The following is a 67,183-nucleotide window of genomic DNA, read 5'->3' as shown; positions in this document are numbered from 1 at the left end:
AGGCAGGCACCCATCCAGGGAGCGTGCTTCCTGCGTCCTCATCAGAGGGGAAGTGGCGGCTTGTTCCCCTGCCCTGGGGCCCTGTCTCCGCGGCTGCTGCTGCCAACTGTAATATTGGGAAACAGGAAAGATGCTTCTGGTTGTGAGTTGTTGGAAACTCAACTAGCTGGCTGGAAGGATAAATGGATGGAAAAACAAAATGCCTTAGGGTCCAGCCTGACCCTGACCCTCACCGGGGCCTGGTGGACCCTCTGGAGGGGGTGGCCTGTAGAGCCTACAGTGACCAGACCTCCAGGGATGATGGGGTCTAGGGCTGAGCCTGGCCACTGGGACCTGTTGTGGGAGGTGAGTCCCCCCGCCCCCACCAGGGTGCAGAGTGTCCCCAGATAGCTAACCACTGCTGCCAGGTGTGGCCCCTGTAGTGGCCCTGTGTGGCAGTGTGGGCAAGGGTGGCTAGTCCTCAGTTCCCCTCACTGGGGGCTCTGTGTTGGTTGCTGGAAGAGAGGGAACCCCACCAGGGTCCTGGGTTGCTGGTCACCCTCCTAGGGTCTGGAAAATAAAGCTGGGCCCAGTTGGCTTATGTGAGGAAGGAGCTGGTTGCCCACAGGGCAGAGAGAGGGGTTGGAGGGTGAAGGAAGGATGCAAAGACCTGGGATACCACACCGGAAACTTGACCAGGCCCCTCTCAGCACCCCCTCACTGCACCACGTGTCCAGTGCCCCCAGGGCCTACAGTAATGGCTTTCCTCTGAAGCCCTCTCTCCTCCCAGCCCTCCCTTGTTCCACTGGAACCCCACCATCACATCCCAAAATTATTCACCAAAGGCAACCAGAGCCTTGTTTCCACACTCTGCCCCCAAGCCAGCTGGGATCGAGACCCTGCTGCAGAACGCCCACTGTCCCCAGCAACATTCAGAACAGACAGATACTCCCCGCGGGACAGACTGGCCACAGGGTCTGGTCTTACCCCCTTGCCTCTTTCCCAGCCAGCTCTCAGACCACACGAAATGGCTCTGCACTCTCCACCCAGTCACCCACTGGCCCTTCCAGGCTTGATCATGGTACCCTGTGAGCCCTCGTGGGTTGCCTCCCCCATCCTGCCTGCCCCCTACTCCATAAGTAAGGCTCTGATGTCTGAATCCTCTCTCCCATCAGCTCAGTTGCCCACACTGGGCACTGGCGATGCTTGTGGACTATCCGGCCATGGACCTGGGTCATATCTCCTCTCCTTAAGGCTGGCTGAGTTCCAGGAAGCCTGAGGGTCTGGAGGAGACCCTGTCCCGAAACCTGAGTTCTCCTCCCACCTGGGCCAGGCAGCCGCCCTCTCTCTGAAGGCACTGGGTTTTACCCTGGCTTTGATGGGATCTAGACCCTCGCCTTTTGGAGTTTTGTATTAGTACTTTCTAGACCACTGCTGTTCCTGGAAAACATTCCAGCCAACTTTTCCTTTGGTCACCTCCTTTCATCTTGGAAGGCAGCCTGGCAAAGGGGAGCCCCGTTAGCCCCTGCTAGGCAGCAGTCCCCCCCATCTTTGGGCCTCCCTACACCTCCGGCTCCTCTCCTGGCCATAGTGTCACCAGGCTGCCACCCAGCGGCCACTTAGGGAGTGGCCAGCTTTCCATTTGGCAACCGGCCTGCTGGGTGGACCCACCCAGGCCCAGCCGCTTCTCCCATCTATTTTCTCCCTCACCCACTCACTCATCTGCTCACTCGTTCATTCACTTAGCAAACCACAGGGAGCCCAGCTGAGCCAGGTCCCGACGGACCTCGTGGCTGGAAGGACACAGCCAGAGAAAGCGCTCAGCCCTCCTCCCGAGGGGCTGACTTTCTAGGTGGGACACAGATGGGGTCCAACAACTGGGGATGGTGGGATGAATTGGGAGATTGGGATTGACATACACACACTGAAAGCGAAAAAGTGTTAGTTGCTTAGTCATTTCCAACTCTTTGCAACTCCACGGATTGTAGCCCGCCAGGCTCCTCTGTCCATGAAATTCTCCAGGCAAGAATCTGGAGTGGGTGCCTTTCCCTTCTCCAGGGGATCTTCACGACCCAGTGTTCGAAGCTGGGTCTCCTGCTTTTCAGGTAATTCTTTACCATCTGAGCTACCAGGGAAGCCCCATATATATACCACCATGTGTAAAATCGTAGCGGGAACCTTCTGTATAGCCCAGGAAACTCAGCTCAGTGCTCTGTGATGACCTAGAGAGGTGGGATGGGGGGGTGGGTGTGGTGGAAGGGAGGTCCAAGAGGAAGGGGATATATGTATACATATAGCTGACTCAGTCCATTGTAGAGCAGAAACTAATACAACATGGTAAAGCAATTATACTCCAACTTTAAAAAAAAAAAGAGGCAACTCTTTTCTGGTTTTCACGGCTCAAGGAACCCTGAGCAGCAGTCTCCTGAGACACCCTCTATAAGGCAGTGCAGGAAGTCCTGTCTGGGAACAGCACAAGCCCTGGAAGTGTTTGGAGATGGTTGAGTTTCAGGGCAGCCTGAAGAACTATGACCCTCAGAAGGACAAATGCTTCCCAGGCACTGTCAGGCTTACTGGCCTGCTTGTGGTGTCCACTCCCCGCCCCAAGTATGTGTCCTGGGGGACCAGCAGCACTGCGATAAGGCCAAGGCTTGGATAGCCCCTACATGGCCAGCAAGGTGCTGAAGAAACTCAACAAGAGCAAGAAACTGGTCAAGAAGCTGGCCAAGAGGTACGATGTCTTTCTGGCTTCAGGGTCTCTCTCTGATTAAGCAGATCCCATGCATCCTGGGCCCAGACCTGAACAAGGCTGGCAAGTTCCCATGCTTGCTGACCCACCGTGGGAACATGGTGGCCGAAGCTGATGAAGTGAAATCCACACTCAAGTTTCAGATGAAGAGGCTGCTGTGTCTGGCAGTGGCTGTTGGCCAAATGAAGATGACAGATGAGGAGCTGTGTACAACATCCACTTAGCTGTCAACTTCCTGGTGTCGTTGCTCAAGAAAAGTTGGCAGCCCATCAGGGCCTTGTCCATTAAAAGCACCATGGGCAAGCCCCAGCAACCTGTACTAAGACATAGCTTAATAAACCACACTCCACACACACACACAAAGAGGCAAGATTGAAACTTCCATCGAATTTATGTCAGAAAATACTTGAGATTGGTTGAACTACCTCACAATAAAAATTAAACCCATCAGACTGAAAAAAAACAAAAGCAACTGGGCAGATGGCAGGTGAGATGCGGAAGTGGGGGGGCTCCTTCTGTCCCAGCCTCACAGATTCTACCTGTCATTCTGCCTGGGGCTACGTTGTGGGAGAGAAGATGCTACTTCTGTGAGAGGAGTGGCCTCCTCCCCCCGGGATGGGGCCCCAGTCAGCAGTGGACTGCATCTGTTTCCAGGGGGTCCCCCACTCCACCCAGCTTCTGTTTTTTAACTTACCCGCGAGGACTGTCTTTCTTTTTTTAGTAAACCATTCTTTATTTTTGGCCACACTGGCTCTTCCTTGCTGCTCGCGGGCTCTCTCTAGTTGTGGCAGGTGGGAGCTACTCTTCACCGTGGCTTGTTTTAGGGCTCATGGATTTAGTTGCTTCGTGGCCTGTGGGATCTTCCTGGACCAAGGATGGAACCCGTGTGCTCTGCATTGGAAGGCAGAGTCTTAACCACTGGACCATCAGGGAAGTCCCTGTTTTGTTTTTGAGTCCCTGTTTGTTTGTTGAGACGTAATTCACATACCATATAATTCACTCATCCGAAGCACACAGTTCAGTGGTTTTTAGTGTGCTCACAGCCATGCAGCTGTCACCACAGTTAATTTTTAGAACATTTAATCACTTCAAAAGGAAACCTCCTGCCTTCTAGCCCCAATCCCTCAGCCCTCCAGCCCTTCCAGCCCTAGGCAAGTGCTAACACACACTCTGTCTCTATGAGTTTGTCTGGCTCTTTTCACTGAGCTTAATGTGTGCCAAAGCCTTTGACTGTGTGGATCACAATAAACTGTGGAAAATTCTGAAAGAGATGGGAATACCAGACTACCTGACCTGTCTCTTGAGAAATCTGTATGCAGGTCAAGAAGCAACAGTTAGAACTGGACATGGTTCCAAATAGGAAAAGAAGTACGTCAGGGCTGTATATTGTCACCTTGCTTATTTAACTTATATGCAGAGTACACCATGAGAAACGCTGGGGGAAGAAGCACAAGCTGGAGTCAAGATTGCCAGAAGAAATATCAATAACCTCAGATATGCAGATGACACCACTCTAATGGCAGAAAGTGAAGAGGAACTAAAAAGCCTCTTGATGAAAGTGAAAGAGGAGAATGAAAAAGTTGGCTTAAAGCTCAACATTCAGAAAACGAAGATCATGGCATCTGGTCCCATCACTTCATGGGAAATAGATGGGGAAACAGTGGAAACAGTGTCAGACTTAATTTGGGGGGCTCCAGAATCACTGCAGATGGTGACTGCAGCCATGAAAATAAAAGACACTCCTTGGAAGGAAAGTTATGACCAACCTAGATAGCATATTCAAAAGCAGAGATAGTACTTTGCCAACAAAGGTCCGTCTAGTCAAGGCTATGGTTTTTCCAGTGGTCATGTATGGATGTGAGAGTTGGACTATGAAGAAAGCTGAGTGCCGAAGAATTGATGCTTTTGAACTGTGGTGTTGGAGAAGACTCTTGAGAGTCCCTTGGACTGCAAGGAGATCCAACCAGTCCATCCTAAAAGAGACTGGTCCTGGGTGTTCATTGGAAGGAGTGATACTGAGGCTGAAACTCCAATACTTTGGCCACCTCACGCGAAGAGTTGACTCATTGGAAAATACCCTGATGGTGGGAAGGATTGGGGGCAGGAGGAGAAGGGGATGACAGAGGATGAGATGGCTGGATGGCATCACCGACTTGATGCACATGAATTTGAGTGAACTCCGGGAGTTAATGATGGACAGGGAGGCCTGGCGTGCTGCGATTCATGGGGTCGCAAAGAGTCAGACACGACTGAGTGACTGAACTGAATTGAACTGAATGTCTTCAGGGTGCAGCTGTGTTTTAGCAGGTGTGAGGGTTTCATTCCCTTTAAAAGCTGAGTAGCTCCACCTATTGAATGGATGGACCATGATTTGTTTATCCCTTCATATACAGATGGACTTTTGGCGACTGTGATAGGGCGGCTGTGATCACCCATTTAACAGCCTTTCATGTGGACAGGTCTTCATTTCTCTTGGGAATAAACCCAGAAGAGGAATCGCTAGGTGACGTGAAAACTCTCAGGGCTTCCCTGGTGGCTCAGCTGGTAAAGAATCTGCCTGCAACGTGCAAGAATTGGGTTCAATCCCTGGGACAGGAAGACAGGAATGGCTACCCACTCCAGTATTTTTGCCTGGAGAATTCCATGGACAGAAGAGCCTGGCGAGCTATAGTCCATGGGGTCCAAGAGAACTGAACATGACTGAGTGACTTAATACTTTCACTTTCACAGCAACTCTTAGTGACTAAACAATGACAACAATGGTAACTCTATATTTAATTGATGAACTGCCAGCCCTGAGAATCCTTTAATATCCATTCCTGATCCAGTCACAGCCCTGATCAAGGCCCTCTAACAGTGTCTGACCTCATAGCCCAGGCCCTGCTGGCCCCCCTTCTGTCCTCCACCCTCCACCCACTGGCTTCCATCCTGGGACTCAGCCCCCAGGCTCCCGCCCACTGCAGGGGTTTGGCAAGCACCAGGTTCTCCACATGGAGCTCTCCTGCCTCCCTCCTGCTTTTCTTCGGTCCTCCCAGAATTCCTCCCAGAAACACAGGCAGGCTCCCAGAAGTCCTTTCCTACTTTGCTTCCATGGCGTTTATGCAATTAGTTAATTAGAATCCATGTCTGGAGGCACCAGAAGCACAAGTACTCTGTGTTTTAAAGTACATAATAGATTGTGGTACTGATTACAAAACCTAATACAATTTTTTTTTCATGGGAAAAAAAGCACACAATAGATGTTTCAAATCATTCGGTAGAAGAAGAAATTCGTTGAGCAAAAGGCCACCCAGACCTGTTTTAATTTCTAAATAGGATTGGGATGGGCTGAGCTCCCTTTTGCCTGCATAACATTCTGCAGTCCTTGGCTCTTTTCTGGTAAGAGTATTTTGGTTTCCCTTTGGGGTCTCTCTCCCCACTCTCAGTCTAGGGGAGGTTAGAAACCCAGACTCAGCCAGCCAGCCTGTCCTTGGCAGCTGAAGTTGATTCACGGAGGCAAATGGCTCAGGTGGGGGCAATGAGAAGTCACCCAGGCCTGCTCTCATTTTCTCCATGGAGACGCTGAGTTGGCACAATGTGGCCAGGATTTGAGGAGAGACTGCCCAGGAATGAAGCCATGTGGGGGAAAGTCAGACTGAAACAGGAAGAGAGATGGATGAAACACCTGGATTAAGTCATGCCTTATGTCCAGGTGAGTCAATACAATCCCCCAGGCATAAACCAGTCTGAACTGGGTTTCTGTACTACGTAATCAAAAGATTCCTGATTAATGCAGGCTCTGCATGTGTGTGTGCTCAGCCACTTCAGTTGTGCCCAACTCTTTGTGACCTTATGGAGCCCACCAAGCTCCTCTGTCCATGGGGATTCTCCTGGCAAGAATACTGGAGTGGACTGCTGTGCCCCCTCCAGGGGCTCTTCCCAACGCAGGGATCGAACCCGCGTCTCTTGCATTGTAAGTAGATTCTTTACGGCTGAGCCACCAGGGAAGCCCAGGGCAGGGTCTACAGCCCAGAAAAGTTTTGTAATCTTAGCCCATTTTCCTATCAGGTGGATTTTTTTCTTAGTGATTTGTAAGAGCAATTAGTATATTAGGAACTTTTTACCATATACTTTGCAAATGTTTTCTCTGATCTGTTTGTGCATGTTTGTATGTATTTCTTTATAGAAGGTTTTGCCATGCATAATACCAAAAATTGTTGTATGATCAACTGTCTGTCTTTCCTCCCATAATCTGTGGTCTTTCATTTTACTGTATCTTTTTAAGGCAATGCCATTTATCAGATCAACAAGTTGTTGTTCTACTACTGGGTTGCTAGACAGTTTTTTAAAAATCACAAATGAGTGTTCAATTGTTTCAAGTCCTCCTTCTGCAGCTGTTAAGATGATCGTGGATTTTGTTTTCCTTTAACCTGTAATGGGAAATACATTCATCAGTTTCCTGACATTGAAATCCCACTGTAAGCCCAACATGGTCAGAGGTCTATCATTTTTTGTTATATAGCTGACTTCAATTTATTAACCGTTTCTTTGGGTTTTATGCATTCACCATCAGGAATTAGATTGGTCTTTTAACTTTCATTTTTGGAGTTGAGATCATGCTAGCCTTCCATGATTTTTTTTAAAACTTTTTTTGGCTGTGCCAGGTAGCATAAGGGATTCTCCCCCATCTGAGGTCGAACCCATTCTCCCTCTTCATTCCCCCTCAAAGTTGAGAGTCTTAACCACTGGACCACCAGGAAGTCTCCGAAATTTTTAAGACAAGGAGTTTTCTGTTCCACGATCACAGTAAAAACTCACCTGTGAAACCAGCCATATCTGGTGCGCTTGTGTGTGAGTTTTGGTCAAACATTGTGGCAGTAACCGAAGACCATGTAAATGAGAACAAGAGAGGCTATGTGCTCACCTTGCTCTGATAGGGAAGTAGCCCCCTCACTTGCATGCTGGAGAGAGTCAAGGCAGACAGAGGAGGGGGCAGCTCCATCGTGAAAGGGGAGCTTAGGGGGGCTCAGGTGCACTCCAAAAGGGGCTATGGGCTTGGGGAAGCTGTGGGTGGCCGATTGGAGATGCTGCAACCCATCTGGTTGGTTACAGCAGCGTACTTGACTTTCTCTGGTTGGTCCTGAGCCGGAAGTGGAGGCAGAAATTAGGGAAGCTGGCAGGTATTGGCCAAGTCCTGGCCGTTTGGGGCTGGCTGAGTTCTGTTGGCATATCTAGTAGCTGTGTGTGTGTGTGTGTGTGTGTGTGTGTATGTGTGTGTTGGCTGAGTTCTGTTGGCATATCTAGTAGCTCTGTGTGTGTGTGTGTGTGTGCACACGCGCGCGCATTCTCAGTCGTGTCTGACTCCTTGCGACCCCCTAGACTGTGGCCTTCCAGGCTCCTCTGTCCATGGAATTTCCCAGGCAAGAATACCAGAGTGGGTTGCCATTTTTTCCTCCAGAGGATCTTCCCCACCCAGGGACTGAACCTGCGTCTCTTGCATCTTCTTCATTGGCAGGTGGATTCTTTATCACTGCACCACCTGGGAAGCCTGCTAGTAGTCATGGTCCCAGTATATTCAGTCTCTCTGTGTTTTCGTAGAATGTTACCCATTCCTTTTTCCCTTTCAAATGTATTGGTATCAAGTTGTTTGTAGGATTCACTAATAATTTCAATATCTAATATTTCTTTTATATGTTTTTCTCTTTCATTGCAGATTCATGTCTTTTCTCATTGTCCTTGTTGGACATGTTAGTGGTATGATGACATGACACGTCTTTTTAAAGTACCAGTTTTTAAAATTAATTAATTTATTCATTTAATTTTGGCCATGATGCATGACCGGTGGGATCTTTATTTCCCAACCAAGGATCGAACGTGCATCCCCCAAACTGGGAGCGCTGGGCCGCCAAGGAAGTCCCCTAAAGTACCAGTTCTGAGTTTTTGTTAGTCAATTTCCGTTTCTTTCCTTTCTGGTCTTACCTTTGGTACTTCCTTCTGCTCTCTGGGATTTACTCTGCTCTTTTTGTAATTGCTTAAATTGAATACTTAGACACTTGTTTTAACCCTTTCAGTTTTGTGATAAATGCTTTTAAGGCTACAAGCGTCCCTTCAGTGTTGCGACTTTCTACGCGTCGTATTTTCATTGTTGGGCAATTCAAAAGGGTTCAGTTTCCATTGTGATCATCTCTTTAGCAGCGGTTATTTAGGAGAGTGCACGTCTTAGTTTCTAGGAATATGGCATTCTTTAAAAAAAATCCAAACTCTATTTACACAAAAAGAAATTTTAACTCTAGGAGGGTTTTGTTTTTGTTTTTGTTTTTGTTTTTGTAGTGTTCTTGGGATTTTCTACATTGAGAGTCGTAACATCTGAAATAGGGGCAGTTTTATTTCTTCCTTCTCATGTATGAATGCCTTATATTTTCTTGCCTTCGTTCACTGGCTAGAAACTCCACCCAATCCTACACTGTGTAAGGATGGTGAGAGTGGACAGCCTTGCCTCATTCTAATTTACAGGGAAAATATTGTCTTTCACTATTAAGTATATAATGTTAGCTGTAGGTTTTTGCATCTATATCATAAGAGAAGTTTGTCTCCCATTTTCTTGTTTTGTATTGTCTTTATTTGGTTATGGTATCTGGACAATACTAACTTCACGAAATAAATTGAGAGGTATTTCCTCCTCTTGTTTTATGGATGAGATTGTGTAAATTTTTTCTTTAAATGTTTGATAGAATTCTCCATGAAACCACCTGGGCTGTTTGGGTCTTCCTTTGGGAGAGCCAAACCTTTGGGAGATTATGGATTCACTGTCCATAATAGTTATGGGGCTATTCCCACGATCCATTCTAAACTGGATAAGTTGTGGTGGTTTGTACTTTTTCTAGGACTTGTTCCAGTTCATCTGAATCATCACCTTATGCTTTACAGTTGTTTGTAATAGTCCCTTACCTCCCGTTTGGTGTCTGCAAGGTCTGTAGTGAGGTCCCCATTTATCAGTCTTGCTATGAGTTTGTCATTTTGATTAATCTTTTCAAAGAAATGCATTCTGTTTCATTGATTTTTTTTCTATTTTTTGTCTATTTACAACTTAATTGGTTTCTGCCTTTAGAATTTCTTTCTGTTTACTTTCGATTTATTTTTGCTCTTCTTTTTCTAGTTCATAAGGTGGAAGCTTACATTTTTTTTTTCATTTGAAAGATGCATTCTTATATAGTCTTTTCTCATATAAGCATTTAATGGTATGAGTTCCCCTCTAAACCCCGTGTTTGTTGCTGCCCAGACATTTTTCACATTTTTATATGTTGTATTTTCATTTTTATTCAGTTCAACTTATTTCGTAGCTTCCCTTGAGATGTCCTCTTTTGACCTGCTGATGATTTTGACATGTGTTTTTCCCAAGTGTTTGGATTTTCTTGGTATCTTTCTGTTGAAGACGTCTAGTTTGATTCCACTGTGGTCAGAGACACAACTTCTATGATTTCAGTCCTTTAAATCTGTTGATGCTTGTTTTCTGGCTACCATGGGATATATTCCCTGGGCATTTTAGCAAAAGGTGCGTTCAGGTGACTCCTAGTGGCTTGCTGTGACCACGGTCACATGGCAATTAGAACTCTGTGTTGTGTCTTGCGCTTGTGGGTGAATGTCCGATAAACGCCAGTTAGATTCTGTTGGTTGATAATATTGAAGTCTTTAACATCCCAACTGATTTTCTAGATTTCTAGTAACTACTGAGAGAGGGGTGGTGATGTCGCCAGCTATAATTATGGATTTGTCTTAGTTTTAAAAATAAGAGTCTTCAGATGATTAACTTTTGAGTAAAAGAGTAGATGACAAATTTTATATAATAAATATGAGAGAACACTATTGGTGTAAAGGTTGTGCAATAGAGCCCAATTCAGTCTCAGAGGAAAAACTTTATAGCCTTTAAATGCATAACTTAGAAAACATGAATGATTAGTAATCAATCTAGTGATTAAAAGAATATTAAGGAAATATAATGAACAACTCTATGCCAATACCTTTGACAAATGCCTTGAGAAACAAATTGCCAAACTCACCAAATAAGAAGATAACCTGAATAGCCCTATATCTCTTTTAAAAATGGAACTGTTGGTTTAAAATCTTCCCTTGGGAATTCCTTAGCAGTCCAGTGGTTAGGACTCTGTGCTTTCACTTCTGAGGTAAAAGGGTACGATCCCCGATCAGGGAACTAATATTCTCCACGCCAAGAGGCTAAAAAAAAGGGAAGGGGTAGTGGAGACTTAAATAAAATAAAATAAAAATCTTCCCACGAAGAAAACTGAAATTGCTTGGTGAGGTTATGTTTTTAAAAACTCAATAATAAGAAAGCAATTTAATTGTTAAAAAAAAAAAGTTGGTCAAAGTGGTTGAAAAGATACCTTACCAAAGAAAATACATAGATGACAAATAAATAAGCCCATGAAAGATGGTCCACATATTTAGTCATTAGGAAAATGCAAGTTAGAACTACAATGAGATCCCACTCCACAATATGAAAATGAATTCACAAAATGAATACGAAAAATAAAAAAATAATCTGACTCTACCAAGCACTGGAGGGAGCTGAAATTCCTTTACTACTGGTGGGTGAAAATGGTACAACCACTATGGAAAACAGTTTGTCACTTTCTTAGTGACTTTTACCGAGAGGAATGAAAGTACATACATGCCCATACAAACACTGCAAAAATCTTCATAGCTGCTTTGTTTGTAATATCCCCAAACTGAGGACAGCCCTGCTGTCCGTCAATGGGTGAGTAGACAGGCACACTAAGGTCTCTTCATCCATGCAGTGGTGTGGTCCCTGGTGTGAAACGTCCTGAGCAACTTAAATGAATCTCAGAGTTGTTATGCTGAGCAAGGAAATCTGACAAAAGAGAGCATGTTATGCGTTTTCATTATATGAGAGTACAGAGTATAGACGTCCATAAGAAATCCATGAAATGAATCTCTAGACATCTACAACCTGTCAGTGATTATTCGAGGATGGGGAGGGCAAAGGGGCCAGAGGAAAATTTGAGGGCAAAGTTTGCAATCTGGCCTGGGGTGACAGTTTCAGGGTGTGTTGTCTGCACAAACTTCTAAAATTGTGTGCTGCGATTGTGCACGGTTCATCACGTTAGGACGAATCACACGACAGTGAAACTGTTGACCTCTCAGGTGGCCTTCTGGAACATCGGCTCTTGGGAAGGTCCTTCTGGAACCCAGTAGCTGTGCTGTGAGAGGCCCAAACCACAGGGAGGCCACGTGGTCAGCGACTGGCCCCCGTTGGCTCCTTCGTGGGAGCCAGGTCTCAGCTGTGTCACTGCAGGCCCAGGGCTAGCAGCTGGAACACCTTGGCCGGCAGGAACCGACTCACGGAAGGCGGGGAGGCCTCTGCTCCTGGCAGTCGGTGTCTGGTCGCAGGCCCTGAGCCTCTGGGGCAGGGGGGTCCGTGGCCACAGCCCTGTTTCATGAGGCTGCCCAGGAGCTCCCCACCCTGGGCACCAGCCTGGGAACTGGGCAGCCAGGTAGCTCTGCCTTTGGCTCCACTGTCTTGGGGCAGGTCCCCTGGGAGGCCCTGGGCCAGGATGGAGGGAGGTCAGCCACCCAGGAGCCCAGGGACTGAACTATATCAGAGCAGGGGGGCCAGAAATAAGGCAGGGTCCAGACAAGGGGCAGACTGACCTTCAAACAGGGTGCCAGAAACAAGGAAGAAAGGCAAGGGGTGGTGCAGAAAAAGAAAGGAAAGAAGAAAGTCTGCAGCCTGGGTCGGGCACACCAAACACCCAGTCTGGGGAGTTAAGCCAGTGGGGCAAAAGGCATCAGAGAGAATTAGAGGAATCACTCCAATTAACCATCTGCTCTCAAAGAGGAGGGGACACACCCATGGGGGCGGAGGTGGCAGAGGGAACAAAGGGCTGGAGGGCCTGGGGTGTGACAGCAGGTCACAGACTAAAAGCACCCGGACAGAGCAGAGAAGAGGTCAGAGGTGACCCTACGTTGAGGCAGAATGTTCTTAAAGGCACAGCAGAAGCCAGGCGGGGATGTGGAGGAGCTGATATTACAGACCAAGGGCACGCCTGGCTCCAGGAACTTTGCCAAGTTGACCCTGAGACAAATAGATCCTGGTTGTTACTGACGTTCACGGCCAAAGAACTATTTAGGGTTCAACCCAGAACAAGGCTGTCACCCAGAGAGGGTGGGGAATCAGGTCAGCGTTTACAGGGGAGGTGGCATCTGGAAGCTTACAGAAGTTAAGCTGTGGTTCAGGAGTGATGAGCAGACCCCAGACCTCCAATCCTACCCAGCCTTTCTGGGAAAGACCACCCACAAAAGAAACCCTGGCAGTCTAGACAAGCAAGAAGATTGCTAGAGAAGCCAGGGAGAGGGCAGGGCCTTCAAAAGCCTCCTCCAGGAGGCCAGGACAGCCCCTCTCGGTCCTGGACACTGGATGGCCCTCCAGGCCCCCCAGGGAGGGTGAGGGGACCGGGGTGTCCTGGAGCAGAATCAAGACCAGGGCTCAGCTTTTACAAACAGAACGGAGGCAAACCCTCTGTACGACAAAATACAAGACACAGCCTTGAGTGTTTAGACTTCGATGATGTAAAACTATTGTGTTGTTACCAAGTCTAAGCTCGTCCTACTGGCCTCCTGACAGGCCAATAATCAAGAGACAAATTGTTGGGGCAAGGAATATGATTTTATTTGGAAAGCCAGCAAATCGCCAAGATGGTAGGCTCATTCACCCCTCCCCACAAAGAACCATTACCTGAGTTAGAATTCAGGTTTCTTTTATATTAAATGGGAAGGGAGTTAAAGTCATACATTTCCTGGTTCCCATCAGCCTCTGGAGGGGGTGTGTTCATTTCTTTCTCCCTGCAGTCATTCACAGGTGGGCCTGGTCAGGATATTTCTTGTGAACTAAGCAAAGGTATTTTAGCTTAATGCTCATTACCTGGGAGCTGGGCCAATGCATATAATTTGAGCTTATAGGCAACATTCCTTTAGCGATTAACTTGTAATAGAATACAAGGTTCTTCTTCCCAGTTACTGTGGCTGTGAGGATGGGACCCAACAGGATAGGCATCCTCGAGGGTCACAGGTGCGGGTAAGGAGAGGGCAGGTCCCACTCCCATCAGCTGAGAACGGGTCCTGCTAAGGGGTCCTGTTGGCCATAGGTCTGAGCATAGGTCTGAGCATAGGCCTGAGCTCTTAGGACAGACTCCCGGCTTGTAGCACCGGTAGGATTGGCAATGTGGCCACGAGGACAAGCTGTATACACACCGCCCCCTTCACCTCCCGGGTTGGGTGGTCCAGCCAGGCTGCTGCCCGACCCCTGGGGATGGGAGGGCAGCTGTGGGAGCCGAGCTCAGACTGGCCTCCCAGAGGTGGTACTGGGCCCCTGGGTGCTGTGTTGGGTGGCTTCCAGTCCCTCCAGCTTGTCAGCAATTAGGAGGTGGGGAGCCGGTGGTGTCACAAGGAGGGGAGTAGGAAGGGAACAAGACCACGTGACTCCACTTTCTGGTGTTTCCATCCTCTTTGGGGAACTAGTATCTCTGGTGGAAAATAAATACTTTCTGAAGACTGGCATTTCCTCCCCCTCACTTCTGTTTTTCTTTTTTTTTTCCTGTTAAATTCAAGCAAAGTAGGGAAAATACCCAAAGACCTAGTGGCCGTGGTTGTTCTGGGAAGGGGTCAGGGTGTGGGGTTGGTGGGAAGGAAGTAATCCGTCCCCTGAAAACCCTGCTGGGTGTGCAAATTTGTATTGTGGTGCATGGGTTATTTGAAACAACTATTTATAAACACGCAGAATGACCAGTTTCAGTAACAAGGGAGTGGGGCAGGGGAGATGTGGCAGCCCAGCCTTGTCCCCGGGTCAGCTGGTGGGGGTCAGCTCCCTTCCCAGACCACCACTCCTACCTGCCCCGTCCGGCCCTCTGTGCTCTTTTAGGCTGATTGCAAGATTTGCACCACATCTTCAGCTGTCCCTAATGCCAGCAGCCTCATTCCAGGATCCAGAATTCCACCAAGGGCTGGATCAACAGGGCTGGAGCAGGATAGGTACTTAGGAGTGTGTACATCATAAAGATACCCTCGAGTCCCCAGAGTCCATCACATCAGTGTGGCTCTCTGACCACTGCCTCTGTAGGCACCACACAGCATTCCTCATTTAATATGTTCCTTGCATGAGTGCAGGTTAAGTCACTTCAGGTGTCTGACTTTTTGCGACCTCATGGACTGTAGCCCACCAGGCTCCTCTGTCCATGGGATTCTTCAGGCAAGAATACTGGAAGACTGGCATTTCCATGTATGCCCTCCTCCAGGGGATCTTCCTGACCCAGGGATGGAGCCTGTTGGACGGAGCACTAGAGAGCCTCACTGAGACACAGTGCGACGTGTCAACAGAGAGACCACAGAGATCAACACAGCCAGACGCCGAAGTGCAAAGGACGAGTTCTAATCAGCACTATGCTCCCAGTGGGGCGATTCCAGCATGAACCAAACTCAATTTCAACTTGTGCGGAGGTGACTGGCATTTTAAAGTGAGAATATGGGAATCGGGAGGGCTGAGAGCTCAGGCAATAGAGTCAGGCAGCAGACAGTTAATAAAGCAGGCAGGAGACTGGGAGACCCCATCTAGTTCCTTAACAGCACTTGTCCGAAATGAGCCTCTGGGTTCTCACAGAGGCCTGAGATGTCCAGCCTCAGGTGGGCACTCTAAACAGGACTGGGTTTGCCCCAGGGATGCAGTTTGAGCTGTCAGAAACCGAGTCTTTCTAGGCCTGATGCAGAAGCAGGCTTTGAGACAAGCCTGGCTAGAGTTTAGTCAAGGAGAGAAAATTTTAGTCACCACATACCATACAATCCCTCCATTAAAAGTGTACAATTCAGGGGACTTCCTTAGTGGTCCAGTGGCTAAGACTCCGTGCTCCCATTGCAGGGGTGTACAGGTTCGATCTCTGTTCAGGGGACTAGATCCCACATGCCAAAATTAAGACCCAGTGCAGCTAAATAAATATTTTAAAAGATAAAGTGTACAAGTCAATGAATTTTAGTATTATTCATAAAATTGTGCAACCATCCTATACTCCTACATCTAAAACATTTCCATAACTCCAGAAAAAAATCTGTCTCCGTCTGTAGTCACTCCCAATTTCCCCACCCCACTACACCCCATGTCACCCCACCTCCTGGCAACCATTGATCTATTGGGTTGGCCAGAAAGTTCATTCTGGGTTTCCCATAAGATCATGTAGGAAAACCTGAATGAACTTTTTGGCCAACCCAATACTTCCTGTCTCTGGATCGGCCTGTTCTTAAACCCTGCATACAAATGAAAAAGTGAAGCTTGGTGGCATCTGACTCTGCAACCCCATGGACTGTAGTCAGAATCACATAATACGTTGTCTTTAGTGACTGACTTCTTCCGCTCAGCATGTTTTCAGGTTTCACCTATGTTGCAGCGGGACAGTGTTTCATTCCCTCTTATGGCCAAATAGTATTGCATTATATAAATATACCACATTTGACTTATCTGCTCATCAGGTGATGGGCATTTGGGTTGTTTCCACCTTTTCGTTGTAATGAGTAAAATGCTGCCCTGAAGATTCCTGTGCAAGTTTTTTCATGGCCAAGTGTTTCTAAGTCCCTGTAGCAATAGGCCCAAACTTGGCCAATAACTGCCAGCTTCCCTAATTTCTGCCTCCACTTCCAACTCAGCACCAACCAGAGACAGCCAAGTACGCTCCCCTAACAAACCACAGGGGTTGCAACACCTTGTCGGCCCCCCACAGCTTCCCCACGCCCACAGCTACCACCCCCTCCTCTGCCTGTCTTTGAGGCTCTGCCAACATGCAAGTGAGGGGGCTTCCTCCCCGCTAGAGCAAGCCGAGCACACAGCTCCTCTTGTTCTCATGTTGCGTGGTTTTCATCCATTTCTACACATTTTATAGTTTCAGCTCTGTGGTCCATTTTGAGGAACGTTTGCCTGTGTGTGGGAGGGCCCACGCTCACTCTTCGTGTGGTTGTCCAGTTGTTGAAAAGGCGTCTTTCCCTGCTGCCTTGTCTTGGCACCCTTGCTCAAACTTCTTGACAATGGACTCCTGTTGTGTAACTTTTTGTGAACTATTGTCTTTAAGGAAGAAAGGTGGAGATTGAATCATGAAATGCTGAGCTTGCTTCCCTGCCAGCGTGAAATCCATCACTTCCTTACCTGGAATCAGGTGACCCACAGGTGGGGCTGCTCCTCTATTTTGCTCGCCTTCTCAGGCTGGTTCTGAGCCAACACAGGTGGAGAACTCCCTAGGGAAGGGCCTCATTCCTGACTTTCCCCTTTTCCTGCTTTCCCCTGCCTGCCTCGTTTTTCCCCTCTTGCCCCCATCCAGGAAGCTGGGCCCCTGCAGGGTGGGTAGGCAGGTACTGTGCCCACTCCCACGGCCCGCCAGTAAACACTGCATCCCTTCACTATCCTTTGCATCCCGCCCTGCAGTACCCTCCCCAAACCACATGGGGCCCTTTGTCCCCTGACACTGGTCCAGGAAGCGCCACGTAAGCTGGCTGGGCTGGGAGGAGGCTGGTGAAATGCCATCTTCCCAGGCTGCCTGGGCACGCTTGCAGGCAAGTAAATAGGATCCCAATGCTTCGAATCAAAGCAGCTTTAAGGGTAGAGAATGTGGCCCTGTGTGGCCGTTTCTGAGATTTGCTGTTTTCAACTTGCCAGGGGTCTGAGAGAAGTGGCAGCCTGCCCCACAACCAGTCATGTGCCTCCGCCCCTCCTGCTTCACTTCCTGGGCTCTGGGTTCCAACCACCTCAGTGGGACTCCAGCTTGGGTGGTGGGACACCAGACTGGACATTCTGTGAGGCTCTGGGTGCTCCACGCCCGCCTGCCTGCCTGCCCAGGGCTCAGGAAGTCTGGCCCGCAGCCATGTGTGCTTCCAAACCCATGGCTGCTTCGTGCCCAAACACTGCAGCGGAAACTGCGCTCTACACCCAGCACCATCACCCAGAAATGTGACTCTAATCCAGGTCTCTCTGCCAGTTTTAGGAAATTCACAGAGGGAGGGACCAAATCGGACAGGAGAAGCAGCTGGATCTGGGACCTGGCTTCTCTCGCGGATAGGACGAGGAGGGGACATCCGCCATAGAGACGTGAGTAGACCTCAGCTGGACTTGATTCAAACAAAACCAACTACTTAATGACATGCACGTGGTAACCCTGGAAATTTGATGATGGTAACATGGGCCATTTTATGTACAATGAATTACTATTGCAGTTATGTTCGAATTTTTGAAAGACCGTTTTCAGAGACTTGTTAAGTATCTATCTATAAATGACAGGACATCGGATTTGCTTCCAAATAATCCAGTGGTGGGAAAGGATCTGTAGGGCTTGGAGAACACAGGCCTGGTGAAAACTCACTGCTGAGGCTCGGGTGGGCATGTGGGTGGTTTGTTGTTTAAGTAACAGCTTTGTTGTAATACAGTAATTTTCGGGTTACAGAGCTATGCAACCATAACCATGACTTAAAATTTTTTATCTGCTTGAAATGCTCCTCCTCGCTTCATAGCACGGGGTCAGAGGCACTGATGTCTGAACCGTCTGGGGCATTTCTGTTCATTCCCAACTGGGGCAGGAGCCCCAGGGTAGCTCCCACCTGTCCTGGGACAGCAAAAGGTCACAGGTGGTGTTTACACCAGCTCCTGCCCCAGCCTGAGGGTCTGTAGCCCACAGAACCTGGGTCTGCCAGTCCAGTCTGGGTTTGCGCGATGATAGGCCAGTACCCAAAAGGCCAGGGCTCTGACTCAAGGGGCATCTCCAGGGAGACCAGGCTGCAGCACCACCCCCCTGCCCCAACCACAGGAACTGTCTCGAGGGGCTTGTAGTGGCAGGTGCCTGCTGGGAAGGGGCAGCCCTGGGTGGGTGGGTCCGGTGACCTGGATCCAGGACCGCAACACTGAGTCCCTCAACCAGCCCCATACCCTGCTCTTCCCCCAGCCCTCTCTCCACAGGCCACCCCAGTGTATCCAGTCGGAGCGGTGGCTTCTCCCCTGCTTTGGCCCTTGCCCCTCGATAAACCCTAGAGCTCTCTTTGAAAGGTGCAGAGGAGGATCTCACAGGCCCTGACCACGAGGCAGACTGGTTAGGGCCCTGGATGCAGAACCAGACTCAGCACTTCACCGTCCTTTATTAACATCCCTGCAGGGCAATGTGGGACTGCTGGCCACTTGCTGGGGGTGTAGGGTAGTGGCACAGTGCCCATGTGACTGGGGGAGGCTGACAGATGCAGCCCCCAGCCTCATTTGCAGGCCGCTTTGGGCATTTTGGCTGACTGGCTCCTGGAGACCTTGCAGGTGACTGCGGTGCAGTCAGCCCCCGTGGACATGCCACTCCCACTCAGGGAGCCAGGAGGGGTCACTGCACAGCCCCAAAGACAGCAGCCTCCTCCTGGCGTTGAAAGGTTTTGGTGAAACTAATTGTTTAAAGCTGGGCTTCCCTGGTGGCTCAGCTGGTAAAGAATACGCCTGCAATGTAGGAGACCTGGGTTCAGTCCCTGGGTTGGGAAGATCCCCTGGCGAAGGGAACGGTTACCCACTCCAGCATTCTGGCCTGGAGAATTCCATGGACTGGACAGTCCATGGGCTCGCAAAGAGTCGGACATGACTGAGCGACTTTCACTTGGTAAAGCCAGTGGGGGTGGGCTGGACCAGGAGGGGTGGGTGGGATGCCTGAGGGTCACACGCAGGCCCCTCCTCCTGGGTACTCATTCTGCCCTGACCTGGCAGCTGTGGGGCGCAGCTGCCTTAAAGAACATCATGAAAGCTATGGTCCCTCTGCTGGCATGAAAGTGCAAGTGTACACACCATTCAATGGGTGGTGCTGGGGGTTCACAACCCCTACTCCGCCACCCAGGTCCTCAGTGGGAGCTGCTGGGGGTCCTGGGCTTCATGAAAGGAAGAGACTTCAGGGGCTGGAGACCCCAGACCCTAAAAGTCTGCCCAGCCCACCCCTCCCAGCTCCAGGGTTAACTGCCTACCTGGGGAGAGAACACCCAACCTGGGGCCTACACCCTCCAAGAGAGTCACAGCTGTGCACAGGGCGCTGCTGGACACCAGGCAGGGAGAGTCAGTGGTGGCAGCGGGAGGTGGCGGTGAAGCCAGCAGCTCGGGAGGGGACAACGGTCACTGGGCTAGCCAGGCAGGCTGGGGTGGGGGTCCTGGGCCAGGGAGGAGGGGGCCGGAGCACAGTGGGCAAGTGCTGGGCTCAGGGCAGTGCTCAGCTGCCAACCCTCTGGGACTCTGGAATAAACTGGCGCAGGGGGCTGGGCGTGACCCAGCTGCTCCCACCGCCACATCAGGATGGCACTTTGATGCCAAAGTGCTTGCGAAGCTGTTCCAGAAACACGAACGTGAGCACAGTGTGGGGCATGAGGCGGATGCCAGCAGGCACGAGGCCCTGTGGGAGAAAGGAGGGGAGCATGAAGACAGCCCTGGAGGGAGAGCCCCCCACCCTACACCCTACCCTGCCCCCCGCCCCAAACCTTGTAAAAGGCCAGCGGCCCCAACTTCGCTGTCTCCATGGCGCAGTGCAGAACACCCTGCAAAAAAACACCAAATAATGAAATAAAACGGAAAGCTGCTTCTCGAAACGCAGGAACCCCCACCACCTCATTCCCCCCTCCCCCACCACCAGTGCCAGTAGCTGCTCACACTGATAGTGGGCGTAAGTGTGCAGAGCAGCAGGCCTGAAAGTTTAAAGGTAAACATGGGGAGTAGGGCTGGTGGGCACAAAGGTCAAGGGCTGCCCTCTCCCGTTAGCCAGGCAGAACTAGAACTTAAAAGCACACCAGGGCCAGGCTGACCCGCCAGGCACCCACGGTTCTTGGCCGGCTGCCACAGACACAGAAGATACCATGTGTAACGGAGGGAGGCCTGGACAGGTGCTTGGCCCCAGGCGCTGGACCTGCCACCCTGCTATGACCAGGCTGCCTCTGTTACCATGTCAAAGAACCTGACTTAAAAATACACTCGGGGCCCAGGCAGCTGCAGGCCTGATGGCAGCTGGGAGGGACACAGCCTCGTCTGTACCCCAGCCCAGGGACACAGGCTCACCTGCCAGCAGCAGGGCGGGAAGCCCACTCACCCGATACTCGCCCTTGGCATTCATCAGCCGGGTCTTCAGCACATCCAGGGGCTGGCACAGGAAAGTGGCACATCCACCCTGGAGGGCAAGTTGTCACCAATGGATCTGCCAGGAGGGCAGGAGGACACCCCTTACCTCCCCTCTGCAGGCCTGTCTGGACTCCCAGGAGGTGTCCCCAGGGCCATGGGGACAACACGAACAGTCCCAGCCTGGGCTCTGGGGATCCATGGGCTCCTCCCACTAATGCAGAGGCCAAGAGGGGCAGCCACCACCCTCATCAAAGCCTCACACCATTCTGAGCCCTTGCTCCGCCCAGGTGCCCCCAGCTGTCAAGGCTGGTCAGGGACCCCCCCGACTACTCACCGCAATGAAGCTGGCGATAAAGTGAGTGAAGATGCCGTCAGACAAGTAGCCCGTGCTGAGGACCAGCTGCTTGGCTTGATCATAGCAGGACAGCTGTTAGGAAGTGGGGATGGTCAGGACACGAGGGACAGCTCAGGGGAAAGCAGTGGGGCCCACAACGACACCAACTGGATGGACCAAGTACCAGCTCTGTGGGTCATCTACAAACACCATACAGGGGTGGACAGACCAGGCCCAGACCCACCTGAGCCCACATCTGCAGCCCTACGTGTGTTAGTGCCCGCTGCCTCCCGGGCCCCCAATCCCCAGATGCTGCCTGAGAATGCCACCCCAAGCCGAAGTCCTACCTGGCCCACAGTGACCAACATCCCTCGACTGGATGCCATGGTGGCGCCTGAGAACAGCTTCTTCAGACCCTCTGTCGGGGGAAGAGGAGAGGTTGGGTGCCCAGCCCGAAGCACCTCCCCAGCCATCCCCCAAGGCCTGGAGGCTGTCCCAGGCCCCCACCTCCTGTCTTACCTTCTCGGGCCACACGGTACAGGCCGTCCAGGGCGTGGGCATAGCTGCCGGGGGACAGAGAGTGAAGCTTTCCTGACCACAGGCTCCCACAGGAAGGTCCTCCCCACGAAGAGCCATGCCCCCATCACAGGCCAGGAGGAACCCAAAGCATCACAGGGCCAGAGGACATCAGCCTCTTCTGAGAGCTCAGAGTGGTCTCACTGTTCAGGGGACCTCAGGGCCTAAAGATCCCCCGGGTTCCACAGGAAAACCCCCTCACTGGGGGGCTGCCAGCTACGAGGCTGGTCACGCCTGCAGGCTGTTCCTGAGGGCGGGAGGATGGGATGCCCTGCCAGGTCCCCTTCCCAACCTACTCAGTCTGCCCTCCCCACGGCCTATGCTCCGGCCAGAGAGTGGACAGTGGGATCGCCTGGGGCCACACTTCTCCCTGAGTTGGCTGATGCTGGCGCCAGGGTTTAACTATGGTGTCTGTCCATAAACAGGGTCTCAGAACCCACGGTGTCTCAGATCTCACCCAATGATGTTTTTATCACAGAAACAACCTCCCAGCTCCCAAACCCTTTTGAAGGCCACATAAGCTTCTAACTTACCCTCCATGAAGCATGTGCAGGTATAAGAGGGAGCAGAGAGTGACCAGCCCCTGCCCACATCCCAGTCTGGCCCCAACCCTGGGTCCTCCCACAGGGGTAGGACCCAGAGATGCTGGAAGGCCCCTCACAATGTATGCTTCCAACATCCACCAGCCGCCCCATTGCTCCATGTGACCCCACAGGTGTGGTGGCCCGTAGGAGTCCCCCACTGGGTCCCGCAGAGCTGCTCAGTGGTCTTCTCAGCCCTGGTCCCCAAACCCGTGGGCACACCGTGTGACTCACTTTCGGCGCTGATTCTGGGGCAGCTTCATGTCATTCTGCATCCTGAAAACAAGCAGAGAGTTCAAGGGGGCAGGGCCAGACACCCCACAGACCCCAGCGGGAGTGAGCAGCTGGCCCTACCCGGGGCTGCCCCATCACAGGCTCAGCACCACCCTCCTGCGCTCCGGACCCCAAGATCTGAGTGACACCTTTTAGACGGAACACACTGAGACCCTAGTGAGCCAACCTGGCCCCGCTGGGGGACAGCAAGACCCTGGCCTCAGGGCCGCACTGACCTGACGTTGACCATGTCCGCAGGGGTCCCCACAAAGCCGCCGATGCAACCTGGCACAACAGCCAACACGTGACCACTGGCAATGCCTCCTGCCTCACCTGCACCACCCCCTCCCTCACGGCTGCTCACCGCTGATGGAGCCCAGCAAGACCTTCTTGTAGAAGGGCAGGGGGCCCTCACTGCCCTTGGTCACCTGGTCCCGCACGGTCTCGTAGATGGCAAACCGAGTCAGGGAGTAGGTCATCTGGGGAGAAGGGGCCCAGCTCAGAGGGTGCAGGAGGAAGGATGGTGCTGGGCACCCCCCACATCCTTGGCCCTCCGGTGCACGGACATCACCATGTGGGCCACAGGGGCACCCAGGAACCTTCCAGAGGCCACACAGCCAGCAAGCAGCTGAGCCATTTAAAAAACCTGGGGCTGACTGAGTCCAGGCCCCACCCCTCCTCATCCCCTATCACGTCCCTGCAAGCCTCAGTTTCCCCATCTGTAGGTGGAGGTTTCGGGCCAGCTGTGCCAGCTGGGCTGACTCTGTGCAAGGCAGAAGCCATGCCTTGCTCCCACCCCGGGGGGCTGCTGGTCCCCCAGGCCTTGTAGTTCTGTCCTTGTAAGAAGTCTTGAGAATGAGAGAGTAACTTCCAGGCCCAAAGGGCATCTATGGTGGGCAGGAGGGAGGCCAGTGACCCCTCCGCCTCCGTGGGCTGAGGGTGGGCTCTGGGATCAGTCCTAAGGAAGGGATCGCTGATCATGAGTCTCCACCCAGCCACTACCCTGGGAGATGGGGGTCCCCAGAGGTACCTGTCTGCACAGGGAGGCGCTCAGCCCATTGTAGAGCGCCAGGATGCCATCAGAGCGCACCACCTGCAGCGCCATGCCCGTCATGCGCATCTTCACCTCCTGCTGCGTCTGCAGGTGCACCTGTGGGGAGGGCCCCACCACTCAGAGCCGCACCCCACCTGGAGCCCGCCCTGGCCAGCTCTGCTCTAAATCCCTTTGCCACAAGTGCTACCAGCGCCTGTATTGAGAGACAGGAAACTGAGCTGAGAGGGACTGGGGGCAGGAAGAGAAAGGGACGACAGAGGATGAGATGGCATCACTGACTCGATGGAAGTGAGGCTGGGTGAACTCTGGGAGTTGGTGATGGACAGGGAGGACTGGCGTGCTGCGATTCATGGGGTCGCAAAGAGTCAGACGCGACTGAGCGACTGAACTGAACTGAAGGCACCAGCTGGGACGTCTGGCACCAAGCTCTGTTCCACGCCATCACCTCACAGGAGACAACGCCAGCTAATATGGGAGCGCAATTCCAGCTGCCCTGGAGCGGAGTCATCAGCCCCATTCTTTAGAGGAGGACACTGGGAGACTCCAGAGCCCCACTTGGTAGCCTCCCAAGAGGGCCAGAATTAGGGCACTCAGAGATGTCCTGAGGAAACGGGGGAGGCTCGGGAGAGGTGGGTGGAGCTCCGTGGGGCGCCCAGGGAGAGGGGCACTTCGGAGTCCCTTCTTGAATCACACTCTCAGGTCCTACACGTCCTGCCTAGACACGCTGGGGTGAGTTACTGCCTCTGCTGCCTTAGTCTCTCTTGGCTGCGAGCCGGGAACCTAGGGCCTGGGGGCAGGGTGGCCACACAGCAGCACCCCATGCAGGCAAGCCACTGTGAGGGTTCAGCCAAGATGTGGGGCAAAGGCAGAGATCAAGGAGCTTTAAGATACTTTTTTTCCCAAAGACAATGCCGAGAGGAGGCCTCTATGGCTGCCCACACCGCCTGCTGCAGCCCAGCCCAAGGCCATGTGCTCCCTGGGCCAGAGGGCGGCCACATTCCTGTGGCCAGCCACCTCCCAGACTCCCACCCCCACGCTAAGTGTGCAGCAGCAAAATAACACCTGGGGGTAGGGCAAGGGGCAGTGACGCCCAAAGGAGCCTTGAACAAGGGAAAAGGCTGGCCTGGGGCCAGGGAAGGCTCCAAGAGTCCTTGAAAGCTGTTTCTCCCTCCGGGCTGACAGTCAGTCTGACCCTCCATGGCCTGTGATGGGGGAGGGGGAGGAGGGCACAGGGACCTGCATGGGCAGAAAGTAAAACAAAGTGCCCATGAGAAAGGTTTCCTCTTCCTACAGGCCCAAAGCACCTAACACCTGGCCCTGCTTGGCCAGGCCACGTCACAGGCCCTGGCGGCTACCAGGAGCCACAGAGGACCCTCCCAGGTCTCTGAAATGCTGGAGGGGCTGCCAGTTTCAGCCCCACCCCCAACATCTACTAATCCTGCCTTTCCTGGTGGCCAGGCCAAAGCTTTAGGGATAGTTGGATCAGCCCAAGACACAGGTGCCAATCCCTCCAAGGGAGCCAGCGTGGGTTTCAGGCTGCTCTGGGTGGGAATAAGGAAGGGGATGGCCAAGTGACCGCTCTTGCCAACAGCCTCCGCAAGACCATAGCCCAGGTACTGTGGCCCAGGGCCCACTTGCCAAAATATGCTTTGAGTTTCTGGCCCTTCTTTGTTGTTTGTGGTGAGTAAGGAGCAAAAAACTGGTCTGCCTCAGAGACAAGGGAAACTCTGTCTTATTCTGCCCCATAGGCATTTTTTCCAAAAAAATGTAGGAAGAGTGTGATTGCTTCTCGATGGAAGAAACAATCACCCTCATTGGGCAGGACCTGCACGCAGGCTGGGACCACGGCTTCCAGATGCTCACCCACCTCCCAGGAGGAAGCAGCCCCAAAGCAGAAGCGCAGGCCACATTCCTCCTCCGTCTACCGGTGTGTTTGGTGGGCACCCACTAGGCAGAGGGAGCGCGTGGTCCTGCTGGGATATCGACAGCTGCGCTTACTGAGAACCACCCTCAGGAGAGCTGGGAGGGAGACCAGCCCAAGGTCACACAGGTAGCAGAGCGAGGGCCAAGGGGCACCTCTGCCGCCCGTTCCACGCAGAGCCTCCGGGCCGGGGCGACAGCCCGAGCCGAGACCCTCCCCACAGCCGTGCTCACCTTGAGCAGGTCCAGCGGGTGCGTGCAGCAGGCGGCCCCGCATGACGCCAGCCCACCGAAGTACCAGCGCGACACGCGCGCCTCATCCGCCATGGCCCGGGCGCCGCCGCCGCCGCCGCCGCCGCCAAGGAGCGCAGGTACCGGCCCCGACCCGGCCTGTGAAACCCAGACGCCGGCCTGGCCCCGCTCCAGCCCCTCCCCTACCCGGCCCGGTCCTCGTAGCCGCCCGCCGCGCGTTCAAAGGTTCGCCGGACGCCTTCGCCGCAGACAACCAATGCACCCGCGCGGCCCGGGGGCGGGAGCTAACGGGCGGGGTCTCAGAGACCCCGCCCCCAAGTCCGAGGGTGGGTCCCGAGCCTTAAAGCGCCCGCGGCTCGCTAGGCTAACGCGGTGGGCTCCAGGGAGCCGCCCCAGTGGAGGCGGCTCAGTGGAACGCCCCCCACTGGCCGGACCGCAGGAAGCCTGCTAAGTAGACCTTCCTCGTTCCTCTCAGGGACCTGCGGCCTCCCCTATCCTGCTCCGGCCAGCCCGCGGGGCGGCCCCGGCGCCTAAGGCACGTCTGCAAAGGTCACGGCCCGAGTAGCTCGGGCGCTCGGCCAACCCCCATCCCTCCTAGAGGCCTGCCTCCCATAAGCGCCCTGCCGCTGCCGCGGCCCGGAACTTGCGCCCGGTTTCCCAGCCCCGCGGCGCAGGCCCCGGATACGTACAGCTGCTAGGGGCAGCGGAAAACCTCCACGGATCACAACCTGCGGATTACAGGCAATTCGGAGACTAGCCGCCCCGCCTACCCATCCCTCCCGAACGCCCAGCCTTAGGCCAGCTCTGACCAGACAGCCCCCAGGCAGCTACCCTGAGGCGGCACAGGATGGGGGTTCTGGGCGTGAGGGCTCGGGCTCCTGGGAGGCGGTAGTCAACAAACTGGAAGCGCACGTGCGCTGCTAGCCAGAAGGCGCGCCTGAGGGACAGAGAAATCTGGGTCCCCAGGGCCGCTTTTGGACGGGGCCCCATGGATCTCAGGGGAGGCAGAGCCAGAGACCCCTGCACTAGTAAAGGCCCCATGTCCTGCTGTCCCAGCTTAGCCGCTGCAGGCCCCACCCCAAGGGAGAAGGGTGAGGGGCACCAGGGAAGCAAATCTTGGCCCTTGGACCCACAGGGCACCAGGAATAACAAGTCCAGCCCAGCCTAAGCAAACAGGGATTCTCTGTCGGAGGCAAAAGTTGCCAGAGCAAACCCTATTTGCCTAAAGTGGCCTCCTGGAAACTACAGGAGGCCTCTGCCCTCTGTCATCAGTTGGGAGGGTGAACAGCTGGCTACAGAGATTTCCAGCCCAGAATTGCCAAGGAGCCTGGGATGGGGCCAGTGGTAGAGGTGTGCTGAAAAGGCAGTTGGAAGTATAGGCATTCCTGGGAAAAACAGGAATGCCCCAAGAGTGGGGCTCCCTTTTTAGAAAAAGGTGGATTTTGCAAACTGTAGGTCAAGGAACTCAAAAAGATCCCAAATTTTCAAAAGGATCCCACTTGTGCATGAATCTGAAGGGATGGGGACTTTGGGCAACAGCTTGGCCTGGCAGCCAGGGATCCCTGTTCAGGGATCTGGTGTCTGTGCTGCAGCGTTTACACTTTCTTGGTTTCCAGGCAGGGAGGATGCAGCCATGTGAGTGGCCTGGCATACGTCAGGGTCCCTAGAATCAGCAGGGAGGAGGAGGTGGGGGGTGTCTATGGGGTAAGAGGCACACGGCTAGCTCTGGTTCTCCCACTGCTGTGTCCTCTGTGATCTTCTCATGAGCCTGCACAAAGGCCAACTCCTACCAGGCTCTGAAGGGATCTTCTAAGTTCTTCTGTGGGTGCCAGCAGGGCAACTCAGGATGCCCAGCAGACCCACCTCCCAACACCAGGCCTAAGGGCTAAGTGGGCTTCAGGGACCCAGGGTGATCCCCCATGGCACACCCAACCTATTTCCAGGTCTGAGACACCTTAGAGCTACCACAGGCTAGAGCAGGTCAGGGGGCACTGGAAGGGTCCAGAGGCCTGGGCCAGGGGGCTGCTTGAGAAGGGGAGGCTGAGGATCTTCAGCGCCTTCAGACAGGACTGTGAGGTCAGGTGGGGGCACCATGGCAGCATCCTGTCTGTTGTAAGCAATGCGGGAGGAGTTGGGTTTGATGATCCCACAGGTAGACACCTTTAGCAATACTACCATGAACAAAGTGACCCCTCCTTGGCAGGTGGGGTGAAGGGAGCCCATTTCATCACCCTAGCTGCCCTGGAAAAAGATGAAGGAGCTCAGAGGATAAGCGGCCTTTAAAGGTCACCCATAGGGCGGGAGGTGGGGTGTGACCACACAGGCCTGGGCTGAGGGGTGTTCCTGAGCCTGGACCACTCCTTGCCCCTAGGAAACGGCAGCAGATCAGCAGCCCACACTTTGCCCCAGGTAGGAAGCTGTCCCTTCTGCTAAGTGAAGGAACACCCAGAGATCTGGTGCCGGCCAGTCGTTAACTTCATGGGCCCCAGGCTTGGCTAGTGGGGCTCTCCAGTCAGGGGGCCGCCTCCCCTCTCCTGGGATTCTTCATCTGGGAGCCTGGCAGCTCCTGGGCCTATCCTGAGCCATCTCACCCAGAGGGTAGCACTCCCAGACCGAGTGTCCCCTTCTGGTCCCACAAACCAAGGGAGGGGGCTCCAGGTGACCTAAAGACCCAGGCCAGAGGGGCTGGGTCCCCACAAGTCACAGGAACTATGGGCCTCCCCAGAGTGGATACTCAAAAATCCCTGCAGCTGCCTGCCCTCAGCTCCAGGGGCCTCCTGCCATGGGCCAGTGATGGCGCTTCCCCAGGAGAAGGAAGCCAAGGGTCCTTGGAGAAAAGAGAGCACTAGGCAGAGCCTGCAAGCTTGGGTGGTCACTGCCACCTGTAAATGTCACTCTGGCACCAGGTCACCTCTTCTTACCAAATCCCTGGCTCTATGACAAAGCTCCCTGAACCCCTCTAAGGGAGCAGCGGACACCCCCCAACTGCTGTAGTCTTGCAAAGCACACCCTCCTGCCTTCTGTGCCCCAGCTATGGTACACACCTCACACTCACCTGCCCAGGTCTGTATTTGCTGTTAAAGACCACCAACACTTAAAGACAAGGAGTTCCAAAGGCACCCCCACCAGCTCCCAGGTGAAGATTTAGTGCCAGCCACGCAGGAGCTGCCACCCCCACAAGCAGGACAAGTATGCGTTGGGATCTCAGAGGACAGCCCGCTGCACGTGGTGCCCAACCGACACACATGACTCCACACACAGGGCCTGCACAATGCATTTTTCCCAGCGGCCATGGGGGGTGTGTACACTCCTGGTAGATTCTAGAGTCCTTCTCCCTGGGGCTGCACAGTCAGTGGCTGCCCCTCCCTCCCCATCTCAGCAGGTCCATCCGTCTGTCCCAGAATGGAGTTGGCCTCGTGGTGTGGATGCCCAGTTCTGCTCCAAGGCTGCTCCATCCACTGAGCCTGGATGCTGGGTGCAAAGCAGGCGGAGCCCCTCTCAGGGCCCAGGAACCCTGTCCACAGTCTCCTGGGCGGCTACTCCAGAACCACAGTGCCGCCCACTGCCTCCAGGGCCGCCTTGATCTTCTCGGCCTCGGCCTTGGCCACGTTGGCTTTGATTTCCTGAGGCAGGGATTCCACCAGCTTCTTTGCCTGCCAGAGAGTAAAGTCAGAACCCAACCTGGGCCTGGGTCAGCCTGAGAGCTGTCAGTGGCGGCGGGAGAGGGCTGTGCGGTACATGGAACCTCACCTGGACGAGGTTGATGCCCTGGACATAGTTCTTGATCTCCTTGATCAGCTTCACCTTGTCCACGGGCTTTGCCTCTGTCAGGCGGACAGTGAAATGTGTCCGTTCTTTTTGTTTGGGGACGTCGTCTTCTGCTGCCTGGGGGAGGGAGGGAGGAAGTGGGTGGCAAGGTGAGAAAGGATGGGGTTGAAGCAGATTCATTCCCAGGCCACCCTGTCCTGTAACCCAAAGGCAAGACCCAGGCAGGCTGCCTGACAAAGCCTACGATTTTGCCAGGAGGTCACAGTGAGACAAGCGGGCTTAGGCTGCCAAACTGGGTGCTCTCCTCGCCTAATCCATTCCATCTCTCCAGATGCGGCTCTAAAACTACCTTCTGCCCCCACCACCCAGCACTCTAGTATCCTTGTCCTTTAAAAATTGTAACTTTTGAGACAAGGAAAAATGACACCATAAGCACTCCGCAGATAACACTACAGAAAAGCAGTGCAAGCCCAAGGTTACATACTGGTGACAAATGTACGACCAGCTTCAGCTCCACCAGGTGACCAATAATGGGACAACTGGGCATGACAGAGCTCCAGCGGTGAAGACTACAGCACCCCCAGAGCAGGGACTACATGGGCCAACAGCCTGGGGCAGTTCTACTTTGGGTGTGCTGCCTAATTATGAACAGCACCCCCTTTATTCTTAAAAGCACTCCAGTTTAGACAAGTTACACAGTAATTCTCTCCTTGCCCCAGATGTTTAGCCTGTATAGTCACCTTCCAGTTCATGGTGTAGGAAGGAGTGTGGACAAGGCTGGTGGCACTATCAGACACATGTGGGATGTGGGATGCTCCACAGGACCCGACCTGGTTTCCTCAGTAGGTGATGGCTGGGGGAAGGGGGTTAAGGGCAGCCACCCAGATTTAAGAGGCTTGAGAAACCCAACAACCAAATGCAACACAGAGACCTCATTTGGATTTGAGTAAAGTGACTGTTTTAAAGAAAGTCTGGGACGTTCCTGGTGCTACAGTGGATAAAAATCCGCCTGCCAATGCAGGGCACATGGGTTTGATCCCTGGTCAGGGAAGATTCCACATGCTTTGGAATAACTATGCCCATGTGCCACAACTACTGAGCCCGCGGTCTAGAGCCTATGCTCCACCAACAAGAGAAGTGACTGCAGTGAGAGGCCAGAGCACCACAGCTAGAGAGTGGCCCTCGCGCTCCACAACTAGAGAAAGCCTGCAAGCAGCAACGAAGACCCTGTGCAACCGAAAGCAAAACTAAATACTTTTTTTTTTTAAAGGGTCTGGAAATGGAACTTCCCTGGTGGTCCAGTGGTTAAAGAATATGCCTTCCAATGCAGAGGACAAGAGTTTGATTCCTGGTCAGGGAACTAAGATCCCGCATGGCTTGGGGCAACGAAGCCCTCCTGCCTCTACAACAGAAAAGAAGATCTTGCATGCCGCAACTAACACTAATAAATAAAAAACTATTAAAAAAGTCTGGAACTATTAGCAAAACTTGAAGAGGCTCGGGTAGGAAGCCCTGCTAATTGCATTTGTTGTGCAAACAGCTCCTGGTAACGCGAGGAAACACTGGTGCTTTCAGAGATGGATGGTGGAACACACGAGGCAGAAGAGATCAGAAATCTGTCTCAAGCTTCAAACAACAGATGAAGCAAATGTGGCAAAACCTTTATGATTTCTGACGCTAGGAAATGCATATCAATAATTGTGTTATTTCTCCTTGTGGATAAGTCCGAGATATCCATGGCCCTGCCATCCCTCTGCCTCACTCTCATCCTTAGCTCCTCAAGTCTTTCCTCAGAGTTACCTTCCCTGCAGCCTTTCTTGAAACTGTAACCCTCTCCCTCCCATTAAAAGCTTCTTCCTTACTCTTTTCCTTTTCTGTTTGATACAAATTCTTTTTGTTGTTTCCTCGCCTTTGGCTATTCCCCTCCACCACAAACACGGTCTTCATATGGGCAGGAACCTGCACAGTCTTGGCAGGGAGGAGATGCCAGTGAGGGTGCAGGGGTGCCCACAGCCAGAAACCACACAGACCCACAGGCTGTGCCTGGTTGATGCAGGACCAAGATGAGGGATGAGGAGAGAAACCTGGCCATGTGAGCTGAGGCAAGATATCAGCTGGACACCAGAGAAACACCACTTTATGCCCCGGCCTGAGCTCACCTCTGGGGCTGCTGGGGCAGGGGCAGTCCCAGGCACCATGCCACCCATCGGCATCAACCCAACATCTTGGATCTTCAGTGTTTTCTGCAGGGACAAAGAAGGGTAGTTTCAGGAGCTGGTTGTTCCACCCAGACATGCTCAGGAACACGCCTGGCAAGGTCCTTGCATTTATGGAGCACACTTTGGATAATTTACCAAACTCCCAAATATCCCAGCAAGGGGTCCCAGAACTCCTTGCCCAGCCTGAGCACTGATACCTTCAGGAGCTCGTTGAGGTCGGAGATCTCCAGCAGCGTGAGGCTGGCAATGTCCTGGACCAGCTGCTGGATCTTGGGGGGGTATTCCTTGGGGGCGTTATCCAGGGGGGCACCAGTGAGGGCCTCCCCCCTTCGATGGCTGCTGCATCTCATAAGCCGCACAGTGCAGACGTGAGGTACCTGTTGCCTGAACCCCATTAAAACAGAGTCGTCAGCCTAGTACAGGCAGGTGACATGAGCCAGGCAGGTAGGTGCCATGAGCTCAGAAGACCTAGCTCCTTGGTCCCAACCCAGGTTCTCAGACTCCAGGGACCGCGTGGATAACAAAAGGGATTTCCCAGCCATTTTATACACTCTTCAAAGGGCCTTGGAAACCCACATAACTGCAGACACGCTACCCACGACGTTTCCGGCTTGGATGAACTCTACCAGTCCATGGACGTAAAGCAATTACCTGAATGCATTTTGCCACGCAAACTTTCAGAACCTGAGGTCCCTGGCGGTAGAACGCCAGATCAACTCATGGGAGTCCTACCACGCCACTGTGCTGCCGGGGAAACTGAGGCCCGGAGAAAAGCACGGACCGGTCCAAGGTCATCCGGGGCCACCCCAGAACTATCGGCGGCCTGTGAGGTTAGGGGATCGTCAAGTGGGGGCCCCCGTGCCTACCAAGCACGTAGGGACTCGCCGAGTCGGGGGAAGCCCCCCGCCCGCGGACGCCGCCCCAACGTGCACCCTCAGTGCCGGGCCAAGGGCCCCATCCTATCAGCCTGCCCGGCCCTCAGCGGCCCGCAGTACCTGACGAGGCGAAGCGCAGCGGCTCGAAGCCCGAGACACGGCCCCCATAGGAGGCTTGTGGCCGACGGCAGCATCGCTCCACAGGAGAGAAGGTCACACGCGGATCCTAGTAGGCGGGACGCTCTAGCCGCCGGGGGCACCGGACAGAGGAGCTGGGGAGGACACTCTAGCCACCAGGCCTACCGAGCATAGAGTGGGGTAGTACGCTCTAGCCTTCAGGACAGCCGCGCATACAAACTGGAGGAGGACGCTCTAGCCTCACCTCGACTTGCCTCCTCTCGCTCCGCGAGATTATGCAAAAGACAACGGGCGGCGCAGGCGCAGAGCTTCGTTAAGGGGACGGTGGCCCGACGGTGGCTGAACTGGGCTCTACCTGCCGAGGGGCGAATGAAGCCAAGAGAAGACTGAGACCCAGCACCAGGGTTCGTTCGAGTCGGGGAAGCGGACTGGGCCCTCAATACGCTAGGGACGACGGGCAGGGACCTGACCCTGTTGAACAGCACAGTGACACCTGCAGCAGAGTCCAGGCATATGACGTTTGTGCTGCCGCAGGACACGCCCGGGCATCCCTAGTGCCCTTCCTCCTAAAGTCTGTTCCGGGGGCCCGGCTGCCGGTGGCCTGTGGTCATCTGGCGGGAGGGAGCTCCCCGGCCCTCTGGGCCGCCTTCTCTTCGGTCTCCTGTATCTAAACGTATATCTTGCAGGCCAGCTCAGGAGCATATTTGGTCCTTCCGTCCTGGCCGCCACAGTAGCGAAGCCGCCGCCCTCCGCTTGAACCAGACCCGCAGCTAGCTAGAAACTCTGCTTGCAGCGTCTGCTAAGGGTTGTGATTGAGCCCGGAAGGGGTCGAGGATGGGGTCCTTGGGAGCATTTGTAAGCCTGGACTCTTGTCTCCAGCTGCCCAGATCCTTTGCACTCTTGCCTCTTAGTGCAGCTCCCAAATATCTGGCACATGGGGTGTCTCCAGCCCTTCGGGTCCTAGGGCCTTTGCTCCTTAAATGCAGCAGGGGACATTCCCCTCTCCTCCTGTCCTAGGTACCAGGTGATCTTCTAAGAGCCCAGGGATAAGTCCTGACTTTAGGTCCAAGAAGGATGGGCTTCCCTTTGCCCAGCATCTCTGTGATCCTGGGCCTGCTTTTGACCTGAGCTCTGAGCCCATTAAACTACTGCATTGCTTCATAGAAGAGTTAAGGGGAGTCACCCAAGAAGTTTGCACACTTAGTTTATGAAATGTACTGAACCCTGGATGTGAGAGGCCATGAGTCTATGCTGTCATAAACATTTTCTTCTAGGCTCCAATTCTGACAGTGCAGACTCAGACTAGAGCCCAGGCCCCACACGTCTCTCTCAGAAGTCAGGGCAGCTGGGTTGAGTGGGCACAGGTCCTTGGTGCTCAATCTCAGGAAGGAAGACAACCCATCTCAAGGCTGAGTAGCGTGCACCAGTTGAGACTACTGTGGAGCTAGGCCTGCGCAAGGGGCAGCTGGCCTGAGAGGAGGCACCCACACACCCACCCAGAACTGAAACAGCTGCCCAGCACTTTCCCTCTGAGCAGACACCCTGATACTTGTTGAAAGACATTTTTATTATCGCTGTTCCATTCCATCTACTCAGGGCACTGGATAAGATGGCAGCTCAGAAGCAGAGAAGCTGGAGACAGGCCCCACCCTTCCTGTGAGGGCCAAGAGCATCCCTGCTGACAGCCTGGGGGGCCATGCTGGAGAACTCTGGGGAGCACTCACGCTAGTCACAGACCATGGCCTCAACGTCTCCCGGGTGGGGATGGGAGGGCATGAGCTGTGTGGGGCAGAGACCCCACTCTGGCCAGCCCTCACAGAACCTGACATACTGGGCTGGGGGCTTCCTCTCAGGGAAGGTCCTTCCCTTCCACCCTCCTCCCCGAGGCCCAGCCCTGGGGAAAGGAGTCAGACACGAACTTAAGGAGCCAGAGACAAGGATGGGGCCTAGAGGGACCAGGAGCTGGCAGGCAAGGACAAAGATGGTGGAGGGCCAGAGTGAAGGGACACCCCACCCACGCAGAGGGGAGAGCGCGAGGCAGGAGGACCACGCTAGTTAGAGATGGAGGCGGCAGTTTTGGAGAACCGTAGTGTTACTCTAGATGGGGAGCTCCCAGCCGGGGTCAGTCAAACGAGATGAGCTGGGCTTCGCTGCCCTGTGCCGGCGGGCCCTGTGCTGGGGGCTGCTGGGCCACTGGGGGCTGCTGCTGAGGAGGGCCGCTGGAGGGCGCCATCTGTGGGCGGACACACAGGCCAGTGGTCTGTCTTCCCTCTCCAGGCCCCAGCCTCCCCATCCTCTACCAGCTCCTCTCCAGAACACTCCACAAACCAGCCTGGCCCAGTATTTAGGCCCCTCAAGCCCATGATCCCCTTGCCTTCCTCCAGTCATCATGAACTCCCTGTCCTCTTCCTGTCCCCAGCAGAGCCCACGCCCCAGGCATTCTGGATTCATGTCTCTGGAGCTGAGTAAATGGGACCTTGGGCTTTTAAGTAAACATAGGATTTTGACACCCAACAGCTATTGCTATGTGTCTGTCCTGGTCCTGCCTGAAGAGCAGCAATCCTGGCCCACGCCAGCCACACTTCCCAGGACAGCCCCACTGCAGACGGGGGTTCCACAGTGAAGCCTGTCCCGTCACGACCCACGGTGGTCCCAGGAGAGGCTCACCTGCTGGTACACGGGCTGCTGCCCTGAGATATAGGGTTGCTGTGGGGGCGGCAAAGGTGCGTCTTGGCCGGGGAGGGTCGGCATCAGATTCTGTGGACAATGAAACAGCCCCATGCTAAGGAAGCAGCTCTGTAACCAGGTAAATGCCAACCAGTAGAGAGGCAGTGGCGGGGACATGGGGTGGTGGGCAGTGTGTGGAGCCTGCCCAGCATACTCCCACCCCCAAAGGCCCTGCTCCTCCCATCTGAGGCCCCCCGACAGCCTCTCACCTGCATGCTGTAAGGCTGGTAGCCCATGGACACTGACTGGCTCCCCATGTAGCCCATCGTACCAGACTGTGGGGGCTGGGAGATGGCTGGGAGACTCTGTGGGGCCTGGGAGGCCACATTCTGTGGAGGAGAGAGGTGATGGGAGACGGTTGGGCCTAGGGGCCTTGTAGGGAAGGGGCAGCCTCCCCACCTACCTGATAGCCCTGCGTGGGAGTAGGCTGGTATGATGAGTAGGCTGGGCTTGTGGTGGGCCCTGTGGGGCCCTGCGGGGCTGCCTGTGCACCAGCCGCCCCTGCTGGGTACATGTAAGCACTCACCATGCTGGGGTCTGCAGGCAAAGAGGAGAGAGCTCAGAACTCTGAGGATGGGGTAAGGGACGGGGGTTTGAGTTTCCCTTTTCCTTGTGACTTACAGAAATAAGTTTGTGTTTCACATTCTCACAAAAGAATAGTAAGTGAAATCAACAAAGACAGGAAAGGACCCACAGAAAGTCACACTCTCAGAAGACCAGTCACAGCCCAAATGAGAGGTGGTCTCCAAGACAACAGGTCAGCGGTCTTTAGGAAGTCAGTGTCACAGAAGCCCACAGAACATTCTAAGAGGGAGGACAGCTAAACAGGGGGTGGGTTTCCTGTTGGCACAGGTGAGGCCCTGGGGCTGTGTGAGCACGAGCCAGCCGCGGATGCAGTCACACCAGGGCCTCCGGGCTCCTCGTCTGGTGCCTGTGCCCAGGCCCTGCGGAGCATCCTGGTCTAGCAAACACAGAGGCCTCTAGTAGTAAAGGGTGTCACACCCGCCACACCCCCTAAATTGGGTCAGAAGAGAGTGAGTGTAGGTTGAGTGTGGGGAGAGTGTGAATCTGAAAAATGCTGTGTACTGCTCTGCTGACTGTTCTGTAAGTTTGTGATCACACCAAAACAACAAAAGAAAGAAAGGGTAGTACTGGTCTGGGGTTCGTCTTGGCTGTTGGTCCCCCACTCTCCTGCCCCAGCCCGCTCCGTTACCTGCTACGGCTGCTGGCATGCTGGGGTAGGGGCCGCTGGCAGCCGGGGCTGGCTGACTCATGTACATGGTGTGCATGGGCGAGCCCTCCACTGAGCCAGCCGGGCTGAAGGTGCCCGCAAAGCTCGCCGGGCCGGAGGGCTGGTACAGCACACCCCCCGCCGCAGGCACAGCCTGGAGCTGGAGACAGAAAGACTGCTTTCAGGGCACTTGTCCGTCACCAGGGTGCCCAGAGGGACCGGGGCGTGTGGTGGGCACGTGCCTGGGCATAGGGCAGGGAGAAAGCTGGCATCTGGGCCCGCATCTGGATGGTCTGCTTCTGCTGCTCCAGGCGCATCTGCCGCTCCTTTTCTTGCTCCTGCAGGCGCTGGATGGCCAGCTGCCGCTGCACCTCCAAATATTCCTGTGGGCCACGAGGCAGGCGTCAGGGCTGGCTCTGGCCCCACACCCCACAGCCGGGCAGGCCGCCACCGCCCCCACACCCCACGGCCGGGCGGGCCACCACCGCCCCCACACCCCACGGCCGGGCGGGCCACCACCGCCACACCTGCTTCTTCTGCCGCATGATCTCCAGCTTCTGGGCCAGCTGGATCTGGCGCTGGCGCTCAGCCTCCTCGGCTGCACGGCGAAGCTTCTCCCGGTGCTCCTCCCGCAGGGCACTGAGCGCCCCCCGGGCGTCACGAATCTGTGCTAGCTTGTCCTGCAGTCCCTCGTAGTATACTGTGGGGAAGGGGTGAGCTGGGGGGCCTTGGCATTGGCTGGTACACGAGCTCCCCAGCAGTGGGCACTGCTGCCCAGCCCGGCCTGGGAAATGGCAGGGTGCAGCTGGCATAGGGGCTCCAGGGCGGGTGGACTCACATGCACCTGTGTGGCACACATACATACACATACACACTCCCTCCAGCTCACTGTGCTCAGTGGGACACCTGCCACTGGGACTCCCTCATGCAGAGCCCAAGGTCCCTCGTGGCAGCCCTGCCCACACCACCCAGGCGCGATAATGCCTGGCCCAGTAGGTACCCACTGCCCCTAGTGGGTGTGGCAGGCCCCTGATGGGAGCCCCTGAGGCCTGGAGGGCCATCTGGGAGGGTGCGCGTGGCACGTACGCCTGCGCTCATCCAGCTGGTTGAGCAGCTCTAGCAGCTGGGGGTGCATGGTGTTGATGGACTGGAAGAGGGACAGCACGGCCGAGTCGTTGGTGATGCTGCGGCCCCGCACGTGGTTGCTCTTCATGCGGTTGACGAAGGTGGTGACGGCATTCTGCAGGGCCTTCAAGAACTGTGCGTGGCTCTCCTCCGACTCCCCATTCTGGTACTGCTGCCAGGGCACAGGGAGTCTGCCTGAGCACCTCCCACACCCCCAGCCCGAGTGGGGACAGGGTCCCTCTGTCTGGCTGAGCCAGGTGCTGAGCTCTGAGCTTGCTGCACGACTGACTGGGTCCTCCAGGGGGGTCTGCGAGAGGCGCCCTCAGCACCCGGTTCATAAGGGAGGAAACGGAGGCCCAGGGAGGCTCGGCTTTTGCCCACAGGCACAGTGTGGCTGAGACGAAGCTGTCCTGGCCCTGGCCTCTTACTCCACAGGGCACCAAAGAGCAGAGCCCCAGAATATTCCAGCCTGTTTGGGGTAGACAGCAAGGAGCTGAGCAGGGCCAACCCAGAGACGTTCAATGGAGAGCTGTAAGTGACAACAGCCCACCTCTGGGAGGTCACCGTGAGTCTGGCGCTCTGCACTCTGGGAGGCCAAGTCTGCCCCAGCCCAAGGAGGGAGTCATGGCTTACCTCACTAAAGGCAGCTCCGGCTGCAGTTACAGCCTGAGGGTCTGTCTCTGGGAGGGAAGTCTGTAAGAGACCAGACAGTGAGACTCCATCTCTGCCTATCCTGGTGTCCTCTCCCAAGGGACCACAGTCCGAAGCTTGAGAGTGGCCCCTTACCTCCACGTTGGCAGGGATTGCGTGTCCCTCCCCAGGCTGGGCCGTGGGCTCTGTCAGAGGTACTGGCGCGGACGGCGTGGGGCTCTTCCGAGCCTCCTCCTGCTTCTTCTCCCAGTAGTTCCGGTTCAGGTACCGCGCAAGCTGCACAGGCAAGAGGGGGTCACTCCCAAGGGCCAGGAGGCAGCAAGGTGAAAGCACCACACTTGGGGCATCCTCACCTCGGGGTCGATGTCCTCAGCCAGAGGCGCCGACGAGTTCTGGGGAGACATGGTGGATATGAGAGGCCACAGGCCGGAGCAGAGGCCTGGATGATATAGCCATGAGTGGACCCTGCAGACTGGCCAAAGCCTGTCCAAGTGCCAAGGGACTCCGTAACCGTAGATGGGATGCAGGGTGCTGCCCCACCAGCCCTCCCACAGATAGAACATAGGGTCGGGTGGGCAACTGGCAGGGCTTCTCTCAGCTCTACCCACAGTGCCCTGCAGGGTTTGCAAATGACTTTCTAAACCTCTGCCCCACCTGCCACCTTCCTCCTTTTTACAGAAAAGAACTCGGTCCACCTCCAGCAAACAGACCTGTGATGGCCTCACAGGAGGCTAGAAAAACAGAGCACCTTTGACCCAAGGTGTCCCCAGCTCCTCCCGCTCGGGGGGGTATGGAAGACACTGGGGTCTCGACGGTGAGGCCTCCAGCCCTTGCAGTGTCCTCTGCTCCACCAGGGTCCTGACCAGGGAGCTGAGACCTGTGGGCACTAGGCTGCCTCTGCCCCTGCCCAGGAGACTCAAGCATCCCTGCCGAGGCACAATCACCTGCCCTCCCATCCCACAGGAAGGGGGTCTAAGCCACTGGGGCTGAGCTGAAGGGCAGGCTCACCACAGGCGAAGAATACAGGCTGCTGGCAGGGGGCGCTGAGGAGGCCACGGGTGTGGGTTCCGCCTTGGGGTACGCGGTATAGGCCGACTTCTGCCTCTGCGGGATGACCAGGAGGGTGTCCGAGGTGCATGCCGCAATTTCCTGAGCACCCCCAGACTCAGCAAGGCTGCCCACCCGCTCACCATCCGCTCCTTCTCCTCGGCCTCCGACTGAGACAGGGCCAGGGCCAGCTGCAGCTCCTCCTCTTCCTGCAGGGCTGTCTCGTCCCTTTTGGGGGGCAGCTGAGGATGACAGGACGGGGTTAGCGGGGCCAAGGGTCAAGGCGCCCCCAGAGGCCCGGGCAGTACCTGCGATTGCTGAGACAGCGGGCTGGTCAGGTACTCCGGGGGCAGCTCCGTCGTCGAGGCCGCTTTTCCCTCAGCTTTCCTGGAGGAGACAGGATGCCATGTGTCACTGAGTGCTGTATCCCACCCCCATGTGTTCTTGGAAACAGCCTGGGGCTCCCCTCTGACACCCTCAGGGAACGAAGACGGGGGTTCCACAGACCACACTCCAGAGAAAAGCTGGACCCACGAACCAGTTGTCACCTCTGGGCTGCAGGGCCCTGGGGCAAGTCACTGGCCTAAAAGACAGCCCCTTTCCTGGAAATGGGGCTCAAACACCTGCCACGCTGCGGCTTTCCGCAGAAAAGACTTCCCAGTGGAGCAGTCTACAGATACCACTTCCCCAGGAGATCAGATCCTATCACTGATGCTGGGAAGATGGACAACATGGGCTCCTGGGCCAGCCACACAGAGCCTGACTGTCACCACAAGGAGACCCTGGACCCAAACCTAGAGATGTGCCTCAAACAGCCTTGGCCCCTCAGTGATGTCCTTGTCACAAAAGAAAAAGATGCTGAAACTTACCAGGTTAGAGAGCTAAGGAGGTGGCTGGGTCCTAACAGGACCGAACCATCATGGGATGTTACTGGGACTTGGGAACCCTGAACAGAGACTAACCACACTGATGCCAAATGCCCCAACTCGACAGCTACCAGTAGGCTCGTGGGAAAAGTTCCCCTTGGGAAGCACACTTAGGAGTGGAGGGGAGAGGGACAGGGTGCCTGAGGCTCACTCTTGACTGGTTCAGGATACAAGGTGTGTGTGGGCAGTCAGGCCTGGGGTGGGTGGGTGGGGGTGTGGGGGTGTGTGGGGGGGGTGGGAGTGGGGATGGGGTGTGTATGTGTGTGTGTGTGGTGGGTGGGTGTGTGTGTGTTTGTGTGATGGAATCAATGGGGCTGCAGAAAGGCAATTCATTGTCGTGGGGTGAGGGCCTGTATGTGTGTGCACGCGCGTGGGGTGAGGGCCTGTGTGTGTGTGTGTGTGTGTGCACGCACACGTGAGAGGGGTGAGGGTGTATGTGTGTGACGGAGTCAACGGGGCTGCAGAAAGGCAATTCACTGTCGTGGGGTGAGGGTCTCCAGGCAACTCCTGTGTCTCTTCTCCCAACACTTAATAAACAAACCCGAGCAACTGGCCAACAGGACTCAGACCTAAGGGCCCTGCCTGGCACTGCCCTAGCTCCAGTGTCCCAGGGGACTCACTTGTTGAGCTGCTCGTAGCAGGGCTCACACACCCGCACCTCCTTCTCGATGCCGAACTTGGGGATGGTGGAGTACTTGGAAGAGCACTTGCCGCAGAAGATCTGGCCACATGCCCGGCAGTGGTGCTGTGACACAGGGTGGGTCAGGGAGGCCTGGTCAGCCACTTTTCACGACCACCTTCTGCCCAGCACCACCTGCTGCAGGAAGTGCCAGGCTGGGCCTCCCAGGTTGGGGTGGGCAGAAGGTGGGCCTGGGAGGCCACAAAGGATCTGGGGGAACAGGGCACACTCGCAAGCTCTCAATTATAGCCTCTACTTTGAGGAAAAGTAGTCAAATTAACAAAAAAAGTTCACAGAAGAACACATAAGCTGTCCTAATAAATAAGTTTTGCTGGACAATGAGTCTGGGGAGTCTGCTCAGATGTCCCAGGCCCCAGCCTTGGCCACGGCTTCAGTGAGCAGAGGGAGGGTCCAAGCCGGACGAGCCAAGTCAGCTGAGGAGACTCAGCCGGGGGCTACTGGCCGAGGCAACGCAGACCCAAACCCCTGGGCATGGGGTGCTTGCATTCCCCAGGAGTGCAGCCTTGCCTGAACTTTGCCTGAGGGCACTGACCACGGGATACAGACCCCAGATGACCTCACTCCCCAGGCCGCCAGGTCCCAGTCCAGAGAGAAAGGGCCTGCTGTGTGCACAGTGGCCTTGGGATGACAAGTGGGAGGCCTGGGGTCTGTCCCAGCCAGGCGGGGAGCTGGGGCCCTCCCTGAGGCAGGCGCACTCACCTTGCGGGTCATAACCCCAAACTGCACCCGGCACCGGTGGCACTCCTCGGCATCCACCCAGTCAGGGGCCTGGGGACGGGCAGAGTCAGGTCACACGCCCCTTCCCTCCCTGGCCACCCCGCTTTCCACAAGGGGCGCAGGGGCTGCAGCCAACCCACTGCAGACAGGACTCGAGGAAGGATCTCCCTCCAAAATGGTCTTCTTTTCTTTCTAAAGACCTGACTGCAAGACTTCCCACAGCTTCGGAGACAGGGAAATATTTAACTGGGAACCACAGCCCTAAGGCACCTTCAGCCAGGTTCGTTCCTCAACCTGCAGACAAAGCTGCATATTCTACTTAAAGGGCATTCTCATGTTGAGGTCAATTAGCAGCTCATCTGCTCCCAACAAGCCCAGATCCCAGGGTCTCCCTTCTGCCTCCTGCAAGCAGCCTAACTCCTGGACCCAGCACCCCGTGAACTCACTCTCTCCGCAGCAAACATGGCATCACTCTCCTTGAACTCTGGGAAGACGTGTCCTGGAAAAGGAGGCCCCTGTTACCACCGAATGCTGCCCTGGTGTGTGAGGCCCTCAGTCTCACCTGTCCTTACCCATCAGCCCTGAGGCCTCTAGCAGTCACATCCCAGCTCTTGGCGTCTGCCTCCCCGAGCAGACAGAAGAGGCCCAGAGCCTGAGGCGGCAGGCAAAGTGACCTCACACTGCACATGGGTGTCTTGGGGCGCAGCTCAGCCAGCCTGCCCCACAGCTGGGGTGGCTCCACGTGGCCACTCAGTCCTGGGGACCACACAGAGCCAAGCCTTGCTCCCACCACATCAAGGCCTCGCAGGTCTTTCCCGGGCCTCCCATCTGGCTCCTGGCCTGCCTTCCAGCCAACCACACTTCCCAGAGCTTTTAAACCAGAGCTTTTTTTTTTTTTTTGAGCCATGGACCCGTTGAAATCCAGTAAGTCTTTGTTTTTTGGTTGGGTTTTTTTTTTTTTGCCCATGCTGTGTGACTTGTAGGATTTAGTTCCCCAAAGTAAGTAAGTAAGTAAGTAAAGTCACTCAGTCGTGTCCGACTCTTTGTGACCCCATGGACTGCAGCCCACCAGGCTCCTCAGTCCATGGGATTCTCCAGGCAAGAATACTGGAGTGGGTTGCCATTTCCTTCTCCAGGGGATCTTCCTGACCCAGGGATCGAACCCGGGTCTCCCGCATTGGTGGCAGATGCTTTAACCTCTGAGCCAGCAGGGAAGCATAACCAGAGATCAAATCTGGGTCCCTGACAGCGAAAGTCCAGAATCTTAACCAGTGGACTGCCCGGAAATTCCCTCCATAAACTCTGGATGTTCCTCTCATTTCTGAAGTTCAGGAATTGAGTCTGAGACCAGCTTATTGACCTGGATGGTCCTTCATCACATAGTGTCTGCACAGTCCTGCCCACCCTACAACCAACAGGCAGTGCCCTTGCTCCCACTCCGTGGCTCATCTTGGGGTCAGAAGACCTGGCCCCACCATGCGGCACAGGTGGGAGAGGACCCAGCCTGCCCTCTCACCCACACTGGGTGGGAGCACCAGGAAATCTTCCAAACATGGCCTGAATGCACTGTCTCCTTGCCAGAACCTCAGCATCTCTCCACAGGCACAACAACAGGGAGGCCCACACACTGGACCTGAAGAAGCCTGCCTCAGCTGCCACAGCCCCGCTTAAGACTCTCCAAGTCCACTGTCCTCAGAGCACAGTGCCGCCCCCAGCACAGCCTCCCTTGGGCCAACCTGGTGTAGGGCAGCCCCTCAACTCCTGATGGTGCATCCCAAGCCCGGGACTGGACCCTCTCGCCCCCACCCTCGTGACTCACCTTCCACCTTCATGATCTGGTACGTGTCCTGGACCACCTTGTACTTGGGCTCATTCCGGAAGGCGTGTGCCCAGGCCTGAATCAGGTACAGGATCTTGTTCCGGACGTTTACTTCCACCTGCCTCTGTAGGCAAGGGAAGAAGGAAGATGATGAGATGGAGGTGCCAAAGAGATATCTCAGAACAAGGAAGCAACTGGCAGACCCCAACTGGAGACGGGGCCACGTAGGGAGCCACTCTCCAGATCCAGGCCTCCTCCAGGAACCCCATCCCCAAAGACAAATCCATTCCCCCTGTCTGTCGACTAAGGGCCTGCACTGGTCTCTAAACGCCTAGAGAACCTGGGGAATCCCTCAAGTGAAGGCTCTCCCACCTGTACTGTCTCATCACCACCTGTCTCTCCCCATCTCACCCCTGTGCTCTACAGGACCCTAACTACCCAGGGAGCCCCTCAGCCTGTGACCCACTCTGGGGCTGGCTAAGGCCAGCCACCAACAGGCAGAGCCAACCGAGCCTGGGCTGAAGGTGCAGACGCACAGTCAACCAGCTCCCCACTTCCAGTCACAGGCAGCCTAGACAGGGGATGAATGGCTCCAGAAAGTTCCCCACATACAAGGCCACCACCTCCAGCAGATTAAAGCACAACCAATCCCACTTCTAAAGCTCTCTTGATGATGTACACACACAATGCTCAGGACAGTGGGTCGAGAAAGTTGCTTCGAGGAGACACCACAGCTCACATGCCAGAGTTCCTGCTCTTTTTTGTAATCTGGGTCCAGTCAGTGGACCCCTCTCCAGGTAGCCCCAGCCCTCCAAGGACTCAGACCCCGTGCTGTGTGAACAGGACACAATCATGCCCACACAAAGAGGGCAGGCTCTAATTCTTCTTCTGTCACCCAGGACAGAGGAGGGGCTGGCCAGGCCTCCAGTCAGGGCTTTGGAAAAGTCCTGCTGTCAGCTCAGCCTCAGATGGGCTCCAGGCTGCGAGGCCTACAGGCATCCAACAGGCCCAGGTCACAGTGGTGGTGGAGTTGGTGCTGGAGCTGTGCTCCTAGGTTGCCACCTAGGGCGGCCTCAGCTCTACAGGATGCCCTGCACCTCCAAGAATGGCTGTACCACCCACTCTACATCATACAACCCCCTGGTGTCACTGCCCACGTCACAATCCCTATAGGTGGGCAGCGAACCTGCCCTGCTCGGATGATCCCTTGAGGCCCTGGAGGACTTCCCTCCTCTGCCTTGGCGGGTGGGGTGGGGGGCGGGTTCTGGCATCCCTTCTCTGTTGCTGTTCCCCAGCTCTGCCTCCACAAACACATCAAACTCACATGCCTCCCTGCTCTATGCACGTCTTTTGGGGATCCCAGGTCTCCACTCACATGCTCTGCCATGGCCACACGCACACTGTTCCTCGCCACCTTCTCTGCTACTCAGTGAGCATCCCCTACCCTTCAGACTCAGCTCCTGCCCTCCAGGAAGTTTTCCTCACCTTGCAGGAGGAGTGGGGTCTTCTCCGCACTCCCAGATGCAGCCCTGCCTAGCTTCTGGGAAGGCCTGACCTCTCCAGGCAGGGATCACAAACACTTGCCCTCCAGCCCTCAGCACTGTTCCTGACACAGGTGCCAGCAAAGCCCCAAAAAGCCCTTGGGGTGGCGCACCCTCACATGGGCCTCTCTGCTCCCTGAAGAGCACCCACCTTCAGCAGCTCTTTCAGCTCCTCCATGGTCTGCTTGTTCGCCACCTCATCATGGACTGTCTGGCCGCAATTCTTGACCACAGACTCCATGACCTGCAGACCCCAGGGCGGGGAAGACTTAAGCTGCAGGTCAGGGCAGGAACTCCCCCTCCTGGACAGGTCCACCTTCCCCACAAGAAGGTGGGCCTCAACAGGGCCCTCAGACCACCCAGTTGGATAGGAAAGCCCACAGAGCAGTCTCCAAGGCTAGCAGCAGCCAGGGCTACACCTGTTCCTTTTAACTCTATGTTTTATCACCAAGGACAGACACTGGAGTCAACCTCAGGGCATACACGTGTCAGTCTCAGGTGGAAGAGTGGAAGCACTACTCCCAGCCCAGCCCAGCCCAGCCCTCTGTCCCTGGTGCCTCCACTGTTGGCAGTGCGCCCATCGCTGCCACCCCAACCAGGGCCGACTGGAGTGCAGGGTCTGATTACCTCTAGGGCGTACAAGGCCACGTGGGGATTCTTATCATTAACTTTCTTCTTGATGGAACTCACTGCATATTTTGCCCTGACAGAAAAAAAGGCATTGGTAAAAGCAAACAGAGGAAAAAAAAAAAAAGAAGAGAACAGCTTCTAAGACTGAGGAAAAGCCCATTGGCCATCTGGTTCTTGAGACCCCCTAGGCAAATGTCCAGGTAACCATGCACTCCCAAACTGTACAGGAAAAGTCCTTTAACTGTCCTGAGACCTCAAGAGCCATAGCACACAGGCCACAGAGTACTCCATCGGGGCCCAACATGCTCAGCTTCCATCAGGGCAGGATCTTGGAAGATGAGTGGGCACCAAGCAACCCCAGCCCACGGTGCGGCCACCCCCCTGCTCCCGACGGCGCACTTACTGCGTGTCCCCCTGGCGGATAAGGTCACAGATCTGGAGGATGGACTCCCAGTCAGTCTCCAGAAGAAGCTGGCTGGTCGCTTTGTCTAAGGCAGAAACACACCATTACAGGGGCTCATCCTGCTGGGTGATCCCCTAGCTGGATCCCCAGCTCAGCAACAGACAGGAGGAACTGCCCCCTTCCCATTTTAGACTTCTGGACCAAACGGAAAACTACGTGACCATCCTCCTGACACCTGACAATAACCGTGGAAAGCACTGTCCTTCCTGAAAGACACTGTGGGCTTTTTGCACACAAGTGCTGTTCCAAACACTTTACGCGAACTCACTCAACACTCACACAAACCTTAAATATTAGGGGATATTTCCACCTTCTCTGTGGACAAAGAAACTAGGTGAGAAATGAAGAGAGGTAAAGTCACTAGGCCTGAAATCACACAGCTTGCTGGGGTGGAACCAGAATTCAACACTAAGCTCTGTTGCCTCATCCCTCAGAGTCCCTGGTTTTCAGAAGCTTAGCCTGTTTCTTTAGCTCTCAGCTGTGGCACTGCTGGAGAGACATAAAGCAGAGACCCCAGTCCTCTGCCTCTGTGTTTTGTGGCGTGCAGACAGGATTGACCTGCCAAGTATTCCCCAATGACCACCTCTAGTTTACGTCACTGTGGCCTCAGACACACAAATGAGCGGCTCAGGGGCTGCTCTCCCAGTTCAGTCAAGACCACGGTCCCTGGAGTCATGCAGAAGATCAAAAAGGATCTGACAGTGACTCCTGGATTGATCACTGAAGGGCTGAACCATCTCATGAGCTGAGTTCCTCAGCCCAGATAATTCAACGAGCAACAAAGAGGCCTCATCTGAGGTCCCCCCGAAATCGCATTTGAGGAAAAGGGAGGCCAGGTTCAGGCTGACCATTCCACTACCCAGAGCACCTGTCCCAAACACAGAACAGTTTCCTGAAGGAGAGTGAGCTTGTCCATAAACACTGATTTTCCTTCCTAAATCCTGTGACTTCCAGGAGGTTCAGAAAGATCAGCTATCCACCCCAACAGAGGAAACGCCTTCTTAGCCCTGGCGCTTCTTTTCAGAGCCCAGTGGAGACATACAGCGCAGGTCTGGATCCCTGGGGAAGCAGCGCTCCGAAGAGTTGGCAGGTCCCAGGGAAGACACTGCTGGCTCCACCCTTGGGGCCCACGTATGGGTCAGAATCCCCAAATCCCACGCAACCTAGGTTTTTGGCGGGGAGAGAGGGTCTACTGAGACTTTACTATTTCACTGAGTCATCCATTCTCGTGACTCAGGACGTGAGGCCCGCTTGGCCAGACGCTGGGAGTTACTTCCCCAAGCTCCTGGCCGGTCTCCTGCGCGGACCCTCACTCAATCGGTCGGCGCCAGGCCCTGCGCCCAGGACCGCCGGGCCTTATGTCGCCTGCGCGCCCGCCCAGGCCCGAGTCGCGCGGCGGTCGCCCGGAAGCACTGGGGGCGGGGGTCTTTCCCACCGGGGAGCGGGGGCAGCGTTACCTAGGAGACGCTCGAAGGTGCCACTGCCGCGCCCCATGGCGACCCGGGACCCCAACCTGACGCCGCGGTGATCCCCACTGCTGGCCGGCGCGCCCCCGACTTCCGCTTCCTCCTGCCTCTCAGACGCGCGCACGCGCACGTCGCCGGCCAGCCCGCGAACCGTGGGGAGGCGGGTCTTTCCACTCGCCCCAGACGCTGGGCGCCAATTAGATCGCGCCTACTGAGACGGTTAGTGTCGGGAGCCAATGAGCTGCTCAGCGGCGGAGTCTATCCAATGAGAGCGGAGCTGAGGGTGGGCCTTGCGTGGCTCACGGAGCTAAGGCTGTCGAGTGGAGCGGGAAGCGGGATGTGTCTTCTCCTGGGGGCCACGGGGGTGGGGAAGTCGCTGTTGGTGAAACGCCTGCAGACTATCCTTCCGCGCCGGGCGGGGGGTGGAGAGGGTCCGGAGGGGCGTGGGGATCCGAGGGGCGCTGGTGGCGAGCGGGCCGGGATGCGTCGGGGGCCCTCGGGCTGGGGGCGGGGTCCGGCCGGCGCGCCCTCCTTGGCCCCACTCAAGAGTCCTTGACTGCCTCGCACAGTTGAGTTCCCGGGATGGGAAGGGCGACCTGGGCGATCCGCCCCCAACGCGGCCCACGGTAGGCGTCCTGCAGGTTTAGAAGTGGGTCCCCTTGAGATTAGCAGAGCTTTGGGTTCCTTTAAATGGAAGCAGCGGTCTGACTGGTGGGTGTGTTCAAGACACCTTTCCGGAGGTGGTGGGTGTCACCGCGGGGAGCCTGGCTCCGCCGGGACAGAATTCGCAGGGCATTCGGAGCTGCCTGCCCCTCACCACTGGTCAGATTGAGTTTGCTGCTCCCCGCACAGGGCGAATCCCTTTGGTGGGTGTCACAGCCAGTCCTGTGGGTCCTGCACCCCAGGGAGCATCTTTTGACCTCCTCCCTTGTGGGTTCTGCCTTAAAGCCTAAACACTTAAGACCTATGTTAGTGGTTAGGTCGCAGTGTAAAGGGCTGGGCACATTGCTCTCCAGGAGTTGCCAGTGGGAAAGCGCTTGTGGTGGTCTCTACATCCCGGTTTTTTCCACAGGTGGGTACCAATTTAACGGACATTGTGGCTCAAAAAAAGATCACCATCCGAGAGCTGGGGGGCTGCATGGGCCCCATCTGGTCCAGTTACTATGGAAACTGTCATTCTCTCCTGGTAGGTCCTAGTCTTTTGCCCTTCCTTTGGGGAAGAAAGTCCCCATTTCAGTGTTGTCAGTCTCACTTTGTGTGGGATGGGATTTGGGTTCCCAGGCAGCTATGCTAGTCGAGGAAACATGGCCCAGGCCAGAACTGCTTCCTCCTGGAGCTCCAGCTGCTCCCTAACGCTGCTGCTCCCAGGCAAACGTGAAAGCTCACCGAAGGGTTGCTGAAGACAGTATTTCTTCTCTGCAGACAACTGTGTCATCCACTCACTGTCTTATTGTTCTGGGTATGTTTGTATGTGTTATGTTTTAATTATGTATGGCCTGGTTCATCCCATCCTGCAAGATCTATGCCCCAAATTCTGGGACACTTCCTTGTAAAAGTAATGACTGCACAAGTAGAGCAACTTCCGTGGAGGTGGAAACAAATAACACTGGTGATTCTTGCATATCTCGCTCCCCTCTGCTTTTCCTGAAGCCTTCCTTGCTCTTCCTGAGCCAGGCTTGTGATGTGAATAGAGATTTGGCAAGGATGGTATTTCATCCCAGGGGGGCCCTAATCTCCATTCACTTCTTTCCAGTTCATGGTGGATGCCTCTAACCCCACCCAGCTCTCGGCATCCTGTGTGCAGCTCCTGGGTCTCCTATCGGCAGAAGAACTTGCAAAAGCATCAGTTCTGATTCTCTTCAATAAAATGTACGTGTCTGTGAGGTGAGGGGGAGTGCAGGTGTGCCCCAGGGCGGAGCTCCTGTAGAGGGTAACCAAGAGGGTGGCTCACTGCGGGGTGGGAGGGGCACAGTGATGGCTAGGGTGGGCTTCTGGCAGCCCACTCTGATACGTGCTGCTTTCACTCCAGTGACCTGCCCTGTTACATGACCATAGAAGAGATGAAGTCGTTAATCAGGCTCCCGGACCTCATTGCTTGCGCCAAGCAGAACATCACCACCTTAGAAATCAGTGCCTGGAAAGGCACTGGCTTGTCAGACGTGCTGCGCTGGCTCCAGGACACCCACAGAACCAATGGTTGACTGCAGGGTGGAGAAGCATGGCCGTCCTGCTCTGTGACAAGAAGGCAGAGGCGGTACTGCTTGGCCATCGGCTGTCTGTTGCTTTTTATAAAAGTAGGCTAAGCCCTGGAAGACGGGGTTCTGTGCTGAGTTGCAGTGATGGATAAACTGTCACCCAGGTTACAGAAACTCCTGATATCTGCCCTCTGGCTCCAGGATTGGGAGAGGAGGACAGGCCTGCCAGGTGGCTTGTGTCCTGTACCATCCTGGAATGGTTTTAGGAGAATTGTTCCCCTCTCCCCAGGAGATCTGCTCTCCAACCTGTAAAGTTTCTGGTACCTTAACGATGGGATACCCCACAGACAGCGTCAGGTACATGAGTCAGTGTGGTAGGAAAAACCAGGCTTTGGGTTATAAACAATAAACCTTTACTACCCAGAGGTGCCTCAGTGGTCAGGGATCCCGCAGGTAGGCCAGGGTGGAGAGGGGCTCTCATGGAGTATGGGAGGTGCTGGTGAACTCATGGCCAGACCCTCAGGCCACAGTTCCCCCATGGCCCGTGGTGTTGTCAGCTAAGAGCTTGCAGGAAACACCTACATCTATTGCTGGTGCATTTGTGTCCTAGGGCCCCTGTAATGAATCACCATAAACGGTGGCTTGTAGCAACTTAACAGTCATAGGACTGGAAGCCAGAAGTCTGAAACTGAGGTATCAGCAGGGGTGATCCTTTTGGAGACTCCAAGGGAGAATCCATTCTTTGCTGTGGTTGCTGCATGGTGTCCTTGGCTTGTGGCTTGCAGGACTTGAATCCCTGACTCTTGTCTTTTTTTTTCTTTGGTTGTGCTGGGTCTTTGTTGGTGCCTGAGGGCTTTCTCTAGTTGCAGAGAGCTGGGGCTACTCTGCCTTGCAGCACATGGGCTTCTTGTTGCGGGCTTCCCTGGTGGCTCAGACGGTAAAGAATCTGCCTGTAATACAGGAGACTCGGGCTCAATCCCTGAGTTGGGAAGATCCCCTGGAGAAGGGAATGGCAACCCACTCCAGTATCTTCCCTAGAGAATTCCATGGACAGAGGAGCCTGGGGGCTACAGTCCATCGGATGCAAAGAGTTGGACACGACTGAGTGACTAATACTTTGACTTTTCTCTTGTTGCGGAGCACGGGGTCTAGGGTGCAGGTTTCTAGGGCGTAGTTGGTTGCACTCAGGCTTAGTTGCTCCACAGCGTGGGGCATCTTCCCAGACCAGGGCTTGAATCCATGTTCCCCACATAGGCAGGCAGAGTCTCACCCACTGTGCCACCAGGGACATTCTCTGCCTCTGTCTTCACATGATCTTTTCTTCTTATGAGGACGAAACGGTGGTGAAGAATCAGACTGCCAGTGCAGGAATTGCAAGAGACACAGGTTTGATCCCTGGGTCAGGACGATCCCCTGGAGTAGGAAATGGCAGCCCACTCCAGTACTGTTGCCTGGGAAAGTCTATGGACAGAGGAGGCTGGCAGGGTGGGTACAGCCTGTGGGGTCGCAAAGAGTCGACACAACTGAGCAGCTGAGCACAAACAAGGGCCCGCCTTAATCCAGATTGAGCTCGTCTCAAAATCCACAGTCACATGTACAAAGATTGTTTTTCCAAATCAGGTCCTCGTTGTAGGTTCTGGAGGTTACAACTTGGGCATACCTTTGGGGCTGCTATTAAACCTGCTGCAGTCTGGTAAGAAATCCTCTCTCAGTGTGATTGTGAGTTTCCTACAATACCTTCCCCTGTCTCAGCCGGTGGTCTAGCTCACTGGATTCCAAGGGCCTTTGGAAGGCCTGCATGGCCTCCTTTAGCCTTGTGGGCACCCAGGGCTCCAACACCCTGGGGTTTCTCTAGGGCAAGAACAGTTCACACTGGCCTGCTTTGGCCACCCCTGTGGTTGTGCTTTGGCCTCACCCACTCTGATCCCAGGGCCAGATGTCCAGGCCCAGAGGAGCCAGGCAGGGGGATCAGTACACACTCCAGAAGAGTGGGCTGAGGGATCTTGGCTCCAAGTTGACCTACATCCTCAGCCTGCTTCAGTTTCCCCAGTTGCTCTGAGAAACAGCTCTCAGATGGAGTAAATACACTCTGAAGAGGCCCTGGGGTTGGGCAAGCCATCCTGAAGAATCTTAAAGACAGCCTTCCCAAGACCTGGAGGAGAGAATAGCTGGTTTTTGGAGGGAGCCACTGGCTGGCTGGGTCGGTCTAAGGCCGTCGAAGAGTACTTTGCAGTGTTTGTAACGCCTGAACATGGCCGCGGTAGAGGTTTGGAGCCCCACTGGGGACCATCTGTGACTGTGACCCAGGAAAGCATGCTGGCCGCACAGAACACATCTTCCCTTCTGGGATGGAGCAAGGTTCTGAGCTGTTCTGCTGTCTAGAACCTGAGAATCTGGTGAGGGGCTGGTCATTCTCCCTGGAGAATGTGCCACCTGTGCACACTCCCCACTCGCCCAGATTGCAGGGTGAGCTGAATGCTGCGGTCCCACCAGGCCCCAACACCAGCCCCCAAGGTTGGCCATCGGAGGAGCCCATCCATTCTGTGTTCTCCCCACTCTGCTTTCTCAGAATCACCTACAGAACTCGTTGATACAGTGGACCCTGGACCCCCAGAGTCCATGTGGATGCCACAGGGCTCCCTGAAGTCAGTACTGAGTTCTCAAAAGTGCTGATGCTGCCCTCTGGTGTCCTCATTCCTAGACTGGCTGGGAGGGAGGGCAAGGGGGCAAGAGTCCCCCAGGTATCAGCCAAGGAAGGACCATAGCAAAGACTGCCTCCTCCTGACCCCCACGCTAAGAGCAACACTAGTGCCATCACCAATATATTTTTTGTATACATTATACTTGTATGAAATATAAGTATATAGCAATATGTTTAAGATAATTCAGTTGCCCACCTGTTAAAAATGAGTAAAATAAAATATTTTTTAAATATCAGTAAAGTTAGACAATTTAATGAATCATGACTTTCATTCACAAAGTGATAGTTTTTAATATTCAGGAGTAAACTGTCAAGAAATGTATGACATAGATAAAGCAGACCACAAACTAGCCACAAGAAACAAAAGATTTATATACACAGTGGTTCTTAACTAGGACAGTCTGGCCACCTGTGGATACTCTAGAAATATTTTGGATGGTACAGCTGGGGGTGGGGGCTGCGATCCAGCATCTATGTGTATCTATTAATACAAACATAGAGAACAGGAGAAAGAAAGAATGACATGTATTTTAAGGAACGAGCTCATGTCATTGTGGAGGCTGGCAAGTCCACAATCAGCAGGATTGGGCAGCAGGCTGGTGAAGCAGGTTGACGGTATGTTTATAGTCTGAAGGCCATCTGCTGGCAGAGCCTTCTTTGTGTGGGTGAGGTCAGTCTTTTCTATTATTAAGGTCTTAACTGAAGTCCACCTGTATTATGGAAGGTAATCTGCTTTATGCATAATGTCTACTGATGTTGATCTCTAAAAAACACCTTCACAGAAACATCTAGAATAATAGCTGTCCATCGGTAGACATCACAGTGAGTTCCTTGGTCTGATGAAGTGATGGTCAGGTGCCCAAACTGGTGCAAAATCCTCTGTTGTGATTCTTTCATAGTATTCTGAGCATTTGCATCTACCACCAGGGCGGCAAAGCACAGTCCAGAGTTGGCATATCTCCTTGTCAGAACCCCTTGTAGCCCTGGGTTTCTGGCATCAGTCTGAGCTGACCCTGTGCTCAGGGCCTGCCCACCAGTGCACCTGGCACGTGAACATCCATGATCTCAGTGTCTCGCGTTGGCAGACAGAACAATTGTTATGGCATTTTGGATTCTCAGAGGGTGCAGACATGAAGTGAGCAAATGCTTTTGGAAAAATGACACCTATAGACTTGCTTGATACAGTTATCACAAACCTTCAATTTTTTTTTTTAAGTTAGTTATCTGTGAAGCATAATAAAATGAGGTCTGCCTGTTTGTCTACATTCAGCCCATCTCAGTGTTGCTGCAACACCCATGTCCGCAGAATTCATGGACCCAGGTAGTTATCTCACAGGACCACATGGGGTATCTTTGTTCCAGTCACCTTCCAAACCTGGAAAGGGGCTCTTCTGATAGGCACTGACATGTCCTACTCTAACACACCCCTCAAACGGTCATCATTGATTTCCATAGGACTGTGCCCAAATGGACATCCTTAAATAGGCCACTGTCCTCCTGCCTGACCATATGGCCAGGCCATAGGCCACTACCCCAGTCAGTGAAAACTCAAACATGGGGGCTTCTACAGCTCAGTACTTCATCACTGCTAGGAAAAATGCATGTAATTTAGCCCAAACAAGCTGGTCCTTTTTAACCTATTTCAATCAGTCTCCATTTGCTGGTCTTTACGTAGAAGCTTTCCAAACAAAATGCTGTCCATTCAACTTGGAACTGCCGTTCCCAAAGTGAACAGCTCTTTGTCAGTCAGTCGAGAGCAGTTTGTAGGGCACTCTCCGAGTGACTCCTAAGTAGAGTCCAGCACCTCCTCGTGGTCCCAGAGTCCGCCCCGGGTGCAGAGGCTTCCTGCATCTCGCATTCTGCAGGCAGCTTGGTCTGCTGTAAGCCATTTCCACTTCCATGTCTATATGGAAACCTTCTGGGCACTGCCACTTGCATTAGAGTGTCTCAGCATCGTCCGAGACATCACTGCTATTGGAGCTTAAGATCTTTTTATATCCTTCAGTCACTGGGGCAGCTTCAGTTATTGTCAGACGGCAAGGTGGTAAACCCCCCTCAGGTGGAAGTTCTCCCATCCAAAGCCCCAGCAGCTGCCCCTAGGGGGTTGCTCACAGGCTCTTGCCCTCCACACAGGGCCACCACAGCACCCCACCTTCTGCCCCACACTGGGTTCAGCCACCCTTCAGTTCAGTCACAGTCATGTCCGACTGTGACCCCAAGGACTGTAGCACGCCAGGCCTCCCTGTCCATCACCTACTCTCGGAGTTTACTCAAACTCATGTCCAGAGTCAGTGATGCCATCTAACCATCTCATCCACTATCGTCCCTTTCTCCCACCTTCAATCTTTCCCAGCATGCAGGGTCTTTTCCCAGCATCAGGGTCTTTTTCAGCCACCCTTACTGGTTTCCATTTAGCATGTCCCGAAGGGCAGTTATACGCCTTCTGTTTTATAAGATGAGGTGCAAGACTGCACAACTGCCCTCAGAAGCCAACTGCAAGCCCAGGTTGTTACCTCTGCTCTTGACTGACAGCTAGGCTATAAATCAGATTCCCAAGACCGCCCTCCTCAGGTTCAACTAATATGCTAGAGTGGCTCACAGAACTCAGACAGTTTACTTACCAGATCACTTTTTATGAAAGAAAATAACTCAGCCAGATGAAAAAGAGCCCTAGAACAAGGTATGGGGAAAGGGCAGAGTTCCCATGCCCCCTCCAGTGAACACTCCCCACGTTGCCATGTTTACCGACCTGTAAGTTCTCTAAACTCTGCCCTTTGTGTTTTATAATTGATTGAATCATTAATTCAATTCCAGGCCCTCTCCCCTCCCTGGAGTTTGGGCAGTTGGAGGTAATGGGCACTGAAAAGTTCTAACCCTCTAATCACGTTGGTTCTCTTGGCAGCTAGCCCCGATGTTTAGGCGGGGTCCAAAACCCAACTCATTCACTAACAAGAGACATCTTTGTTGCTCTAATCAGAAAATGCCAAGGGTTTTAGGAGCTCTGTGCCAAAAATGAGGATGAAGACTAAATGTATATTATACATAAATCACACCATCACAAGCCGATTCCAAATTGTTTTTCAGAAGAATGCTGGTCTCCCTATGGATAACAAATCCACTAGGGTGGCCTTCAACTCTGTTCATTAACAGGCCAAACCAGGACTTTCTTGGTTAAGAGAACTAGAATAGAATGGGAAACTGTCCTCTGAAGACATAGTTAACTTGGCAAACTGATTAGCCTGCACCCTAGAGTCTACTAAGAAAGAAAAACAAACATTAAAATCCTTCATATTTCAGTTCAACAGGTAAAGAGTCCCCTAAGCAAAGTCCTCCCAGCTTTCATCATTATTTTAAGAAGCCAGGACATTGAAAGACTTCAAGAAACCAAAGCGCTCTGGGCATCTTCAGTCACCCAATCCATCTTTCTAGTGTCCTCCCACTTCTCAGTGATGGGATCCCAGGAAATCAGTTTTTCCAAGTCTCCCTCTTAATTGGTTCAGAGAAACAACTCTCCAGACTGGGAATGAATTTTCTATACTGGAGCTACATTCTCAATGCTCAACCCCAGTACTACTGAACAGTCCCTGCCTCAGAGCTCGATTCCCAATTGTGGAGGTCTCCAATAAACCTCAGCAAATCAAGAAAAAAATGATCCTGAACCCACAACACTTAGTGCTCTTCCAACAGGAGTGAACAGATCGTGCCCTTACACCAGACTGGTGGTGATAAAGTGAGGGGGCAGGTGGACACGCTATTTTATTTTTTTATTTTTTTATTTTTTATTTGCCAGGAAAATGCACTGGTCATAGCAAACACCCTCTTCCAACTGGACATGCTGTTTAAAGTGCTGGATATTATGAATCTGAACACCAGTGTGCAGGCTTCAGTGTTGCTTTCCCAAGTAATGAATTCTCAGCAGACGATATCAGGCAATTACGCAGCATTATGTGGGAAGATATTGGATCCAGGGTTGGTGTCACATTCTAAAAATGTAATCCAGAAAAACTGTCCACACGGCTCCCTCCCAGATGCTCCAAATTGCCTGACAGACCATTTGAGGTTTGGCAGGTGGGTTTCACAGAGCTGCCCACCATCTCACGGGTATAATTCCTGGTAATGATTGGCAGGGCTCCCCAATGACTCAGTGGTAAAGGACCCTGCCTACGCTGGAGATGCAGCTTCCATCCGTTGGTCGGGAAGATCCTCTGGAGAAGGAAATGGCAACTCATTCTAATATTCTGCCCAGGAAATCCCACGGACAGAGGAGCCTTGTGTGCTATAGTCCATGAGGTTGCAAAGAGTCAGACATGACTTAATGACCAAACAGCAACAATGATTTGCATGTATCACTTGATTCATCAGCTAAAGTAACCTTAGACAACCACACAGACTTTGATTTCGTACTTAATGAATAAGGAGGCATTTGTCCAATAGCAAATACTACTACTACTACTTGGATAAACACCTTTGGAGAAGTAGAAACTCAATTTCACAAGATGAGGAAACAAGCACAAATTTCACCCGACTCTCCTTGGCCCTTTGATTTATTCCGCTACCTTCAGGTCTAGGGTCATGGTTTAGAACCATCATACAAGCTAGTTGTCATATATTACTTTTGCATTCTGCTTTGCATAGTTTTGGCTTTTTGTTTCTGTTTTTTATTTTTTTCCCCATGCTGCATAGCTTGCATGATCTTAGTTCCCCAACCAGGGATTGAACTTGGGCTCTTGGCAGGGAAAGTGCAAAGTACTAACCACTGAACCACCAGGAATTCCCTATTTTAAAACTTTGTACGTGTTTCTTGTCAACCCCCTGCAGAAATGCATACTAAATAGAATGATGGTGACTCAGTGCCTTGAGATGACTGCTGATGCTTGTACCTTCTTTACAAGTTATGATTTTAAGAGGGAAAATGGCTGAGAGTTTCCAGTTCTCCTTTCCTTGTTACTCAAACGTGGCCTCACTCAGTGTCAATCACTATGCACTTTCTCTCTGATGTGGGACACGATGTCCAGGCAAGGTCCTGGCATTGAGGGACAAAACACAATTCCACTAAAACTGATCAGTGATGGTCTCAAGCAAAGACCCGGATCAAAAGGGAGGGGGAAATGTGGAAATGAGCAAAGGAAAGCTCAATCAGAATGGGGTCGGGAAGCTCTGAAGGGAAGGCTCTCTCACGCATGCGTCCCTCAGCACCACAGCTCACAGGCCCAGCGGGAAGATTTCCTCTGACTCAGAAACAAGCTACTCACTGCAGCCTATGGAAAACCAGATCCCTCCTAATTTCCTCCTCAGTTCAGTTCAGTCGCTCAGTCATGTCCGACTCTGCGACCCCATGGACTTCAGCACACCAGGCTTCCCTGTCCATCACCAACTTGCCAAGATTCCTCAAACTCATGTCCATCGAGTCAGTGAGGCCATCCAACAATCTCATCCTGTCGTCCCCTTCTCCTCCTGCCTTCAATCTTTCCCAGCATCAGGGTCTTTTCCAAATGAGTCAGTTCTTCAAATCAGGTGGCCAAAGTATTGGAGCTTCAGCTTCAGCATCAGTCCTTCTAATGAATATTCAGGACTGATTTCCTTTATGATTGACTGGTTTGACCTCCTTGCAGTCCAAGGGACTCAAGAGTCTTCTCCAACACCACAGTTCAAAAGCATCCATTCCTCCTGCTGCTGCTGCTGCTAAGTAAGTTGCTTCAGTCGTGTCCGACTCTGTGCGACCCCACAGACAGCAGCCTACCAGGCTCCCCTGTCCCTGGGATTCTCCAGGCAAGAACACTGGAGTGGGTTGCCATTTCCTTCTCCAATGCATGAAAGTGAAAAGTGAAAAGGAAGTCGCTCAGTCAATTCCTCCTAAAACCTAGTAAAAGCTGACCTTCCCCTTTGTCTCCTCCAACTTGCCACACAGTTTGCTTGTTCTGGATTGAAATTCTGATTCCAATAAACTCATTTTGGCCAAAGATCTTATTTCATGCTAAGAGTCAACACCCTTAACGCAGGCTGGATGTCCTGATGGCTGATCCTACCTGGGTTCTATCTCTAGAGGAGACCCGAATCTGGGCTCCATTCCTGAGGGGTGATGCCCAGGTTGGGGGCCCATCTCGGAGGGATGACCCCAGCCTGGTCACCATCGCTGATGGGTTAGGTTGGGCCTGGTGACATCTCTGATGGTAAACCCAGCTGAGCTGACTTGACCAGTTTTTAGAGGCACTCCAACAAGGGTCTAAGGAAATATAATTTCCACATTTCATGTGACCAAGGGCAAACTTCCTTCACCATGACCTGTTTCCTCATTCCCACGTTCATACTGTACTTGCAGTACATCCAGGAAACACCGGTGTTTCTCAGCGGCCCCACCTCACTCCTTGCTCTCACTGCCCTGCCTGTCTCAGAACCTGATTGTAAGAAGGATGTCAGCACTGAACGAGAGATTGCACTGCCCACCCCAATTGCCATGTGATGGGGGGTGAGTCCTGGCTACTGCAGCCAGCCAGCACCTGGCCACCCATGCAAGGGCTGGGGCCACCCACCATGCAGAAACACCCCAGAGAGTGACAGCCCTGATTCCAGGTACAGCTTCCAGAACTTCAATCTTTTAATTCAAAAATAAACTTCACTGCATAAAATACAAACTTGGGGAAGAGCAAAACAGATCCCATACCACTCCACACTCATTCTCTTGGGCCACCCTAGCCAGTGCTGAGGCCTAGCACTGACTGAGGTGCCCAGGCCGTCTTTGCTGGCTTGAGGAGCCTGAGCTGTAGAGAGCAAGGCAGCCCAGTGGCTGTCAACCTCCAACAGGGCTATGAGTGCCCTGACCCTGTCCCTCCATGTTCGACTGCTAGCAGCCTGTAAGCCACATCCCCATGCTCTCACTTGTATCCCACGCCTGAGCAGGAGGATAAGTCCAGGTGCTCCCTCCTTTGGCACCTGTGGGAGGTTCAAACCTTGCCAGGCCCTGCCCTTAGCAGGAACTCACATGGCTCCTCTGATCGCGAGAGCCCTGAGCTGGGCTCCTGTCCTTTCTGTCTAGCCACTCCTGACCTGCTGGAGAGCCCCGCCATGTCCTCCCCAGAGACCCTGATGATATAAGCACTCAGCCTCCCCAGCCGTGGTGTGGGTGGCTTAGTCTTCGCACACTAATATAAGCTGGGGTGGCTCCACCTGCCCTGCGGGGACCATGAGGATGTCTAAGTGGCCTAGATGCTGACCCCCCGTCCCTGCCCCACACCAGCCTGCTGTCTGGCTTTGGCTCCAGCCGTGTGGCTCTGTTGAATCTGGTAGAGCCTCGCTTACTGAGTCAGCAGTGTCTACAACTCACAGGCATTTAGGGACAGGATTATGGGATTGGCCCTCCCTAAAGTGGCCCTGGGTTGTGTCTCAGCCTGGACCTGTGTGTTCAGAACAAAGCTGCATGTGACGCTAGGCTTAAGGGAATGACGCTGACTGTATTTCACCCAGGTGCTGGCTCCATCTACGGGGGCTCAGGAGACAGACGGTGCTCTGCGCGAGATACGGGTCCAGCGGATGGTCACTCCTGAAAGAGCAGTCTCTAGAGAGAAGAAACAGGAGCCCGCTCCCCCACCTGCGTCCCAGGACATGTCCTGGGAAAGGACTCTTGATTGTAGGCCATCTGCTTGTCCAGCTCCAGCCCAGGGGCAGCAGCTCTGGTCCCTCGTCATTACAGCTGCGTCTCTGGCTTCTTCCCGGGAGGGAGGTAGGGTGGCTGTGGCGACTGAGTCCCCTGCCGCTGCTGCTGCAGTCTCTTTAGCGCCCTGTAGGCGTTCACGGCCCGCTCCCTCTCCTCCGCCACGATCCTCTGTCTGGCCAGTGAGGTGGTCAGAGGCTGACACATACTGCCAGGGCTTAAAAGCTTCTTCAGCATCAGTGATTTCTTGCCAGGCTGAAGAACAGAGAGAGGTAGGGTGAGGCACAGCTTCGGGAAGGAGGGGAGGTTAAGGAAGGGTCTAGGTCAGTCTAAAAGTCTAAAAGTCAGTCTGTGAGAACATGGTGCTCTCCTGTATGCCCTGGATCCAGCAGCATCAAGGGGCAAAAAGGGCAAGTCCCCGAACCCCGGCTTACCTGGTCCCTACTCATGCTCATCCTGGGCTTGGCGGTCAGCTCTGGGGGCTGCAGTGCGACCTCACCAAACTTCACCGTGTCTGGAGGGGCAGAGGAGCACAGCTGAAGCCTGCTGCCTACACAAGCCCCACAGCCATGGCACCCAGAGCCACTGTTAGCCCACCCACTGACCCCGACACAACTGCTTCCAGAAAAGCTACCTTGGAGCAGCTCCTGCTCTAGCCTCTCTGCTGCCTTCTCCTCCTTCCTCTGCCGGGCCTTGTCCAATCGCCGCTTCTGGAACCTGGGAAGAGAGCACAGTGCTCCTCTTACTCCTAAACCCTCGGTTCACAGGACTCGGGAAGAGGCAGAGGTCACCCCTGCTCACGAAGAATGCTCCACAGCAGACCCCAGGGGCCTGCCTCCAAACCCCACGACCCACAGAGAGCACTCCTGAACCCAGCAGGCCCTCCCAAAGTTCTAAGTCAAGGGTCCTCAGCATCAGTAGCCCTGGAGCCATGTGACAATGTCTAGAGATGTCCTGGGCTGTTACAATGTGTGTGTGTTGGGGGTGCTCCTGGCACCTCCTGGGTGCAGGCCAGGTATGCTGCTCACTGTCCTACGGGGCATGGAACAGCCCCCACCCCAGAGAATCACCTGCCCCAAGTGTCAACCGTGCTGCTGAGTCTCAAGGGCCCTGCACAGTAGCATGTGTGATGTGGCTCCCTACTGTTACTGGAATCAGTGTCCAATGAGTGCTGGAGATCACTGTGGCTTTTACTGGTACCTGGGACAGGTTTTATGTGATGTAATTTTCATTCGCTAATATGAGTACATGAACTGTAAGTGGACATGGAGAAACTCCACAAAGCTGAAAACAATCAAACTTTTACAGCTTTAGGGAAATTTCTTCTTTTCTTTCTTTTTAAATTAAGGCCATGCCACATGGTATGCAGGATCTCAATTCCCCCAAGCAGGGATGGAACTCATGGAAAGCAGGCAGTCCCTGCTTTCACAGAAATTTCTGATGAAAGCCTGGCTTGGTTCACGACGAAAGTTTCAGTAGAGGCAGAAACACATCACAAAAAGCATTTGTTTGCTAAAACCACTGCCCTAGCCCCCACCCACAGGCTCAAGAAGGTAGCACATAGCTTATGTCCTAGACTTCTCCAGGGCTGAGAGTAGGGATGGGCAGCTGGTGGTGGGCTTCCTCCTGGTGCCAGTATCTCCACTAGGAAGCTGAGTCTGAGAGGTCACAGAACTTGTCCAAATGACACAGCTATAGGCTCTCAAATCTTCTGGGGGATGGAAAGGTCAATCCTGGAAACTGACTTCTGTGGGGCAGGCACAGTCCACCTGGTGGCTTGCAAGCACTCCTGGGAAGGAGCCTCACCTTTTTTCTACTTCCCTATAACGACTGGCCTGGAGGGAACAGCTAGCCCTCGCTTGGCTCCTGGATCCCTTGATGCTTTCCACAGAGAGGCACAGACAAAGCTAAGCCTTCAGAGTTCTGTGGGTTCAGAGCCTCCCAGGTGAAGAGGCTGAGGTTGCAGAGAAAAACAGCGACTGACACCAGGTCCTGCTTGCTCTGAATCACGGGGCGGGGAGGGTGCCCCTTGGCAACGAGAGGCTGTCAATGTAGAAGACATTCAAGGAACCCCACAGCCTTGCCTTCCAGCCCCTCCAGCCCCAACTCACGCTTTCTTCCGCTCTGACTTCTCCTTCTTGGGAGCAGCCTGCACCTCGGGCTGCCGGCTGGCCTGGTTCTTGCTGAGGAACAGCACATGCTGGGCCTCCTGTTCCATGCGCCGGACATAGGCCCTGTCGGACTCCCACTTCCTCTGCTTGAACTTGGGTATGGCAATGTCTGGTTCCACTCCCTTTGCTTCCTTCTCCAATGTCTTACTGAAAGCTGCCTGGGCTGAGGACAAAGGGAGACCTCAGAGAGGAGAGTGATGAAGGCAGGGGGGTGGACTGGGTGGTGCTGGGCTGGTCACCCATGTTCATCTCCCCTCCCCAGGCTGCAGACAGGGAAGAGCAGACTCACACGGGAACTAAACAATCTCTAAGGTGCCAGCTGGGGGCACCCTGGGGTGGCATCCCCAAAGCTCACTGGCACACATCAAAGACATCCTCTGCAGCTCAGCTGAAAAAAGTGATGAGACCTTAAGTATCCATCACTAGGTGACCGGCTGAATGAATCCCTTTATGTTCATCCAGAGGTGTGACTGCACAGCTGCAGAGGAGAGCTTCGTGGAGTTACGGGAAAGGGCATGGAAAGATCTACAAAATCCACTGGAAGGGAAAACCCAGGACACCAAACAATATACAGAATGAAAGTATAGCTTTTACTAATATGTGAAATGTGAAATATGTATAAGACTAACATGTGAATAACTAAAATAGGCATGACATTTCCCCTGGGAAGGTAAAAAGAAGATGAACAGTGGTTTCTTTTAGGGGGAGGGAACAGGATTCAAAGACACCTCACCTCATACCTTTCAGAACTGATTTCACCGTATATGTAAGTTTATATTTTTAAAAATAATTTAACCCCCTAAAAGTGCTGACTCTATAGGGCATGGTTCAGAATGTGCCATCATCCATCTGGGTCAGTCACTTCCTCTACCCCTCTGCTTCCTCAATCAATTCTTTACTTCGCTATTGATTTGGCGGCCATCTAACCCCCAACAAAAAGACTAAGGTTTACAAAGAAATGACAAAATAGCATTGCTGCAAAATCAGTGTCATGTTTAGGAACACATACACTTATACGTGTACGTGAAACACAAACACTCTGGACCCAATTCCCCCAGCATTCAGGGAGAGGCTGACAGGTGGGCACCCTACCTGGCCTTCGGGAAAGGGGCAGGGTGGGGGTGTGTGGAAATGAGCTTCCTAGAGGGTCTGATCAATTCCCTCCACAACCTCTGGAGATCATCCACTTCTCTCCACCATGACTTCTGCACTCTGGTCCAAGGAACCATCATCATAGTAAGGCTGGCCTGCAGTGTCCTCTCATCCCCTCAATCCTTACATAGCGACCTTCTTCTTCAAGTAAATCTGAACTGACTGTCCACTCTGATTTATCTCCACTACTCTTGGTAGAAATCAGCACTTCCATCTTAGCCCATGAGGCCCCAGGGGCTCCTTTTGGAGCCTCACCTGAAACCACCTGAACACCAGCTGCCACCCGCCGCTCTGGCCCTGGTTCAGTCAGCCTTTCACATGCTCCTGCACCGTCTGAACTGCTCGGGCCTGGCAGATTTCTTTTGCCTGAAACGCCACTGAATACTTGTGTAATTAAGTGGATTCAAACACACAAGGCTTTATGGCCACCCAGCATACGCCTGCAGTTACCCTCTTTCTTCCTCTTCTTGTTACTGATAGGATTTTTCATCTCTTGCCGGCTCCTCATAATCTCTCGCAGCCTGAAAGGAATTTCCTGTTCATCCTGGTTCTTGGGCTTGCAATTCACTTTCTTCTTTTCTTTGCTGTGAAGGAGAACACGAGGGTGAAACAGGTCTCAAGTGGAGCATAAACAGAATCGGAGAAACCGAAGCTCAGCCTGGAGAAAGAAACTTCACAGGCTAACCTGGCCGCTGTCGTGCGTGCCGCTCAAGGGAGCACGACCTCGTCCTAGCCGGCCCGGAGACTGTCCCTGGACCTCCCAGGACCCTGCGTGGAAGGACCTGACTTCGTCCAGGATGACAAGACGGCGCCCGGAAGGTGTATGTGCCACACCGGAGACTCCGTCACGCCTCTGCCGACCCAGCTGACCTTCCGGGACGTCCACCGCCCGGACCCGGCAGCGAGCTGCGCCCGGCATGCGGAGGGGCGCCGAGGTGTCTTCAGGGCAGTGAGATCCGCACCCACCTGCGCGGTCCCGGCCGTGGCGCCGAGCGCTGCTTCCTCAGCTCTTGCTGCCTCCGGCCCTGCGGTCGCCCTGGTCTCCCAAACCTCGCCGTTCCCGCCGGCGCCGCCGCCGCCGCCGCTCCGCGCAGGAGTCCAGCCATCTCTGCAAGCACGGGGTTCACAGGAACAGCCACTTCCGCACTCCCGCGCGGTCCCACCCTACGCCCGCCACTTCCGCTTCCTGCGCCCATCGGCGTGTGCAGCTCCCTGACGGGTCGGGATTGGCCAGGGCGGCCGCCTTTCACGGCCGGCTGCGGCGCGTGCGCAGTGAGCCAGGCCGCGGGCAATGCTGCTGAGGAGGGTAACTGGGGGAGGCCGGGCGGTGATTGCCGCTACCCTCTGCAGGGCAAGTACGAGTGGGGACGGGAACGGGATATGTTCGGGAGGCTGGGCCACATAGGGGCCGAGGAGCCCCGCTCTTCCGGCCGCTGATCAGATCTCGGGGTAGTGCCGGCGGGTTCTGCGCTCGTTCCCCCCGTCCAGTACCTGTTGAACAGCTGCTGTGTGCAAGGCCTTTGGGGAAACCTCAGTGAATAGGAGCTGATACTCCTCGCTGGAGAAATTAGAGAAATGAAGTTTGGGCCCTTGTTCAGTGCCCTGGAGACAGAGCAAGGGACCAGGGTGGGGGCTCCAGGTGAGGAGAAGGCTGCGCCCTGGGCCTTGGGAATGACTTGGGCTTCTCCTGTGACAGAAGGAAGAGGGATGAAGGGGTAGTGCGATTAGTCAGGATGGTCACGGGAGGGAAATGTGGGAGGACTGGTTGGAGAGGGAGAGGTGGCTGTTTGGCCTGGAGCTCACAAGCCTCCCCCTCTGCCACAGTCCTGACCACCAGGCAAAGGCATCTTAGCTGGAGGTACAGTCTCTCCACTCACCATCTGCTGGAGTGCCTGCCTAGTGCCAGGCCTTGAACCCAGCCTCCCTCATGAACTTATGGGTCATCCTCGTCCCAAGCGTCAGGTCCATTTTACAAATGGGAAACTGGGTCTAAAGACGAGGTAACTTGTCTAAGGTCATGCAGGAATTAAGGAAGCTGAGAAAGACATGGAGTCCCCTGCCAGTGACAGGAAGCCAAAGTTTACCCAGAGCAGGAGGCGAGTGGGACCTTACCAGCTTCCTAGAGACTCATGTGCTTATCTGCATCCTTAGTGGCCGCTGTCCAGCTGGGACTGGTGCCAAAAGCTTCCTGGAGGCGGCAGCCTTCTTCGCAGGATCCAAGTCCATGAAGCCCGCAGAGAGTTTGGGAAGAACCATGTGGAAGCGGGGTCCCAAGCAGATGCAGCGGGCACCGGGCAGCCCAAATCCTCCCTGCCGGGTGGGGGCCCCTCAGGACCCCTGTACCCACCACCACCTGAGCTCCAGCCGCCCACCAACTGCTGCATGAGCGGCTGCCCCAACTGTGTGTGGGTGGAGTATGCAGAAGCGCTGCTGCAGCGCTGCCAGGACGGCGGGGAGCAGGCCCTGGCCGCCCTGGAGGAGCACGTGACTGACGAGAACCTCAAGGCCTTCCTCCGGATGGAGATCCAGCTCCGCGTTAGGAGAGGAGGCTGAGCCACCTGGCCAGACACCCTCACCCCGACACACTCCTCAGGATCCTGCACCGCCACCTTTATCCACGGCCTGTTCGTGCTGCTGGTGTCGGCAGGAGTAGGAAGAGCTGTTCATTGACTTTGCCTGAGAATAAATACGTTCTCTGTGGTGGTTAGACAGCAGGCTTTTGTGTCATCATCTGTAGGCTCATGCCATATTATCATATGTCCACAGGGCACCTGCAGCCTTCACCAATCTGTGAAGGTGAAAATAAACCTGTTTCCTTGACTATTCAAGTGACAATGACACCAGGGGCCCCCTTCCATGTCCCAGCATCCCAGAAGTCTCACCCACAGGTCAGCTCTGGTCAGCCACTGTCAGCGGTATGGCAGAGGGAGGACCATCTGGTCCTGTGAGGTGGCCATTAGCAAAGCACTGGTGGTCACAAATGCCCACAGATGGCCTGAGAAGTGTCCCATCCATCCAACTGCAGACTTCCAAGCTCTGATACCAGTGGCCTGGATGGACAGGGTTAAACGAATTTATGCCTATTTTATCTCCTCATTTAAAAGAAAAGCTAGGGTTGTGATCTGACGTCACGAAGGAGTTGAGCTGATAAAACAGGCCTTCCCAGGTAGAGGCCTTCAATGTAAAGCCAGCATTTTCCACAAAGGCAGATCTGTGGACAAAAGAATGAAATGACACAGCCACAAGACATGCTGCTGTGCTAATGCCTGAGAATACACCCAGTAGTGCCAGCTGTCTTGGCCAGCTAATGATGTCATCCAGAAGCAGTTGTGATTTTTTCAGAGAAACATGATAGTAGCAATACAGGTTTGTTACACTTTATGTCAGAGAGCATCTACTTCAAT

General features: G+C 54.1%; 6 protein-coding genes across 7 annotated transcripts; 2 read left to right on the top strand and 4 right to left on the bottom strand.

Annotated features, from left to right (window-relative positions):
* Positions 1–18,158: 18,158 nt before the first annotated feature.
* SLC25A10 (solute carrier family 25 member 10) lies at positions 18,159–26,166 on the bottom strand. The gene is made up of 11 exons (XM_040244859.1): positions 25,852–26,166; positions 23,674–23,793; positions 23,008–23,122; positions 22,880–22,928; positions 22,605–22,646; positions 21,733–21,776; positions 21,561–21,631; positions 21,214–21,306; positions 20,851–20,928; positions 20,249–20,305; positions 18,159–20,163 (listed from the first exon to the last, which is right to left on the bottom strand). Exons 1-11 carry the CDS (start codon positions 25,942–25,944, stop codon positions 20,062–20,064), a joined length of 864 nt encoding a protein of 287 aa, XP_040100793.1. The 5' UTR covers positions 25,945–26,166; the 3' UTR covers positions 18,159–20,061.
* Positions 26,167–28,919: 2,753 nt separating this feature from the next.
* Positions 28,920–33,105, bottom strand: MRPL12 (mitochondrial ribosomal protein L12). The gene is made up of 5 exons (XM_040244868.1): positions 32,852–33,105; positions 32,054–32,240; positions 31,797–31,880; positions 29,620–29,754; positions 28,920–29,522 (listed from the first exon to the last, which is right to left on the bottom strand). The coding sequence occupies exons 1-5, from the start codon at positions 32,923–32,925 to the stop codon at positions 29,406–29,408; spliced, it is 597 nt and encodes a 198-aa protein (XP_040100802.1). The 5' UTR covers positions 32,926–33,105; the 3' UTR covers positions 28,920–29,405.
* A 1,310-nt stretch (positions 33,106–34,415) lies between these two features.
* Positions 34,416–48,028, bottom strand: HGS (hepatocyte growth factor-regulated tyrosine kinase substrate). Of its 2 annotated transcripts, none has more exons than XM_040244812.1 (22): positions 47,904–48,028; positions 46,387–46,471; positions 45,981–46,056; positions 45,505–45,597; positions 43,813–43,936; positions 42,440–42,492; positions 41,976–42,044; positions 41,197–41,321; positions 39,959–40,037; positions 39,794–39,892; positions 39,612–39,707; positions 38,957–38,995; positions 38,739–38,879; positions 38,586–38,645; positions 37,914–38,124; positions 37,355–37,527; positions 37,070–37,210; positions 36,810–36,987; positions 36,000–36,133; positions 35,806–35,925; positions 35,537–35,626; positions 34,416–35,102 (listed from the first exon to the last, which is right to left on the bottom strand). In XM_040244812.1, exons 1-22 carry the CDS (start codon positions 47,938–47,940, stop codon positions 34,992–34,994), a joined length of 2,334 nt encoding a protein of 777 aa, XP_040100746.1. In that variant the 5' UTR covers positions 47,941–48,028; the 3' UTR covers positions 34,416–34,991. The 2 variants fall into 2 exon arrangements, with proteins under 2 accessions (XP_040100746.1, XP_040100747.1); XM_040244813.1 differs by having other exon boundaries at positions 34,418–35,102; positions 37,914–38,121; positions 47,904–48,026.
* A 172-nt stretch (positions 48,029–48,200) lies between these two features.
* On the top strand, positions 48,201–54,071 carry ARL16 (ADP ribosylation factor like GTPase 16). The gene is made up of 5 exons (XM_040244875.1): positions 48,201–48,310; positions 48,480–48,538; positions 48,985–49,098; positions 49,666–49,781; positions 49,942–54,071. Exons 1-5 carry the CDS (start codon positions 48,250–48,252, stop codon positions 50,111–50,113), a joined length of 522 nt encoding a protein of 173 aa, XP_040100809.1. The 5' UTR covers positions 48,201–48,249; the 3' UTR covers positions 50,114–54,071.
* Positions 54,072–59,379: 5,308 nt separating this feature from the next.
* On the bottom strand, positions 59,380–64,937 carry CCDC137 (coiled-coil domain containing 137). The gene is made up of 6 exons (XM_040244858.1): positions 64,746–64,937; positions 64,230–64,363; positions 62,568–62,790; positions 61,091–61,173; positions 60,891–60,970; positions 59,380–60,711 (listed from the first exon to the last, which is right to left on the bottom strand). Exons 1-6 carry the CDS (start codon positions 64,883–64,885, stop codon positions 60,490–60,492), a joined length of 882 nt encoding a protein of 293 aa, XP_040100792.1. The 5' UTR covers positions 64,886–64,937; the 3' UTR covers positions 59,380–60,489.
* A 110-nt stretch (positions 64,938–65,047) lies between these two features.
* Positions 65,048–66,599, top strand: OXLD1 (oxidoreductase like domain containing 1). The gene is made up of 2 exons (XM_040244877.1): positions 65,048–65,130; positions 65,931–66,599. The coding sequence occupies exons 1-2, from the start codon at positions 65,071–65,073 to the stop codon at positions 66,330–66,332; spliced, it is 462 nt and encodes a 153-aa protein (XP_040100811.1). The 5' UTR covers positions 65,048–65,070; the 3' UTR covers positions 66,333–66,599.
* Positions 66,600–67,183: the final 584 nt, after the last annotated feature.

Source organism: Oryx dammah, unplaced genomic scaffold, assembly GCF_014754425.2.
Source record: "Oryx dammah isolate SB20612 unplaced genomic scaffold, SCBI_Odam_1.1 HiC_scaffold_8, whole genome shotgun sequence".
Lineage (NCBI taxonomy): Eukaryota > Metazoa > Chordata > Mammalia > Artiodactyla > Bovidae > Oryx > Oryx dammah.
Note: the sequence above shows the minus strand (reverse complement) of the source record. Positions and strands in the feature narration are given on the sequence as shown.

Bases quoted from the DNA above. Each gene is read 5' to 3' on its own strand.
- SLC25A10 (XM_040244859.1), bottom strand. From the start codon at position 25,944: ATGGCGGATGAGGCGCGCGTGTCGCGCTGGTACTTCGGTGGGCTGGCG. The intron at 23,794-25,851 runs GTGAGCACGGCT...CCCTCCCCACAG, and splicing joins ACCCGCTGGACCTGCTCAAG to GTGCACCTGCAGACGCAGCA. The intron at 22,929-23,007 runs GTGAGCAGCCGT...CTGTTGTGCCAG, and splicing joins CTTGCTGGGCTCCATCAGCG to GTTGCATCGGCGGCTTTGTG.
- HGS (XM_040244812.1), bottom strand. From the start codon at position 47,940: ATGGGGCGCGGCAGTGGCACCTTCGAGCGTCTCCTAG. The intron at 46,057-46,386 runs GTAAGTGCGCCG...TTTTTCTGTCAG, and splicing joins ATCCGCCAGGGGGACACGCA to GGCAAAATATGCAGTGAGTT. The intron at 42,493-43,812 runs GTGAGTCACGAG...CTCCTTTTCCAG, and splicing joins CCAGATCATGAAGGTGGAAG to GACACGTCTTCCCAGAGTTC.
- ARL16 (XM_040244875.1), top strand. From the start codon at position 48,250: ATGTGTCTTCTCCTGGGGGCCACGGGGGTGGGGAAGTCGCTGTTGGTG. The intron at 48,311-48,479 runs CTATCCTTCCGC...ACTGCCTCGCAC, and splicing joins GTTGGTGAAACGCCTGCAGA to AGTTGAGTTCCCGGGATGGG. The intron at 48,539-48,984 runs GTAGGCGTCCTG...TTTTTTCCACAG, and splicing joins CGCCCCCAACGCGGCCCACG to GTGGGTACCAATTTAACGGA.
- MRPL12 (XM_040244868.1), bottom strand. From the start codon at position 32,925: ATGCTGCCGTCGGCCACAAGCCTCCTATGGGGGCCGTGTCTCGGGCTT. The intron at 32,241-32,851 runs GTACTGCGGGCC...AATGGGGTTCAG, and splicing joins GCTGCGCTTCGCCTCGTCAG to GCAACAGGTACCTCACGTCT. The intron at 29,523-29,619 runs GTGAGGTTCCAT...ACTCTCTGGCAG, and splicing joins AGGGCATCAACCTCGTCCAG to GCAAAGAAGCTGGTGGAATC.
- OXLD1 (XM_040244877.1), top strand. From the start codon at position 65,071: ATGCTGCTGAGGAGGGTAACTGGGGGAGGCCGGGCGGTGATTGCCGCT. The intron at 65,131-65,930 runs GCAAGTACGAGT...CTGCATCCTTAG, and splicing joins TTGCCGCTACCCTCTGCAGG to TGGCCGCTGTCCAGCTGGGA.
- CCDC137 (XM_040244858.1), bottom strand. From the start codon at position 64,885: ATGGCTGGACTCCTGCGCGGAGCGGCGGCGGCGGCGGCGCCGGCGGGA. The intron at 62,791-64,229 runs GTAACTGCAGGC...CTTTGTCCTCAG, and splicing joins CAAGAAGAGGAAGAAAGAGG to CCCAGGCAGCTTTCAGTAAG. The intron at 61,174-62,567 runs GTGAGTTGGGGC...CTCTCTTCCCAG, and splicing joins AAGTCAGAGCGGAAGAAAGC to GTTCCAGAAGCGGCGATTGG.